Source organism: Lolium rigidum, chromosome 1 (genome assembly GCF_022539505.1).
Source record: "Lolium rigidum isolate FL_2022 chromosome 1, APGP_CSIRO_Lrig_0.1, whole genome shotgun sequence".
Taxonomy (NCBI): Eukaryota; Viridiplantae; Streptophyta; class Magnoliopsida; order Poales; family Poaceae; genus Lolium; species Lolium rigidum.
Window position 1 is genome coordinate 109,199,950 of NC_061508.1, and position 71,837 is coordinate 109,271,786.

The 71,837-nt window shown below is 46.4% G+C and overlaps 2 protein-coding genes across 2 annotated transcripts; both read left to right on the top strand.

The window, feature by feature from the left end:
• The first annotated feature begins 11,448 nt into the window (after positions 1 to 11,448).
• On the top strand, positions 11,449 to 13,261 carry LOC124649969. Its single transcript, XM_047189543.1, has 3 exons — positions 11,449 to 12,282; positions 12,381 to 12,564; positions 13,014 to 13,261. The coding sequence occupies exons 1-3, from the start codon at positions 11,449 to 11,451 to the stop codon at positions 13,259 to 13,261; spliced, it is 1,266 nt and encodes a 421-aa protein (XP_047045499.1).
• Positions 13,262 to 36,896: 23,635 nt separating this feature from the next.
• Positions 36,897 to 38,702, top strand: LOC124679512. Its single transcript, XM_047215252.1, has 3 exons — positions 36,897 to 37,856; positions 37,974 to 38,157; positions 38,260 to 38,702. The coding sequence occupies exons 1-3, from the start codon at positions 37,029 to 37,031 to the stop codon at positions 38,508 to 38,510; spliced, it is 1,263 nt and encodes a 420-aa protein (XP_047071208.1). The 5' UTR covers positions 36,897 to 37,028; the 3' UTR covers positions 38,511 to 38,702.
• The last annotated feature ends 33,135 nt before the right edge of the window (positions 38,703 to 71,837 follow it).

Here is a 71,837-nt window from a genome sequence, read left to right on the forward strand (position 1 = left end):
TAGGTAATAGATTGATAATCAACATAACATAGTATTCTCTATCCATCGGATCCCGACAAACACAACATATAGCATTACGGATAGATGATCTTGATCATGTTAGGCAGCTCACAAGATCCGACAATGAAGCACATAAGGAGAAGACGACCATCTAGCTACTGCTATGGACCCATAGTCCAGGGGTGAACTACTCACTCATCACTCCGGAGGCGACCATGGCGGTGAAGAGTCCTCCGGGAGATGATTCCCCTCTCCGGCGAGGTGCCGGAGGCGATCTCCTGAATCCCCCGAGATGGGATTGGCGGCGGTGGCGTCTCGGAAGGTTTTCCGTATCGTGGCTCTCGATGCGGGGGTTTCGTGACGAAGGCTATTTGTAGGCCGAAGGGCGGGTAAAGGGCGACGCGAGGGCCCACACCACGAGGCCAGCGCGGCCGGGGCCGGGCCGCGCCGCCCTGGTGTGTCGCCACCTCGTGGCCCCACTTCGACTCTCCCTCGGACTTCGGAAGCTTCGTGGCAAAATAGGACCACCAGGCGTTGATTTCGTCCAATTCCGAGAATATTTCCTTACTAGGATTTACTGAAACCAAAAACAGCGAGAAAACAGACAAGCGGCTCTTCGGCATCTCGTTAATAGGTTAGTGCCGGAAAATGCATAAATAAGACATATAATGTGTATAAAACATGTAGATATCATCAATAATGTGGCATGGAACATAAGAAATTATCGATACGTCGGAGACGTATCAGCATCCCCAAGCTTAGTTCCTGCTCGTCCCGAGCGGGTAAACGATAACAAAGATAATTTCTGGAGTGACATGCCATCATAACCTTGATCATACTATTGTAAGCATATGTAATGAATGCAGCGATCAAAACAATGGTAATGACATGAGTAAACAAATGAATCATAAAACAAAAACTTTTCATGAATAGTATTTCAAGACAAGCATCAATAAGTCTTTCATAAGAGTTAACTCATAAAGAAATAAATCAAAGTAAAGGTATTGAAGCAACACAAAGGAAGATTAAGTTTCAGCGGTTGCTTTCAACTTATAACATGTATATCTCATGGATATTGTCAATGTAAGGTAATATAACAAGTGCAATATGCAAGTATGTAGGAATCAATGCACAGTTCACACAAGTGTTTGCTTTTTGAGGTGGAGAGAAATAGGTGAACCGACTCAACATAAAAGTAAAAGAAAGGTCCTTCAAAGAGGAAAGCCTCGATTGCTATATTTGTTGTAGAGCTTTGGTTTTGAAAACATGAAACAATTTTGTCAACGGTAGTAATAAAGCATATGTATCATGTAAATTATATCTTACAAGTTGCAAGCCTCATGCATAGTATACTAATAGTGCCCGCACCTTGTCCTAATTAGCTCGGATTACCGGGATTATCATCGCAATACACATGTTTTAACCAAGTGTCACAAAGGGGTACCTCTATGCCGCTCTGTACAAAGGTCTAAGGAGAAAGCTCGCATTTGGATTTCTCGCTTTTGATTATTCTCAACTTAGACATCCATACCGGGACAACATAGACAACAGATAATGGACTCCTCTTTAGTGCATAAGCATGTAGCAACAATTAATGTTCTCATATGAGATTGAGGATATATGTCCAAAACTGAAACTTCCACCATGATTCATGGCTTTAGTTAGCGGCCCAATGTTCTTCTCTAACAATATGCATGCTCTAACCATTAAATGAGTGGTAAATCTCTCTTACTTCAGACAAGACGGACATGCATAGCAACTCACATGATATTCAACAAAGAGTAGTTGATGGCGTCCCCAGGAACATGGTTATCGCACAACAAACAACTTAATAAGAGATAAAGTGCATAAGTACATATTCAATACCACAATAGTTTTTAAGCTATTTGTCCCATGAGCTATATATTGCAAAGGCGAATGATGGAAATTTTAAAGGTAGCACTCAAGCAATTTACTTTGGAATGACGGAGAAATACCATGTAGTAGGTAGGTATGGTGGACACAAATGGCATAGTGGTTGGCTCAAGGATTTTGGATGCATGAGAAGTATTCCCTCTCGATACAAGGTTTAGGCTAGCAAGGTTATTTGAAACAAACACAAGGATGAACCGGTGCAGCAAAACTCACATAAAAGACATATTGTAAACATTATAAGACTCTACACCGTCTTCCTTGTTGTTCAAAACTCAATACTAGAAATTATCTAGACTTTAGAGAGACCAAATATGCAAACCAAATTTTAGCAAGCTCTATGTATTTCTTCATTAATGGGTCAAAGTTTATGATGCAAGAGCTTACACATGAGCACAAAAATTGCCAAGTATAAAATTATTCAAGACATTTTAGAATTACTACATGTAGCATTTCCCAATTCCAACCATATAACAATTTAACGAAGAAGATTCAACCTTCGCCATGAATACTATGAGTAAAGCCTAAGGACATATTTGTCCATATGCAACAGCGGAGCGTGTCTCTCTCCCACACAATGAATGCTAGGATCCATTTTATTCAAACAAAAAAAAACAAAAACAAACCGACGCTCCAAGCAAAGCACATAAGATGTGATGGAATAAAAATATAGTTTCAGGGAAGGAACCTGATAATGTTGTCGATGAAGAAAGGGATGCCTTGGGCATCCCCAAGCTTAGACGCTTGAGTCTTCTTAAAATATGCAGGGGTGAACCACGGGGGCATCCCCAAGCTTAGAGCTTTCACTCTCCTTGATCATAGTGTATCATCTCCCTCTCTTGATCCTTGGAAACTTCCTCCACACCAAACTCGAAACAACTCATTAGAGGGTTAGTGCACAATAAAAATTTACATGTTCAGAGGTGACATAATCATTCTTAACACTTCTGGACATTGCACAAAGATACTGGACATTAATGAATAAAAGAAATTCATCCAACATAGCAAAAGAGGCAATGCGAAATAAAAGGCAGAATCTGTCAAAACAGAACAGTTCGTAAAGACAAATTTTAAAGTGGCACCAGACTTGCTCAAATGAAAATGCCCAAATTTAATGAAAGTTGCGTACATATCTGAGGATCACGCACGTAAATTGGCATATTTTTCTGAGCTACCTACAGAGAGGAAGGTCGAAATTCGTGACAGCAAAGAAATCTGTTTCTGCGCAGTAATCCAAATCTAGTATGAACCTTACTATCAAAGACTTTACTTGGCACAACAATGCATAAAAATAAGATAAGGAGAGATTGCTACAGTAGTAAACAACTTACAAGACTCAAATATAAAATAAAAGTACTGTAGTAAAAACATGGGTTGTCTCCCATAAGCGCTTTTCTTTAACGCCTTTCAGCTAGGCGCAGAAAGTGTATATCAGGTATTATCAAGAGATGGAGCGTTGATATCATAAGCTCCCCCATCTGTAGTGGTACTAAGGGCTTTGTCAATTTTAGGCCTATAATAATATTTTTTGGTTTAGGCACTTTAGAAACATACATAAACTTTTGCTCCTTACCCACATAAGCTTTCTCCTTAAACTTAAGAGAAGAAAAAGTTGAACCCACATTTTCCATAGCTTTTTCAAGTTCGCCAATCCTATTGATTTGATTATCATGGACAACACAAGTTCCTAGGACACTAATTCTTTCATCAATTCCTCCTAAGGATTTATCAAGTTCATCAGTTTTATCAAGTAACATTTCCAATTTAGTTTCAACACTTGGAAATTTTTTCTCTATGGTTTCCAATTTTTTCATAACATCTTCAAGAGAGGTTTCAATTTTAACTTCATTAACAGGTGGTATTCCAAATAAACTCTCAATAATGCAACTAGCTTCTAAAGCAGGAGCGTCTAGGAAGTTACCTCCTGCGAGACAATCAAGAACATACCTATTCCAGCTAGAGATACCAACATAAAAATTCCTGAGTAGGATAGTGGTGGAGTGTTTCTTAGTGCACCTATTATGGGCATCACTAATTCTATACCAAGAATCTTTTAAACATTCTCCCCCTTGTTGCTTAAACGAACGAACTTCAACTTCAGGATTACTCATTTTAGCAGTAGTAAATAAAGCAAACTAGATAAAGTAAATGCAAGTAACTAATTTTTTTGTGTTTTTGATATAGAGTGCAAGACAGTAAATAAAGTAAAACTAGCAACTAATTTTTTTGTGTTTTGATATAATGCAGCAAACAAAGTAGTAAATAAAATAAAGCAAGACAAAAACAAAGTAAAGAGATTGGATTGTGGAGACTCCCCTTGCAGCGTGTCTTGATCTCCCCGGCAACGGCGCCAGAAAAAGTGCTTGATACGCGTACAGCACGCGTCCGTTGGGAACCCCAAGAGGAAGGTGTGATGCGTACAGCGGCAAGTTTTCCCTCAGTAAGAAACCAAGGTTTATCGAACCAGTAGGAGCCAAGAAGCACGTTGAAGGTTGATGGCGGCGGGATGTAGTGCAGCGCAACACCAGGGATTCCGGCGCCAACGTGGAACCTGCACAACACAACCAAAGTACTTTGCCCCAACGAAACAGTGAGGTTGTCAATCTCACCGGCTTGCTGTAACAAAGGATTAGATGTATAGTGTGGATGATGATTGTTTGCAGAAAACAGTAGAACAAGTATTGCAATAGATTGTATTCAATGTAAAAGAATGGACCGGGGTACACAGTTCACTAGAGGTGTCTCTCGCATAAGATAAATAGCATGTTGGGTGAACAAATTACAGTCAGACAATTGACAAATAGAGAGGGCATGACAATGCACATACATGATATGATGAGTATTGTGAGATTTAATTGGGCATTACGACAAAGTACATAGACCGCTATCCAGCATGCATCTATGCCTAAAAAGTCCACCTTCAGGTTATCATCCGAACTCCTTCCAGTATTAAGTTGTAAACAACAGACAATTGCATTAAGTATGGTGCGTAATGTAATCAATAACTACATCCTTGGACATAGCATCAATGTTTTATCCCTAGTGGAAACAGCACATCCACAACCTTAGAACTTTCTGTCACTGTCCCAGATTTAATGGAGGCATGAACCCACTATCGAGCATAAATACTCCCTCTTGGAGTTAAGAGCAAAAACTTGGCCAGAGCCTCTACTAATAACGGAGAGCATGCAAGATCATAAACAACACATAGGTAATAGATTGATAATCAACATAACATAGTATTCTCTATCCATCGGATCCCGACAAACACAACATATAGCATTACAAATAGATGATCTTGATCATGTTAGGCAGCTCACAAGATCCGACAATGAAGCACATAAGGAGAAGACGACCATCTAGCTACTGCTATGGACCCATAGTCCAGGGGTGAACTACTCACTCATCACTCCGGAGGCGACCATGGCGGTGAAGAGTCCTCCGGGAGATGATTCCCCTCTCCGGCAGGGTGCCGGAGGCGATCTCCCGAATCCCCCGAGATGGGATTGGCGGCGGCGGCTTCTCTGGAAGGTTTTCCGTATCGTGGCTCTCGGTACTGGGGGTTTCGCGACGAAGGCTATTTGTAGGCGGAAGGGCAGGTAAAGGGGCGACGCGAGGGGCCCACACCACAGGCCGGCGCGGCCAGGGCCTGGGCCGCGCCGCCCTGGTGTGTCGCCACCTCGTGGCCCCACTTCGACTCTCCCTCGGACTTCTGGAAGCTTCGTGGCAAAATAGGACCCTGGGCGTTGATTTCGTCCAATTCCGAGAATATTTCCTTACTAGGATTTCTGAAACCAAAAACAGCAGAAAACAGCAACTGGCTCTTCGGCATCTCGTTAATAGGTTAGTGCCGGAAAATGCATAAATACAACATATAATGTGTATAAAACATGTAGATATCATCAATAATGTGGCATGGAACATAAGAAATTATCAATACATCGGAGACGTATCAGTAGTCACAGCTCGTTACACAGTTGTTATAAAGTTGTTTTTCTGAGTGTAACTATGCGCGCGAGAAAGTGCATGGTGTATTTGTACTTTGTACTAACCATCTTTCCTTGGTCCTTGAATCCTGGATTCATGTCCCCGACCCTTCTTCCCAGGGGCACGACGAGATGAGCTGGAGAGATTCAAGCATGCCAGCCCGTATTATCTCCCATGCACCATTTTTTCGCTTACACCAACGATACGCCACTGCGTCCTCTTGCGCCGGCGATCGGCTGCTGCCACCTCGTCATGATCGTCCTCGAGCCGCTAAGGCTGCCGCCTCCGCCTCCTCCTCGTCGCCCATTGTTGACGTCGCCATGGCTCTCTCGTCCGCCGTCGTCGCCTCCTTAATTTCTGGGACAATCAACAAAGAAACAACAAGAATTGCTGGATTAGAACGTAGGATCTGATAACGTGATAGGGTGTGAGGAGGAAATCAAATTCCTGCAAACAAGAGGGAACTTAAGCATCGAGGATGACCTAGGGGAGAGGAGATGGGAAGGCAATAAATAGTCGCCCACTACAACCGGAAGGGAGGGAAGCAGAAAAGTGGCGACACACCTTCTGCGCCATTAATTGCTCCAAAAAATTAATTCCTCGAAGGAAACGGCTGCACCATCGTGGCCTTCCCCTGCGTACACCGATGAAGAGAAACGAGACAGATGAACCGCATAGCACCTGCCTCCCATACCGAACGGAGGCCCAATTAGAAACATCTCGGCCCGATTCACGGGAGAGCGTCTAGCTCCATCTCAAGAGTAGCTGCCCAGCAATGTTTCGTGGGCTGTGACGCGCAGGAGGAGAGTAAAAACGGCCCCGGGACGAGTGGTGGAATGACCACGAGAGATCTTGAGCGTTTAGCTGATTGATTGGATGGTTTAGAATATCAAAACGCTGTGGAGGCTCCTACGTGGTTCCATCTTACTGTTACTTAATTGCTCTCATGAATTATGGGCCCTATAATTTCAACGTAGTCAAAGTATCTAATGTTCTAGTTGTGGAGATCTTTCATGGTGCCCCCTTTGATTGACTTCTCAATGGCATGTCTATGAATTCAGAGTTGGTCGAAGCCATGACCTTGTGTGTATGTTTGATTGGTCACACTATCAATGGAATGTTGAATTTATGGAGGAAAACGAAACACAACTATTTTCAATGTTATTCAATATCTCTTGATATAGCTAGGAAGTCCATCACATCAAACTTGTTTGTTCTAGCAAGATGGAACATGAGGTTCAAGAATTTTCTTTTTGAAAAGGAGATTGAGAGCTCCAACCTCTGCATTGAAAAGATGCATACAAACTTTATTGTTAATTATTCAACAAAAGTTTGACAAGAGAATATATCAAAAACCCAAAGCAATCACACCACATATACAAACAAACGGTTGGAAATTTGCCCTAGAGGCAATCCTGGATGATGTATTTCCTAATGTACTCATAGAGTAAGGTTGTCCTTGTATGAACTCTAATATGTATCATCGAATACATGATTTAGTTGTGGAATATATTTATGTTGTTCATACTAAACTGTCCTTAGCCATTGAGGTTGCACTGAACACATGCCTTAGACTAATGTGCAAGTCTACTTATGCCTCGGTTCCACTTGCATGTGCATGGTGGTGCTAATCCGACTTACACGAACTTGACTAAAGTGTTTAGCGAGTCGGACTGACCCATGATGAGCTGCAATGAGTAAGACGTCATTTGAATGTCTCAATCAGTATAATCCTTAGACCTGGGGTTATTGCATGATCCAAGTTGTGGGCTGGCCGACTTAGGTTCTCCCAAACATTGTTCTGTAAGAAGGTAGCTGTAAAGGTAGAGTTTGGGTAGACTAAGAAATAAGCTCCACTTGGAGATATATTCTCTAGTCCCTCTCGGATGATATGATTCGGAAAGCATGGTCATGCACGACTCGGTTAAGTGCTAACCGAGGCGATCGACTAAGAGTTACTCTGGTGAATCACTTATCACGGATCGAGAAGAGAGTTGAGCTATTAAAGGGATGACGACAACTCGCCTATAGCTTGACAAGGTATATCGTGAGGCAAAAGGGACTTAGACATAGCATTTAAAGGTTAGTTGCTATGACTTTACGTCACTTGGAAGCTGTCACGTTCTGCTAGGATTCGCTACTAGTTATCGACATGATACCAAGAGTACATGGAAGCGAGTGAGACTCGAATGCATGACAGATACTTGGAGGAGTAACTCTAGTCGTGTCTAAGTGGTTGTGAAACTGCAAGGTCACACACCTAAGAGAAAGGAGCCAGTTAGATGAATTTTTTTTCTTCAAAATGGGAGCATAGCCTCACCCTCTGCATCCAAAGGATGCACACATCTTTTATTTATTAGATTATTCACAAAACCTTACAATGGAGATACAAAGACCAACTCAAAGTCACCTTTCTGGCGAAAACTCGCTATACCTACAAGAACGATGAAGGGGGTGACCATGAATATGGCTATAACCCTAACAATACACCGACACACATCATCTAAAACCAAATGCCTTCCCAAGCCGCTCATTGGCGGGTGAGAAGCACACCCAGTCAAGCAGACCCTCAGCGCACGCCATTGCACACGCCGTAGAAGTCGCTACCGCCGTCTTCCTCGAACCCATCTCCAAGAGGGATCCCCGCATTGACCTTGTCAGACCTGCCATCGACGCCTCCATGATGCCTGATAGCACCACCATCCTGCGCGTTCATCATCCCGCGTCCAACACCGATACTTCGCTGCGCCACGCCGCCGAGACACCATCGTTGACGCGGTAGAAGAACACCACACCACCGCAACCTACCACCATCCAGCAACTTCTCCAAAAATGATGCCCCAAGAGGTAGAACAACGCATAGAGCGCCGCCATCGTCCGATTCGGGAGACCTAGATCTAGGGTTTCCCCCGGAGTAACACGAGTGAGTAGTCACAGACTGCGACGACGATGCGTTCAAGAAGTTTACGACGCATGACGTCGCCATCGCCCGCCACGACCAAGGTCGGAGCACGGGTTTCACTGGCAGCTGCGCATCCCCAACTCACTGCTAGGACTAGATGTGAGATCAGGAGATCGCCACACCCAGCCCCAATCCGGCCGACCACCTCCGACGGAGAAGATGGTCACCACCGCCATGCCTAGGGCTACTGCCCTAGGATTCCTCATGACGCAAGAGAAGCCCAGTAGCGCCTCACCGCCAACGTAGGACGCCTGCAGATCGACACCATGGCCGCCGCCTCCCCGCACCGCCGTATCCGAGAAGGCCAGGCCGATCACCGCCGCCGTTCCCACTGATCCGCAGCCGAGGAGAGTTCGCCACCGCCACGCCACCAAGACTTTGCCTGGCAGCGCCTAGGGCGGCGGCGGGGGAGGAAGGCGCACATGGGGCGAGAGGAAGAGGCGCATGACTGATATGGAGTGTGTATGAGTTGGACTCAAACCGGACCAGGACTGTGTTAGTTTGTTGGAATCATGATGACAATAATAGGGCCCGTTGTGAAGCCCACACTCACTCCCTATATAAAGTGGGGCAGATGCTGCCAAAGGGAACAACTATAACATTCCATGAGTTGGAAACCGTAGCCCTACTCAGTCCAGCCATCGTACTGGATCTAGCAGTACATCATCGGTGCTCCTCCTCATACATGTGGATACCGGCAGAGGGGTTGCGCGTGTGACGCTTCCAGGTGAAGGAGTTCGCGGATCCGAGAGCTGTTCGTGGGATCGTCTTCGAATGGATCGAGTATTGCACTGCTCGACACCTGTGCGTCTAGTGGTAATCCTCGTGGTCTTCTTTCTCAGCTAGATCTTGGAAGCACCGCATAGGGAAAAGTTTTGTTTTTTTTTCTGCGTGGCCCTACGCAAAAAATGCGGGAGATGATGCCATTAGGTTTATGCCCTTGGGTCAAAACAATGCTCCACCAGCTAGATCGGAGGCATGACAGAGTTACCATATAGAGAGCAGGAAGAACACATCCGGTCCACAAAACCCTCAACATGCACCTCATGCACACTATAGAAGATGCTACCGCTGTTGTACCGTCGGCTTATCTTTAGTGCACAGTCCGCATAACCCTTGCCAGGTCTGTTGTCGATGCTGCCACGGCTCTAAATAACACCACTGCCCTGCGCTCGTCCATCATGGTGCATGCGCCACTGAGCTTCCGCTGCGCCATGCCGCTAAGTCGGCTCTAAATAATCATGCTTGCGGTGCTAACTTGGTATCTATGATCAATCTTGCACCCTAGATAAGACGGAGAAGAGCCATAGACCCTTCTTGTTAAATAACCAAAGATTTACTGATCACGTTTTCATGTGGGTTTATTGTTGCCTATTCAGGTCCCATGACACACGCAACATAGAATTATAAGAGGTTCTATTCACTCACTCACTCTCTCGTCTTAAAAAAAACATAAAAGGCATGGTGTTTTGTCTCATGGGTCCAAATGCATCTATTATGAATAATTCATTTTAAAATGTTAAAAATTCTGAAAACAAATCTTGGGTGCATCCAGATATACTATGTTTGTACACAAAATTTGATGGAGAAAAAGATATTTTCTCTGGGTTGTGTAGAAAAGGTAAATAAATGTCTCGTGAGAAACCATTTTGAAGCACCACAAATTGTTTTTTTACATAAGTCATAAAAAAATGTCATTCTTTAGTGCAGACATAGAATGTGGGAATGTACACTTAGAATTCGTCTTCAGATTCTTTTAACATTTTGAAGTATGTTTTTTTTTGAATAATAGGCTCATTTACACCTATGAGTCAAAATGGATTTTCGCACAAAAGGGTTTTATGAATTCGGTATTACTCCCTCCGTTCATAAATACAAGGCCACATCTTTTCATGTGTCAAGCTTAACTAATGATTTATTCAAACAAATATAAGATATATGTAATTAAAAAATTTACCATTGTAAAGTTCATTAAAATGTGCATCCGATGATATAGTTTTGAATGACATGCAACTCATATTTGGTTGACCAATTATTAATCAAAGTTTGCCTCAGGACACAAAGTGACCTTGTATTTAAAAATAGAGTTAGTATTCACAATGTTATTGTCCTACTCCGCGGTTTCAAAAAAGCTTCCTAATTTTGCCTAGATACAGAAATATATAGACATGCTTTAACTATAGATATATTAACTCCGTTAGGGTTATAAGGCCCCCATGTATCCCATAGGTCATAAATTTAACTAACGTAATAAAAGATATATATTACAAAACATATATCATTAGAAAATTTAAACGTTCTACTTTCTGACGATATAATTTTTGTATTTTTATAACTATGTTATGTTGGTAAATTGATAATCTACAAATACGCGTCGGACTTATTGCGAATATTTTTTTTGGAACGGAAGTCGGCCAGTTCCCCTAAACAGATCGAATCCGATTGAACTTCGAGTTCTGATTTGATCTTCTGCTCTGCCTTCACGGCGCTTCGATGAGTATGAGTTATACTCGTTATCACAGTGACAGGTATGGCGCGGCAACATATCAAATTTCCCAAATCGGAGGGGAGAGGACAGGTGATCGGAGATGAGCCCTCGCCGCCGTGACCGCCCGCGGCGGAAGCCGGTGAACCCGATGGAGGCGAGGTGGGCGAAGGCCATCTCGTCGCCGTCCCTCTCCAACAAGCGCCCACCGCTGGTGCTCCCGGAGGCGGCGCAGTTCTTCTTCCGGCACCTCCCGCGCCGCACTCGCGGTGGCCCTGGCGTCGCCCCCGACGAAGCGTGGGAGAGGAAGACGGCCGTGAGGAACACCATCCACGACGCCTACCTAGGGGCCCTAGCGTGCCTCCCTTTCAACGGCCCCGACGGCGCGCCGACGATGCCGTCCCTCCTGCCCGCGCTCCTCGCGGGCGGCCACTGCTTCGGGCCGCTCCCCGACGGCGCCTCCAACGTCATCGTCAACACGGTGTGGCTCCACGCCGCCTCTCTCCCCGGTCGCTTCGCCGCTGCCGATACCGTTGTGGACGTCGTCAACCTCGATCTTATCAAGCTGGGCTCCTTCCTCGGCGTCACTTGCCTGCTACTGGACGACGCTGCTGCCGGCCGTGACCGTGACTACCACGCTGCCGCTGTCGCCGCCAGGCACCCCAACTGCGAGGCCTTCGCTGCGTTCGCTCAGTCCGGAGTCGCCACAAGCCCTGCCGTCACGGAGCTGCTCGCCGGAAGCAGCGGCCTTCTCTCCACTGAAGATATCGAGCGACTGTCTGCCCTGCTCGTTCCACATTCGGCCCCGCCACTCGACGATTGCGGATTGGCAGAGTCTGAGCTCAATTTGGAGAGGGAGGAGCGCATCAGAAGATGGCAGGCATGGAGACGCAAGGTCGCCAACATGGCGATTGATCACTGGAACAGCACCATTGGGGTCAGTCTATTTATCCACATCTGCATATGCTCTTTTATTTTTTGGTCACTGGTGCTCATTCTAATCGTCATTGCTATGCTCCAAATTACTCCTTCAAGGGACCTGAACTGCAGCTCAAGGTTGTTTGTGGCTGCAGCATTGGCGACCGTGATTACCAACATATCAACTTCATCGCCACTCGAAGAGATAATCCAGCAGCCATACAACTATTCTTTGCAGAACATGCAAAGCAAACGGGTATCGTGCTATGCTGCCCTGTGCAAGACTCTGTCTCTCGGAGTGGTAAGCTCTTCCACTTCTTTTGTCTACAAAAGAACAATTTATTTATCTCGTGAAGGACCTATTAGCTTATGATCTTGTGTAGTGAATGGAAGTACTATGTAAGTTCATATATATAGTTAGTCACCTCTGGGCTCTATTTTTATATCAGGTTAACGGCATGTATGTTTGGATCTATTTTTAGTTCACTTTTGGAAGTTAGTATATGATTTTTTTTGGGTTACTAGACAGACATACGCTCCAATATAATCATAGCGGGCATGCAATGTTGAAATACTAGTACAAAATTGAGTAGTTAGTGAATGCTTATGTCCTTAGTTTGCTAGATGTTCATATGTAGTATTACATGATGTTTATCTGTACTCCGAGTAGTTGCGAGTCTGACTATCGATAATAACCTTTTTTATGTTATGAGGCCAATTTCAACCGAGACATGTTTACACTTTTGTCAGGTCACTGCAGTCTTTGTGAAGGTTTTCACCAAAGAATCATCCACCCACCTTTTGGATCATACAATTTCCGCAGTCCGCTTGATGCTACGTTGCATATCATCGACTTCGATATTGCAAACTCGTTGGATATCAAATATGCTCGGCACCTTTGGAGTTCGAGATACATGGTCAGTTCTCGTTATCCTGTTGGTACTTACTGCAGCCCCGAAGAATGGGTCAGTGAGTATGATATCATATTAATTGGATAGTTAAGTTGTAATGGAAAGTTTTTCAGTTTTTTTAACATTTTGAAGTATGTATTTTAAATACCGGGTGCATTTACATCTATAAGTTAGAATGGATTTCTGCACAAAAGGTGTTTTATGAATGGAAAAGTATATTCCTCAGCCGGCTGTAGCTCCAGCCGGCTCACTAGTCTCTCTCCCCCACACAATGTATTTTCTCTGTCGCTAGCTCGGATGATAGGGATATGCTCAATTCGGTTCACCATTAGTCTCACTCGCTGTAAGAGAGAACCCTGAAGATAGCGACTGGATCGGAGGTCCGGACGACTGAAGTGAAGATTACTTGGGCCTGAAGATAGCGACTGGATCGGAGGTCCGGACGACTGAAGTGAAGATTACTTGGGCACGGGATAACAGATCCTGGCCTTGTAGCGATTGTTATGGTTCGATCTTATCTACTTGTAAACCCTAGATTGGGGGTGTCTATATAAACCCCCGAGCCAAACCCTAGTGGGGACTGATGGTGCTTATCGTAACGCCGACTTCATACTGTTGGGGAACCCCAAGAGGAAGGTATGATGAGCACAGTAGCAAGTTTTTCCTCAGTAAGAAACCAATATTTAATCGACCAGTAGGAGAAATGCGTGACTTCTGAAGGTGTTGCTAGCTGATTAGTGGCAGGTAGCACTACCGGCGTCAGCAACAACGTGGAACCTGCACACAATAAAACTATAGTACTTTGCCCCAACTTACAGTGAGGTTCTCAATCTCACCGGTTTGCTGAACACAAAGGATTAGATGTATTGAGTGGATAGAGATGTTTGCAGAAAGTAAACAGAACATGAATTGAAGTAGAATTTATCAGTAAAGGAAACAGGACCGGGGTCCACAGTTCACTAGAGGTGTCTCTCCATAAAGATAAATAGCATGTTGGGTGAACAAATTACAGCTATGCAATTAACAGAATATCGATCATACATGACAAGATGATTACTATGAGATTTGATTGGGCATTAGAGCATCTCCAACAGGCGCACTAAAAATCGGCGCGCTATAGATCGCTGCGAACGTGTTGTAAATGTTTTCCGCGCGCTGCGCTAATTTTCCCCCGCCGGACGCTGTATTATGCAGCGCGTGCTCGGGCGCGTAAAACATTACTTCTTGTATTATGCAGCGCCCAGCGCGGCGCAAACAACTATTTTGATCATTTTTGGTACGAAATAGATCAAACAAAACACGAAAATTTAACTGGAAATATGAAATATATTAGAAAGTTCGACGGTACAGTGACATTTATTTGAAAACTAGCCTAATCAACTCCGAGTCACGATCGAAGTTCGACGAGTGGGTGGTGTCACACACCGGAGTGGATGTCCACTCGAAGGAGGAGGAGAGGACGATCGTCGACGGACCGGCGCCGTTTTTCTTCTCCTCCACCTTCCTCGCGGCCTTCTCCGTCCTCTCCGCCTTCCTTGCCGTCGACGCTGCCCGGCGCTGGTCGCGGTCCGCCTTCTTCTTCGCCGCTGCCGCCTTCTCCTCCTCCTTATGCGCGTAGAAGGCCTCCATCGTGGCGACGTCCTCCGGGAACTGTCGCGCCCACTCGAGGCAGAGGCGCTCGTTGTGCTCCCCGATGACGAGCCGCTGCTCGAGCTCGCGCTGGCGCCGCTGCTGTTCGCGCGTGACGGCTGGCGACACTCGGCGCGTGCGCATTCGCCTGCTCCCGCATCCACACGTCGTGGAAGTTCATGGTGCGGTGGGAGAGGCCGAGGTGTCAGGCGACCGCGTCGTAGGCGCGCGCCGCCTCGTGCGCCGTCTCAAACGTACCGAGGCGGATGCGCTCCTCGCCGGAGCGGATCTCGGCGTCGAAGTGGCCGCTGGGCCGCGCGCGGACGCCGCGGTAGCCGGAGGACGAGCGACGGCGGGGCGGCATCGCGTTGGCGGAGGCGGAGTGGCGGCGCGGGCGCGACGAGGGAGGCAGAGCGATGTGAGACGGTGGAGCAACACGCGGGCGATGAATCTTCCGGGCGGTTGGCGTGCGCGCGGCAGCCGAAGCGGCAACTTTCGCGCGCAGGATGGCGCAAAAGCGCGCGCGGCGTTTTCGGGCGCCCGCTGGAGGTTCACGCGGGCTCCCGCACACGCCAAATCGGCGGTTTATTTAGCGCGCCTTTGCCGTGTCTAGATGCTCTTACAACATAATACTGCGTTTATGACTAATAATCCACCTTCCGGTTATCGTTCGAACCCCTTTCAGTATTAAGTTGCAAACAACAGATTATCGCATTAAGCAATGTGTGTAAAGTAAACAATAGAATTACCCTCGGATAAAACATTGTTGTTTTCTCCCTAGTAGCAACATCACATCTACAATCTTAGAAATTATTGTCACTCTCCATGAAAACTAGAGGCATGAACCTACTATCGAGCATAAATACCCCCTCTTGGAGTCACAAGTGTCCACTTGGCCAGAGTTTCTACTAGCAACGGAGAACATATATGCGGTGACCCAGCATACCACTGCATGTTGTAGTATACAAGTCGTTGATATGATCTTTGTGAAGGGGCTTCCTCACAAATTGCCATATCCCTCAGAGTGGTACAACAGAAACATTGCAGGTCATAACACTCCATACTTTATTACAAACATTGTCTTACAAGTTGGTATTCTCACAGGTCCTATGAGAACACCCTAAGAGACTACTAAAGTACCATTACAACTTATACTAAAGATGAAAAGAGCTCAACAACTTATTTAGGTAAGTTCTACGTTGCTCGGCTCTATGATACTAAGGTATGTCACTACTCCTCCACCTCCGTGTCATCAGGTCCGTAGACTATCCCATAGTCTACGCCTTCCACTCCGCCGGTAAGATCAGGTTCTTCGTAAACCAGCTCGTAGCTTCCTTCTGGTGCTCCATCGTTGATAGCCTCCACTTCGGGATCACAGTCTAGCAAGGGTGTCGAAAAAAGTGAGTACAGAGGTACTCAGCAAGTTCTAAAAGAATAAAAGGTGTTTAATGCACTAGCTACGACCATTGATCGAGAAATCGCAGGTCAATGCATGTTTTGAAAACATTTCTTCAAAAGGTTGCTTTTATTATGAAAACTATGCCCGTCGGTCTTCACAGGTTGACCGAACTTCGTGGAGTTCCTTTCCTCGCCGCATTCGCAGCTTCCTTCCCGGAACAAGGAGTGACAGCCACAATTTGATACACTCTGCAGAGGTGCGTTACTTTTCCCACAAGAGATCTCACCCTTTTTGCCATCCGCAGGGACTTGCCCCCGTTCACACTTCCTTTGGTGTGAGGCCAGGTATAAAGATCCAAGCCCACACCGCCTTCTCCGCGACGGCAAACCCACCCTTTTGTCCGACCGTATACCTCCAGTAGACTTCCCCGATAATACGGCTTTACTCATGGTATACTCCGGACAATCCTTCATAGATCGGAAGAGATTAACATCACCAATGGATGGGGATTTAAAAGGATTTCCCAACCTATTGCGGCAGTGCCTCCAAGCACCCCACCGTCTCCCCGATCCGTTGGCGTGAGAAGGGAAAAGATACAGCTAGCTTTTCCAGAGCCATTATAGATCTCATGGTCAACGCGGTTTGTACGGCGCTAGAATCACTGGACGGCATTGGTAATTTAATCCTAGGGTGATATAACCCATTGCAATGGAACCTCCACCATATCAACACATACCATGGTTCCATTGCCAGCCACATAGTCATATTCATAGTTGGAAATTAACATTTCATTTGCGATGCAGGAATGATAAGTATATAGCTTTGCATTAAAAGTAGTAAAAAATAATCAAGTTGACATGAGCAAGGGTGAACTTGCCTGTGGACTGCGAGATAGTGCAGTTCAATGCAGTTGATGGAACCTGGACCTCGGGTTCTGTAAGAAGCATCATTGTCCGGTAAGGACAATGTTATAAAAATCCAAATAATGCAATCATGGATGTATTATTTTATGTTGAATCCCTTTACCCCATTGAATTATTACAATTTAGGGTTGTATTTAAGATTTATGTCTTTGACGGTAATTTACAATTGATTTCAAAGTATTAATCATTGTAATTCACACAAAGTACAACAATTCAAAGTAAAATGATTTTACTTGATAATTACCTTAGTTATTCCAAAATAATTTGAAATTATAGAGTTACCTCTATAGTTTTTGGAATAAAAAGGAATATGGTATTTTCTTGGAAAAATACCCTTTGCAATAGATATGACATGGAATATTAGAATTTCATTTTGAAATGTTTGAAAATAAGTATTTGAACTTATTTGATATTTTTCCTTGAATTTTAAATACAAGGAAATAATAATTTAAAATTCCAAGTTATTATTTGAATTCTGGAAATTCATAATTTTGAATTTGTTTCTTAAATTCCATTTCATATTTTATTCTTGTTAAGATTTATTTTTCATTCATAAATCCAATTTTTATTGGATTTTTAGAGTTGTTTATGATTTATTAAAAGGACGATTCTACACAGTGCCCGGGCACTGTATAGTCTACCGCGGTGCCCCCTTTGTCTGAAAAGGAGATTTACCGAAAACGGAAAGTGGTCCCTAATGCTGAAAGGGACAGCTACCAGAAATAGTAATTATGACCACATTCAGTTCGCACATGAAGCCATCCGCATTTATGAGGAAGCGCACATCATTTTAATACACGGACAAAAAACACAAGCTCTACCATTTTTCATCCTCCGGTCCAGAATAAGTATTGGCATGTAAGAACTTAGAATATAACTACACAAAGTTACATTCCGGAAAATAATATTAGCGTTCATGATTCCAGCTGAGCATGTAAAAAATAAATTAATAGCAGTTGATGTACAAAAAAGAGAGAAACTACATCTAGATCTATGGAAAACCTACTATTGTTACATCCAAATCAGCGGAAACCTACAGGTCAAGATTCCAGGATGTAGAAAAAGCAAAAAAAATACATCCACCGCTTCCATTTGCCATCATTCTGTATGTAAAAACAAGATCGAAAGTACAGTAGACTGAAATTTGTCTACTTCTCATCAAAATTTTCAAATATTAGCGGTCTGATGATATGATGTATATACCTGCTAGCTTCTTGTCTACCAAATGTTACCTACTTCATGTCTACCAAATGTACCTACTTCATGGCAATGAGGCAATCCTGCGCAACAGCTCGCGTGTAGTCGGAGTCCCATCCACCCAGCTTCACAACCACATCTGCTTTCGCATACGCCAGTAGTCCCACTGCTAACACTTCTGCGGGCTCTTCCTCATTTGCAGAGGCTTGATCTACATGAACCAGCACAATACATCAGATGTAGCAAGAATTAAAATCTACAGACCTGCAGGCGTACATCCAGCTGCAAAAATTACAACCAGAATTAGGAGAAACTAATATTGTTACATATCTGATATTTTCTGGATGTAGAAAATAGGAGTTGCTATTGATTCACGCGACGCCCAGACTCCCCAGTTGAGGCGCGAGCCAGGGGCTTGGCAGAGTTGAGAGGGGGGAGCAGTGGATCAAACCATGGGATACAGGGGCCCGACGGCGTGCGGTGGGTGCGAGGCCCTTCCCGGCGGTGTCCATGGAGACAGGCCTGCTACGCACGGCGGAGGTGGGTGTCCGCTGCGCCGCCCCTCGCCTCGGGAGCGCACAACACCTGTGATTCCGCCTCGCATCATACCCCGAGCACTACCAACTCCATGGCCGCCGCCCCTTTGCCATGAAGTTTCTAGGAGGCGGGGAGGAGCAAGGAGACGCGGGGGCGAGGGCGAGGGAAGCAACGAGGAGCATCAACTAGATCATGCTATCGGTCGGCGGCCGGGGAGAGGGCGGAGGATGGGAGCGAAGCAGGCGGATCAGAAGCCATCCCGATGGCCGGAGAGATCTAGGATCCCTTTGTGTGTGTGAGAGCCTGTGGGAGAGAGACGAGAAGGGGAACGGGGATTCTCGAAGGGGCGGGTTCTCGAAGCGCGTGGTGTCGGTCGTTGCTAGGTCCTGCTTCTCTGGAGTCCCACGATCGACATCGTACGGACGAGAGGAGGGAGCACTCCCTAAAACAACACGGTGCCCAGGCAGTTAATAGATTTTAGGTTATTAAAATTTGGTAAAGTTTTGGTCTTTTATTAAATGAAAAATGACCAAAATACCTCCTGGACCTCTTATTGGGCCCAGCCCAATAGCCTAACTCAGGGACGGCCCAAATAGGCTGGCCCCCTTTTGGGTTTGGTGGCGCCGAAGCGGCCCACCACTCTCACTCTCACTCGGCCCTCTTCTCACTCGTCTAACCCTAATCTCTGGCGACCCTGAGGCGATGGCGTCGCCGCCATGGCCGCCGCCCTGCTCCGGCCATCACCGGCCTCCTCCGCCGTGGCCACCTACCGATCTAGAACCGCCTCGAGCAGATCTATCGATCTGTCCGAGCCGTTTCTCTTCTCTCGTCCTCTCCTGGCGAATCGCCTCGATCTGGATCTCCTGGAGAATCGCCATGGGCGATCTGGTGGTCTCCGACGAGCTCTCGCCTTCGTCGTCGACGTGTGCGCCTCCGAGACCGACCTGGCGCGGGTGCTGCTTGCAGCGCCTGTGCCGTCGTCTCCATGCTGTGCTGCTGTGGTGGTGTTCGTCGGCGTAACGCCGGCGACTTCCCTGGCTTTGCAGCTGCTATGGCCGCGCGGGCACTGCCTCGCCATGCCATAGTTTCTGCCTCCAGGCGCGGGTAAGTCCTATGCTCCTCCTCCTTCTCTTCTGTGCGCTTCCCCTTGTTACTGTGCTTCTTCCTCCTCATGCTATGTCACTCTCTGGTGATCTTGTGATCATCTAGAGTTATGCTACTGCTGCGCAATCTTACTGTGCTTCGGTTTACTGCAAGCTCATGGCCCAATTGCCATTTCCTGGTACTGGCACATGCTGCTTTGCTTGCTGTTCATGCTATGCTTGCTTTGTTGCTACTCCTAGCATGATCTACACTTACCATGCTCTACTGTGCTTGCTCAAGAGCTATCTATGCCATGCTATGATTGGTTATGAATTGCTTATACTCACTGGTCTATCATGCTTGCTTGTCTAGGTGCACTTGTGATGCATCTGTGACACTTGTGTGTGTGCCAGAGGTGCCTGTGATATGATTCAGTACTAATTCTGCAATCCAATGATCCATTGGATCATTTCTTGCTTGTTGGCAAATCTCTCTGTGTAGCTTGGCTTACTATGATTGATCAATTTGATCAATTGTTTGTCGGTGATTGCTTACTGGCTAACACTGTGGTTATATGGTTCACTTATTTGGTGATGCTGATGCTCAAGCATCACTGTACTGTTGCTTACTTGCTCTAGTGGCTATGAATTAAGTTGTATTGCTTAACAGTATGTTGTTGTCATGCTTAGCATGGATCTGTGATAAATTCATGCTTAGATTACTTAATTATGATGAACTGCTTATGCAGTGATGATTTAAATGTCTTGCTTGTATATGAGTTTGCTGTTCATGATTCTTTTACAAGCAATTAAACTCTGAATCCATTTCTGGATAGTGATGTGGTCTATTTGGCTTGCTCTTATTTGGTGCTAAGTGTGATGTGACCTCAGTAGCCTTGCTACTGACTGGTTGCTCACCTAGTGATTGGATCTTGTTGGCTACTCAACTTTGCTTGCATATTAGGGGATCATAGTAAGTATGAATGCCAATATGCTTGCCTGTGAAGAAATCTAGGGTTTCTGATGGTTATGTGCCTAGGATTTTCTGTGTAGTCTATACTAGCTACTATTTATTGCAATACATCTACTGGTGCTATTCAGTGCATCGGATCTTGCTTCTGTGCACAAGATCTGTATCTGGATGATTTCTATTTTGGTGGCTTTTTAGACTAGCAGTGATCCTTGGTGAAAACCAAGTGATGATTCACCCTGTTGAGCATCTGCTCAACCCCATGACTATGTCATGCATATGATGGATTAGATCCATTGGATCTTCTCCAGGATCTTGGTATACCTTGTTCCAGCTCCTAGTATGAGATTTTGTGTTGATGCAGTCTTGTGGTTGGTGCAAAGCCCTTCACCTCCAGATCTTGGATGATCTTCTCAGGTCACCATGATTTCTGATGGCTGAGGTTTTGTGTGTTTGTGCTGTTCTTAAGCAAGAACAGGATGAACTCTGTGTTGCTCAAACTTCACCCTTACCTGGTGAATCCTATCTGGTCGACTGGTTATGATTTCTAGGGTTTGTGCTCCTTTTATATGATCCCTACTTCTCTCCCTGCATTGACACACAAGCCTGGCATGCTTGGTGACTATGCCTTTGCATTGCCTTGCCGTTGCTTGGTTAGCAGCAGCCTTCATATGTGGAAACTTGAGCCCCTTGTGGCCTGCTCAGTGTTGGTCTGCCTATTCCTATCTTGTGCTGTCCAGGCTTTGGACAAGCACAAGTGTGCAGTGTTAAAATTTTTACTGTCCAAACTGAATTTCTAACACTTATTTTCTGGTTAGTATCTGTTATTTGTTGTGCAGGTTTGAAGGTGAATATGACCAGAAGATGTTCTCAAGCATTTAGTTTAGGTTTTAGTTTTAGGAGCAATTTGTAATCTTTATTTTCATTTCTGTTTATTATTTATCAATTCTTGTATCAAGAATATTGTAAAGACTTTGTAATCTGTGTTGATATCAATAAAGCCCAAAGTTTTTGTTTATGAGCTTTTGATTATGTGGCATATATATTCTGAAATAAACATTGTATTGGTGATTTACTTTGAAATTCAAAGTTGTTTGAATTCATAAGTTGTTTGAATTATGAATTCCATTTATATTGTTCAATGTTTATTGTTTAATGTATTGATACTTGTCAAATGAAATCAATTCCCCAAATCAACAAGATACAAAAGAGATCATGTCGAAATTTCCCTAACTCACATTGCCTAACCCTAAGTGCAAAATGAGAGAGAACCTCGATCCCTCTTAGGTTTAGTTGCAATAAGGCGCGAAAATTTCCCCCGTTTTGCGATGAAATGCACATCCCATTTCTAAGTCTACCCTTCGTTGTTCCTATGTTCTGGGTTATTACAATACAAGATCAAAAATAACATATGACATGAATATATAATCAATCTCAACATAGTATACAATATTCATCGAATCCCAGCAAACACAACATGTAGGATTACATAAAGATGATCTTGATCATGTAGGGCAGCTCACAAGATCTAGACATGAAGCACAAAGTGGAGAAGACAACCATCTATCTACTGCTATGGACCCATAGTCCAGGGATGAACTACTCACGCATCACTTCGGAGGCGGGCATGACGATGTAGATGCCTCCGGCGATGATTTCCCCTCCGGCAGGGGGGATGGATTCTGCGATGGCGGCCGTGACGGAACTTTTCGTGGATGGAGGCTCGAGTATCCAGGGTTTTCTCGAGAAGATGTATAAATAGGCGGAGGATTTAGGTCGGTGGGATGCCTGGGGAGCCCACACCCCCCCTCGACGCGAGCCAAGGCCAGGCCGCGCCAAGGGTGGGTCTGGCCGCCCTATGGCACCTCTTCGACCCCCTGTGGGCTTCGTCTTCGTTTCCGTAAAATATTGACTTCAGATTTTGTTTCGTCCAATTCCGGAAATATTTCCCGTACAACTTTTCTGAAATACAAAAACAGCAGAAAACATGGAACTGACACTGTGGCATCTTGTTAATAGGTTAGTACCGGAAATCATGTAAAAGTGCAATGAAGTGTAAGAAAATCATATATGAATTGGTGTAAAACAAACATGGATCATCAAAAATTATAGATACGTTTGAGACGTATCAGGAACACACAATTCCGGATCCAATCTCACTTCGGTGCGGTAGCCGGCTGAGCCACCCCATTGTAATCTCCAATGAGTAATAGATCTAGCAGGACGTAGGCCTTTTACTCTCTGAAGGGGCTGAACCTGGGTAAAACCATGTGTCCTGTGCACCTCGCTCCGCAAATGGCTACGTCACATTGCCCACACATCAACGAAGTGCTGCGCCATGTAGCACCTGCCGTGGTCACATCCACGACAGTGGCGCCCATCATGGGGTGTGGGGCGTCTGGCCTCAGATCTACGGCGAGGCCCTACTCGCATATCCGCCGGCCGGTCGCCTCCGGCAGGATGATCGCCACGGGCAGCTTCTTCCACATCCAGCCGAGCACCTACCACCCGGCGAAGTCGCCAATCACCCACGCCTGGATGGTGTCGTTTGGCACGATCAACCCCTTCATCGGCCTCGCCGGCGTCAGCAACCCCGCCGAGGCCCGCTCCGGCCAACTACACGACCTGTATGCACCGGGCCAACTCCTCACGGCCACTCTCCCACTCTCCGGCGAAGCGTACGTCGAGGACGAGTCGGCCTTGGAGGACGACGCCGATTCGGCGGTTGCGGCATCAGTCACTGGATCCATCGTCGCGGTGTTAGTCGCATACTCCATCATCCCGGTCTCCAACCCGGGTGACTACGAGGACAGCTCTATCCTCCCCCTCTTCGACAATGACTTGGAGCCCGACTCCGTCGAGGCTCCACAGCACCAGAGCCACCTCGCCGTCTTCATAGCAACTGGCGACGAGCCGCCCAACGACCCCTTCACCATGCCGCTCCCCGCGATGGCAACCGTGGGCGACATCGAGGCGCACCGGGTGGCCCTCGAGGCGCAGAGGAAGAAAGGGCTCATCGAGCGGCAGAAGTTCCGCGTCGAGCAGGAGTCGGCAAGAGCTCTGTCGCTCCACCATCAGCTTCGCACTCGCCAGCGCATCGAGCGTGTACGCGAGCAAGGCTTCCTCACCGCTCGCCTCAACTTCGACGATCCGGACGGGGTGGCCCGAGTCAGGAACAACGGCGCCCCGAAGTCAAGTCGGGTGATACGCCTCCGACGTATCGATAATTTCTTATGATCCATGCCATATTATTGATGATACCTACATGTTTTATGCACACTTTATGTCATATTCGTGCATTTTCTGGAACTAACCTATTAACAAGATGCCGAAGAGCCGATTCGTTGTTTTCTGCTGTTTTTGGTTTCAGAAATCCTAGTAACGAAATATTCTCGGAATTGGACGAAATCAAAACCCTGGGTCCTATTTTGCTACGAAGCTTCCGGAAGACCGAAGAGGAGTCGAAGTGGGGCCACGAGGTGGCCAAACCATAGGGCGGCGCGGCCTAGGTCTTGGCCGCGCCGACCTATAGTGTGGGCCCCTCGTGTGGCCCCCCACGTTGCCCTTCCGCCTACTTAAAGCCTCCGTCGCGAAAACCCCGATGCGAAGAACCACGATACGGAAAACCTTCCAGGAAACGCCGCCGCCGCCAATCCCATCTCGGGGATTCCGGAGATCTCCTCCGGCACCCTGCCGGAGAGGGGATTCATCTCCCGGAGGACTCTTCACCGCCATGGTCGCCTCCGGAGTGATGAGTGAGTAGTTCACCCCTGGACTATGGGTCCATAGCAGTAGCTAGATGGTTGTCTTCTCCTCATTGTGCTTCATTGTTGGATCTTGTGAGCTGCCTAACATGATCAAGATCATCTATCCGTAATGCTATATGTTGTGTTTGTCGGGATCCGATGGATAGAGAATACCATGTTATGTTAATTATCAAGTTATTACCTATGTGTTGTTTATGATCTTGCATGCTCTTCGTTATTAGTAGAGGCTCGGCCAAGTTGATGCTAGTAACTCCAAGAGGGAGTATTTATGCTCGATAGTGGGTTCATGCCCGCATTGATATCCGGGGAGTGACGAAACCCCTAAGGTTGTGTTGTGTCTGTTGCCACTAGGGATAAAACATTGATGCTATGTCCGAGGATGTAGTTATTGATTACATTACGCACCATACTTAATGCAATTGTCTGTTGCTTTGCAACTTAATACTCGGAAGGGGTTCGGACGATAACCTGAAGGTGGACTTTTTAGGCATAGATGCGGTTGGATGGCGGTCTATGTACTTTGTCGTAATGCCCAATTAAATCTCACTCGTATTTATCATGACATGTATGTGCATTGTTATGCCCTCTCTATTTGTCAATTGCCCGATCTGTAATTTGTTCACCCAACATGCTTTTATCTTATGGGAGAGACACCTCTAGTGAACTGTGGACCCCGGTCCATTCTTTAATACTGAAATACAAATCTGTTGCAATACTTGTTTTTACTGTTTTCTCTGCAAACAATCATCTTCCACACAATACGGTTAATCCTTTGTTACAGCAAGCCGGTGAGATTGACAACCTCACTTGTTTCGTTGGGGCAAAGTACTTTGGTTGTGTTGTGCAGGTTCCACGTTGGCGCCGAATCCCTGGTGTTGCGCCGCACTACATCCCGCCGCCATCAACCTTCAACGTGCTTCTTGGCTCCTCCTGGTTCGATAAACCTTGGTTTCTTTCGAGGGAAAACTTGCTGCTGTGCGCATCATACCTTCCTCTTGGGGTTCCCAACGAACGTGTGAGTTACACGCCATCAAGCTCTTTTTCACGGCGCCGTTGCCGGGGAGATCAAGACACGCTGCAAAGGGGAGTCTCCACTTCTCAATCTCTTTACTTTGTTTTTGTCTTGCTTTATTTTATTTACTACTTTGTTTGCTGCATTATATCAAAACACAAAAAAATTAGTTGCTAGCTTTACTTCATTTACTGTCTTGCACTCTATATCAAAAACACAAAAAAATTAGTTACTTGCATTTACTTGACTTGATTCATCATGTTTCCTTTTAATTTTACCACAAAATACATACCGGTAGGACGCGGGTCTATAATTGGGAGAAACAATATAGAAGAATTTTTCAGTCATGTTAGTACCGTTGAAGATTTTGAAGATAGACACTTGGTAGACCTTGCTCCCACTTATGAAATTGCTGTTGCGCATTTAGTTCGCCTGTTGGAAACTAAATTTGTTAATCTCAATCCTATAATCCAACACATGTTTCTCACACTCGGTGATATGGAAGAGGGGGAAAAGAAAGATTTTGTTTTAGAAACCCTTCTTAGAGAATTTGGTGGTCTAGCAAGAGAGGCTAGAAAGGTCTTTGCTAAATTTAATATGCTTGGTTCTCATACTAATTTTGTTGGTCTCCTTGAAAAAATGGACATGGATAGAATAAGGTACACTAATAATGCTAATGATGGTGGGGAGATCAAAGCACCAATACCATGTAAACTCCTAGCTATGAATGATGCACTAGAAAATAACTATGCTTGGCTTGTTCTCGAAAATTTGTTCGATGAGAGTAGCAAGCCCAAGACTAATGAAAAGGGAGACGCTGAAACTTATGTATCCAATATACTATGTATGGTTGAGAAAACTCCAAACCCCGCTGTAGATGCACCACCCTTTGATAATACTTGATATACACTTTATGCGCCTAGCTGAAAGGCGTTAAAGAAAAGCGCTTATGGGAGACAACCCATGTTTTTACTACAGTATTTTTGTTTTATATTTAAGTCTTGGAAGTTGTTTACTACTGTAGCAACCTCTCCTTATCTTAGTTTTGAGTTTTGTTGTGCCAAGTAAAGTCTTTGATAGTAAAGTAAATACTAGATTTGGATTACTGCGCGTAAACAGATTTCTTTGCTGTCACGAATCTGGGTCTAATTCTCTGTAGGTAAGTCAGAAAATTAAGCCAATTTACGTGAGTGATCCTCAGATATGTACGCAACTTTCATTAAATTTGGGAATTTTCATTTGAGCAAGTCTGGTGCCCTAATAAAATCCATCTTTACGGACTGTTCTGTTTTGACAGATTCTGCCTTTTATTTCGCATTGCCTCTTTTGCTATGTTGGATGAATTTCTTTGATCCATTAATGTCCAGTAGCTTTATGCAATGTCCAGAAGTGTTAAGAATGATTGTGTCACCTCTGAACATGTTAATTTTTATTGTGCACTAACCCTCTAATGAGTTGTTTCGAGTTTGGTGTCGAGGAAGTTTTCAAGGATCAAGAGAGGAGTATGATGCAATATGATCAAGGAGAGTGAAAGTTCTAAGCTTGGGGATGCCCCGGTGGTTCACCCCTGCATATTTTAAGAAGACTCAAGCGTCTAAGCTTGGGGGTGCCCAAGGCATCCCCTTCTTCATCGACAACATTATCGAGTTCCTCCCCCGAAACTATATTTTTATTCCGTCACATCTTATGCACTTTGCTTGGAGCGTCGGTTTGTTTTTGTTTTTGTTTTGTTTGAATAAAATGGATCCTAGCATTCACTTTGTGGGAGAGAGACACGCTCCGCTGTAGCATATGGACAAGTATGTCCTTAGGCTCTACTCATAGTATTCATGGCGAAGTTTCTTCTTCGTTAAATTGTTATATGGTTGGAATTGGAAAATGCTACATGTAGTAACTCTAAAATGTCTTGGATAATTTGATACTTGGCAATTGTTGTGCTCATGTTTAAGCTCTTGCATCATATACTTTGCACCCATTAATGAAGAAACACTTAGAGCTTGCTAATTTGGTTTGCATATTTGGTTTCTCTAGAGTCTAGATAACATCTAGTATTGAGTTTTGAACAACAAGGAAGACGGTGTAGAGTCTTATAATGTTTACAATATGTCTTTTATGTGAGTTTTGCTGCACCGTTCATCCTTGTGTTTGTTTCAAATAACCTTGCTAGCCTAAACCTTGTATCGAGAGGGAATACTTCTCATGCATCCAAAATCCTTGAGCCAACCACTATGCCATTTGTGTCCACCATACCTACCTACTACATGGTATTTATCCGCCATTCCAAAGTAAATTGCTTGAGTGCTACCTTTAAAATTCCATCATTCACCTTTGCAATATATAGCTCATGGGACAAATAGCTTAAAAACTATTGTGGTATTGAATATGTACTTATGCACTTTATCTCTTATTAAGTTGCTTGTTGTGCGATAACCATGCTTCGGGGACGCCATCAACTACTCTTTGTTGAATATCATGTGAGTTGCTATGCATGTCCGTCTTGTCTGAAGTAAGAGAGATCTACCACCTTAATGGTTGGAGCATGCATATTGTTAGAGAAGAACATTGGGCCGCTAACTAAAGCCATGATTCATGGTGGAAGTTTCAGTTTTGGACATATATCCTCAATATCATATGAGAATAATAATTGTTGCCACATGCTTATGCATTAAAGAGGAGTCCATTATCTGTTGTCCATGTTGTCCCGGTATGGATGTCTAAGTTGAGAATAATCAAAAGCGAGAAATCCAAAATGCGAGCTTTCTCCTTAGACCTTTGTACAGGCGGCATGGAGGTACCCCATTGTGACACTTGGTTTAAACATGTATATTGCGATGATCCGGTAGTCCAAGCTAATTAGGACAAGGTGCGGGCACTATTAGTATACTATGCATGAGACTTGCAACTTATAAGATATAATTTACATAACTCATATGCTCTATTACTACCGTTGACAAAATTGTTTCATGTTTTCAAAATAAAAGCTCTAGCACAAATATAGCAATCGATGCTTTCCTCTTTGAAGGACCATTCTTTTTACTTTTATGTTGAGTCAGTTCACCTATTTCTCTCCATCCCAAGAAGCAAGCACTTGTGAACTGTGCATTGATTCCTACATACTCGCATATTGCACTTGTTATATTACTCTATGTTGACAATTATCCATGAGATATATATGTTACAAGTTGAAACTTAATCTTCCTTTGTGTTGCTTCAATACCTTTACTTTGATTTATTGCTTTATGAGTTAACTCTTATGCAAGACTTATTGATGCTTGTCTTGAAGTACTATTCATGAAAAGTCTTTGCTTTATGATTCACTTGTTTACTCATGTCATTACCATTGTTTTGATCGCTGCATTCATTACATATGTTTACAAATAGTATGATCAAGGTTATGATGGCATGTCACTTCAGAAATTATCTTTGTTATCGTTTTACCTCGCTCGGGACGAGCAGAACTAAGCTTGGGGATGCTGATACGCCTCCGACGTATCGATAATTTCTTATGATCCATGCCATATTATTGATGATACCTACATGTTTTATGCACACTTTATGTCATATTCGTGCATTTTCTGGAACTAACCTATTAACAAGATGCCGAAGAGCCGATTCTTGTTTTCTGCTGTTTTTGGTTTCAGAAATCCTAGTAACGAAATATTCTCGGAATTGGACGAAATCAAAACCCTGGGTCCTATTTTGCTACGAAGCTTCCGGAAGACCGAAGAGGAGTCGAAGTGGGGCCACGAGGTGGCCAAACCATAGGGCGGTGCGGCCCAGGTCTTGGCCGCGCCGACCTATAGTGTGGGCCCCTCGTGTGGCCCCCCACGTTGCCCTTCCGCCTACTTAAAGCCTCCGTCGGGAAAACCCCGATGCGAAGAACCACGATACGGAAAACCTTCCAGAGACGCCGCCGCCGCCAATCCCATCTCGGGGGATTCTGGAGATCTCCTCCGGCACCCTGCCGGAGAGGGGATTCATCTCCCGGAGGACTCTTCACCGCCATGGTCGCCTCCGGAGTGATGAGTGAGTAGTTCACCCCTGGACTATGGGTCCATAGCAGTAGCTAGATGGTTGTCTTCTCCTCATTGTGCTTCATTGTTGGATCTTGTGAGCTGCCTAACATGATCAAGATCATCTATCCGTAATGCTATATGTTGTGTTTGTCGGGATCCGATGGATAGAGAATACCATGTTATGTTAATTATCAAGTTATTACCTATGTGTTGTTTATGATCTTGCATGCTCTCCGTTATTAGTAGAGGCTCTGGCCAAGTTGATGCTAGTAACTCCAAGAGGGAGTATTTATGCTCGATAGTGGGTTCATGCCTGCATTGATATCTGGGGGAGTGACAGAAACCCCTAAGGTTGTGTTGTGTTGTTGCCACTAGGGATAAAACATTGATGCTATGTCCGAGGATGTAGTTATTGATTACATTACGCACCATACTTAATGCAATTGTCTGTTGCTTTGCAACTTAATACTGGAAGGGGTTCGGACGATAACCCGAAGGTGGACTTTTTAGGCATAGATGCAGCTTGGATGGCGGTCTATGTACTTTGTCGTAATGCCCAATTAAATCTCACTCGTACTTATCATGACATGTATGTGCATTGTTATGCCCTCTCTATTTGTCAATTGCCCGACTGTAATTTGTTCACCCAACATGCTTTTATCTTATGGGAGAGACACCTCTAGTGAAGTGTGGACCCCGGTCCATTCTTTAATACTGAAACACAAATCTGCTGCAATACTTGTTTTTACTCGTTTTCTCTCGCAAACAATCATCTTCCACACAATACGGTTAATCCTTTGTTACAGCAAGCCGGTGAGATTGACAACCTCACTGTTTCGTTGGGGCAAAGTACTTTGGTTGTCTTGTGCAGGTTCCACGTTGGCGCCGGAATCCCTGGTGTTGCGCCGCACTACATCCCGCCATCATCAACCTTCAACGTGCTTTTTGGCTCCTCCTGGTTCGATAAACCTTGGTTTCTTTCTGAGGGAAAACTTGCTGCTGTGCGCATCATACCTTCCTCTTGGGGTTCCCAACGAACGTGTGAGTTACACGCCATCATCGGGCCGCCACCGACCGAGCGGCCAACAGACCTCCACCACCGCCACCACCGCCTCCACCACCATAGGGCCGGATGACCACCCCCTGTCGAAGTCGATGCCAACGGACTCCCTCTCCACTCGTCGACGGCGGACAACGTTGGCGCCGCACAAGTCGCCCTCACCAACCTCGACGACACCGCCGAAGGCGCCCTCAATATCCAGCACACCAAAGCCCTAGTCGCCAGGGCCCTCAAGCAGCAGTACGCGGCCCAGGACTCCCAGGGGCGGCTCTACTCGCGCTCCTCGGCGAGTTGCGCCGCGTCATCCGCCGCTCACTCGACCAACAATCCAGTCGACCCGCGCCCTCTGCATGTGATGGTCGCCGCCAACGGGCAGCCAATCGACGCGCGCACGCACATCATGAATGACCAGGCCTGGTGCGAGCGCAATCGCCTCGATGCCAACTTCAGGCACGAGCACCGCGCCAGAGCGCATTTTCTCGCGTCGGCCCGTCCTGCTTCGGCCCGATGATCAGGGGTGAGCCATACCCCCTTAGGTTCAAGGGACCCCGCAACATCGAGAAGTACGACACCACTAGCGACCTGACGGTCTTTATCGACTCCTACACCATGGCGATGGGCATCCTCGGCTACTTCGACCTGCTCGCCGCCCCTACCTTCCCCTCATGATGGATGGAGTGAATCGCCAGTGGTTCAACACCCTCCCCCCGAACAAAATCGATTCGTGGGAGGAGGCTCGTGCTGCCTTCATCCAGCACTTCGCCAGTGCGTACACTCGCGCCACCACCATCGAGGACGTAGACCGCTGCATCCAGGGACCCCGCGAGTCGACTCACCGCTGGGTACAACGACCTCCACCAGGATCAGTACCGACACGGTGATCTAATGCTTCCGTCGATCCTGCCGGTACGAGCCACTCATCTCCAAGGTCAAGCGCATCAGCAGGGACAACATCTCCATGGCTGACCGGCACCGCTAAGCGCTACGCCGGCGAGGACCCCACGGTCGACTCGGACGGCGAGTACGGCCTATAGCGAGGTGCTGCACAATGTAGCGCCTGCCATGGTCACATCCACGACATCGAACGTCCGCCGCAACCACTCCCCCGCCTAATGACGCCACAGCTGAACACCAAGGGACGCCGCTGCTGCCCCTTCTCTAGCGCCGGCCGCCCACCTGCTCCTCCGCGCGAGATCCGGTTCTAGGGTGCCGGAACTCCTACACACGACAGGCGCCGAAGCTCCTCCGTGTGAGGGCGCGCCGCCCCACTCCCTCCGGTGAGCCGCCCAACCGCCCCTGACCTAGCTCCTCCGTGACCGCGCCCTGCACCTTACTCCTCCATCGCCGGCCGCCGTCGTAGGTTCTTTGCCCCGCGCGGCCATGGCCGGAAGCTTCCCAACTTTGCCCCGCCTCCGCTCCTGACGCTATCGGCAGCTGTGAGCTCGGCGATGATGGCGCCAATGGTGACCGCTACTCTGGATCTGCCTCCAAATGGTCTCCAGGGTGCTAACGGTGGCGAATTGGTGACCGACAAGCTCTATTCGTCCATGGTGGTTCCTCCATTGTTGGAAGAGAAGACCATTTTGTGGGGGATTTTTTCGATGTTACATGTTCTGTCAAGATCTGTTACATCTTTTTTTTTTGGAAAATGCTTGAAATCGGACGACCGATCTGAGCCAGCGATCGGTCGCTCCGAGCCTCCGAGTCAGCGCGCAACTTTCTTGTTCCGCATGGTCGCCAGCGCCGGCCCACCTTACGCGTGTTGTTGTTGTCTTTTTCCTGCATGTCCTGCTGTATTTCTTTCGCGCGGCGACATACTGCCTGCACACCCCGTCCTAGTCTTTCACCTACACAGCAGAGATGTGGCTACTGGCTAGTGAGCTAGTAGTATTGCTTTGTATCTTTCGTGGTCCCATCAGCTATAGTTTTTTACACTGTACTATATATATACTACTCACAAGTGAACATAATCACCTTACAAGTTAATTGTGAGGCTCATTTAGTAGATCACCTTTTATTTGTTTTCTTGTATATTTGAACTGTATATGGCGACGGGATCTAGACGCTACGGATGATGTTATAACTAAGTTTTTCCTTGATTTTATCAATATTACTTACGTGCATTAAAATTGTAACATACTAAGAGCATCTCCAGCAGACGCGCTATATCGCGGCGCGCTAAAACCAAGAATCCGCGCGCGGTAAACAGATATCGCGCGCTGTGACGTTTTTTCCTCCGCCGGACGCGCCATTTTGCAGCGCGCGTTGGCGCGGTAAAATAGCACCTCCGCCGGACGCGCCATTTTGCAGCGCGCGGACGCGGCGCAAACAGCAAACACACACAAATATGCATCCAAGAAGATCAAACAATATATAAAAATTCATAAATATATTGTACCATCCAAATACAATACATTGTTCACAACAATACTTCACACCAAATACAACACATACAACAATACAACATGGTTTTGAGACAATACAACACATAATTTTCAAACAAATACAACAAATATGGAACTATTGTTGTCCATTCCAATTCCACCATTCTTCCATGAGATCTTTTTGAAGATCATCATGTGTGTCGTTGCACCGAATGGCATGGTATGAGGCAATGAATTGGGCAATCCTATGTGCGGACCTCGTCACTTGCACGGGAACCCCCATCAAGTCGTAGTGGGTATGATCCACATCTTTTCCGCGATCATCCTCTATAATCATGTTGTGCATGATTACACACGCGGTCATGATATACCAAAGGCATTCTTGATCCCAAAATCTAGCCGGTCCTCTAACTATGGCAAATTGGGCTTGCAAAATCCCAAATGCTCTCTCTACATCTTTCCTAGCCGCCGCTTGTGCATTGTGGAATTGAGTTTGCTTTTTACCTCTTGGTTGAATAATTGGCTTCACAAATGTTTGCCACCTTGGGTATATGCCGTCGGCGAGGAAGTAGCCATAGTTGTACTTGCGGCCATTTGCTTCAAACTCCACCAATGGACCTTCCCGCATTGCAAGTCTTGTCATTAGTGGTGACCGTTGAAGAACATTGATGTCATTGCAAGATCCGGGCATTCCAAAGAAAGCATGCCATATCCAAGTCTCTTGGTCGGCCACCGCTTCAAGTACTATGGTGGCATCCTTCTTGTAGCCTTTGAATTGTCCATGCCATGCCGCTGGACAATTCTTCCAACTCCAATGCATACAATCAATGGAACCAAGCATACCGGGAAATCCCCGGTTGGCGTTGATCTCCAAAAGCCTTGCCGTGTCTTGAGCATTGGGGGCTCTCAAGTATGTGGAGCCAAAGACATTGACAATTGCAACGACAAAGCGCTTCACACACAAGATAGAAGTGCTCTCTCCCATGGCCAAATGATCATCAATAAGATCTGCCGGTATACCATATGCCAACATACGCAAGGCGGCGGTCACCTTTTGATATGTGCTATGGCCAAGTTCTCCGGCGGCATTCCTCCTTTGCTCAAAGAAGCGATCATATTTGGTGACCTCCGCTGCAATGTGCTTGAACAAGTTGAGACTCATCCGGAAACGCCGCCGAAAATAGCTTTCGGGGAATATCGGATTCTCATTGAAATACGACCGCATCAATTTCTCATGCCCTTCAATCCTTTCTCTCCACAACTTCTGTCTACCAAACACCGATCCACCAAATTTTGGCCTCTTAACGGCGCGGTATGCTAATAGTATCGATATGTTCTCCTCTTCTTCTTGGTCGAACTCGTCATCCGATGAATCATATGAGGAACTCTACAAACATATGTATCATATTAATTCACTATAAACTATTGTAGCTACTTGACGAGTAGAGGCCGGCCGGCGGAGGTTCATACCTTGCGAGCAAATGGGCGAGCACCATGGGCGCGCCAAGTTGCAAGCAAGCTGCTCGAGGACGACGAGGACGACATGTCGACGCCTGCGTGGAGGAGAACGCGACGGCGGCGCGAAGGGGGCGGCGGAGAAGGACCGCCGGCTGCAACTCGTCGGCCGACGGCCGCGCGAGCGACACGAGCGCGGTGGAGCGTCCGCCGCCGCCAGGAGGAGGTGCGGGCGACGCGGATCTACGACGCGGCGGCGCGCGAAGCGGGGGCGGCGGCGGAGTCGACCGGCGGCGGCCGGATTTCGCGCCGGCGGTAGGTGGGGAAATGAGGGCGCGGGCGCGGGGAGGAAATTTCCAGCCGTTGGCTTTTTCGCGCTTGGACGAGCGATGCCGCGCGCCGTAGCCAACGCGCCGGATATGCCGCTCCGGATTGTGCAAAAAGCCGCGCGCCCTAAAAATTTACAGCGCCGCGCCGTTTACCGCGCCTGCTGGAGCGCCTGATTCTGTCCCGCGCGCGCTATATCGGACGTTTTTATGCCGCGCGGCCTATATAGCGCGTCTGTTGGAGATGCTCTAATATGAGTTTTGTTGTGAAAAAAGACGTGAGATGTTGTAATGTTTTATAGGCGTTTTGTACAAGTTGTGTTTTCTTGACTTTTTTCAATGTCATGCAAGTGATTTGAAAATGTAACTAACTCGCACAAATTTTGTTAAGAAAGCACCCACGACATGTTGTAAGGTTCTAGCGTTTTTTTTTACAAATTTGTGTTTCTGCCAATAATTTTATATTGCGTACGTGCTTGTAAATTGTAACAAACTGGTATGACTTTTGTTACAAATTTTGTATTATTTCGATATTTTTAATAATGTTTACTTACTATTTAAAATGTTGTAACCACATATTTTTGTAGTAATCACTTAATTTTGTTGTTGTAATAGTTGGTGAAATTTGTCACAAATGAATATTTACAAAATATTGTTCGTCAACATATTTTTGTTGTTGTATTCCTTTTTAAATGTTGTAAAACTTTTTTACACAAATTCCACATCTTCTAAAAAATGCTGTAAAAATATGTTGTAATAATCTACTATTTTTGTTGTGAAGGAGAAATTTTGTTGGAAAGATAAACCAGCAGAATTTGGTGGAATCCACCCACTTGAGCAAGAGAGAGACCATGAAAGCGACTTGCCTCAGCCCCATGGGAAGTGCACGCAAGGACCGTGGGGCCAGCTAGGGGTGGACTAACGAGCTGCTCGGATCGTTAAGGCTCGGCTCATTAAGCTCGTGATCGTTAAGGCTCGAATCGTTAAGCTCGTTAAGAATAACGAGCTGAAATCATTGTTCAGCTCGATTCGTTATGTTCTTGCGAGCGCTCGCGAGCAGCTCGTTAAGGATCATTAAGGAGGCAATGTAAAGCAAACATGTGTGCATTGCCTGGTGAGGAAGAGCGGAAGCATATGTTTTTAGATCCTACTATAGGAGTTTCAAGCATGGTTAAAGAACACTATTTTGCTTGGCCCCTTCTTGCCAAATATTTGAGATAACAAAAGGGACTCGCTGTCAAAACTGGTGAAGCATAGGTTGTTGCCGATCTTAACGAGTAGCTCACGAGCATAGTCGGCTCAATTGTTTAGCTCGTTAACCTTAACGAGCAAAAACTGCTGCTCAGTAAACGAGCCGAGCTCAAACGAGTCGAACAAACGAGCACTCATTTAACTCGCCGAGCTTTGAGCTTTTTGTCCGGCCCTAGCCGGGCCAGCAGATGGGAATCAACATGCATGGCATGCATTGATATACAAGACTAATTCATGTCCTCGCGCTAGCACATGGTGGGGCACAACCCATCGAACCAATAGCACTCGTCCTACACATGCAGTGCGGCAGCAAGGGCGAAAGTGACGTGACAACTAGCCTGACTCAGCTCTGTAGCAGAAAGCGATGTCAGGCTGATTCTGGCCGTATGATGCTAATCGAATGGGCACGAGAGCAACCGATTTTTGACCCGCACATCGGGGGACCGACGCCTAGCACGCGCCTGGTTTGTAAGTATGTGCAAAGTGATAGAATAATTTTTTTGTATATGATACAGAGAGGCACTGTTGCATACGTATCTCTGTAATGTTGAATAATTTAGGAAAAATGCTGGATATACTGCAGAAAAATGTTGGTTATATTTTTTAAAATGTTAGATACGCAGAGAAAAATGTTACCTTTATGAATTTGGTATTATTATTCACAGCCTTATAATTGTCCTAGAAAAAGTCGGCCAGCTCCCTAAACAGATCGAATCCGATTCAACTTGGAGTTCTGATTTGATCTGCCTTTCACGGCGCTTCGATGGTTATCACAGTGACAGGTATGGCGGCGAGGACAGCAGATCAAATTTCCCAAATCGGAGGGTTGAGGACAGGTGATCGGAGATGAGCCCTCGTCGCCGCGATCGTCCGCGGCGGAAGCCGGTGAACCCAATGGAGGCGAGGTGGGCGAAGGCCATCTCGTCGCCGTCCCTCCCCAACAAGCGCCCACCGCTGGCGCTCCCGGAGGCGGCGCAGTTCTTCTTCCGGCACCTCCCGCGTCACACTCGCGGTGGCCCTGGCGTCGCCCCCGACGAAGCGTGGGAGAGGAAGACAGCCCTGAGGAACACCATCCACGACGCCTACCTGCGCGCCCTGGCGCGCCTCCCATTCAACGGCCCCGACGGCGCGCCGACGATGCCGTCCCTCCTGCCCGCGCTCCTCGCGGGCGGGCACTGCTTCGGGCCGCTCCCCGACGGCGCCTCCAACGTCATCGTCAACACGGTATGGCTCCACGCCGCATCTGCCCCCGGTCGCTTCGCCGCTGCAGATACCGTCGTCGATGTCGTCAGCCTGGATCACATCAAGCTGGGCTCCTTCCTCGGCCTCACTCGCGTGCTCCTACTGGACGATCGTGGCCGTGATTACCAGGCGGCCGCTGTCGCCGCCAGGCACCCCAACCCCGAGGCCTTCGCTCCGTTCGCGCGGTCCGGAGTCGCCACAAGCCCTGCCGTCACGCAGCTGCTCGCGAGTAGCAGCGGTGTGCTCTCCACCGAGGATATCGAGCGACTGTCTGCCCTACTGGTTCCACATTCGGCCCCTCTGCTCCAAGCTTGCCTGGTGCCAGAGTCCAAGCAACTCAACGTGGAGAGGGAGGAGCGTATCAGAAGAGGGCAAGCATGGAGACGCAAGGTCGCCAACATGGCGATTGATCACTGGAACCGCACCATTGGGGTCAGTCTCTGTATCCAAACATTATTCAGACGTGCATATATATGCTCTTTTATTTCTTGGTCACTGGTTCTAAATCTAATCCTCATTGCTATGTGCGCGCCAAATTACTCCTTCAAGGGACCTGCGCTACAGCTCAAGGTTGTCTGTGGCGTCAGCATTGTCGAGGATGATTACGAACATATCAATTTCATAGCCACTCCAAGAGATAATCCGGCAGCCACACAGCTCTTCTTTGCAGAATATGCACACCCAATGGGTGTCCTGCTATGCTGCCCTGTGCAGGACTCTGTCTCTCGAAGTGGTAAGCTTCTGCGCCCATCCACCCCTTCCTCATACACGCATCTTAAACCTTTGGGGTTTTTAAGCGATTGTGAAATAAGACGTGTGTTTATGCTTTCGTCAGGGCACTGCAGTCTTTGCGAGGGTATCGAAGAAAGGATCATCCACCCACCTTTTGGAGCATACAATTTCCGCAGTTCGGTTGATGCTACCTTGGATATCATTGACTTTGATATTGCAAACCTGTTGGACATCAAATATGCTCGGCACCTTTGGGGTTCCAGACACATGGTCAGTAGTTCTAGTTACACTGTTGATACCGATTCCAGCACCGAAGAATGGGTCAGCGAGTACGATATGATAATAATTCGGTAGTTAAGTTGTAGTGGAAACTTGCATCTATATACTTGTATGTATGTGTAAGCACAAAAATATGTGCGCGGGGAGACCTTAGTACATTTTGGCTATTAGATTTTCCCCTGTACCACCCTAGTGTAGTGCATGTATGTTGCCTCTTCTTCTCTAGAAAGAGAAGCAAAGTTTCTTGACATACAAGATAAGTGAAGGGAGGGTTATGATCCGAGTCAGCAAGTAATTAGAATTCCATTGTTGATACAACTATAGTTAGTTATGCAAATAATTCAATATGTAGCTCGTGACACAAAAAAATGGTCAAATTTGATAGAAATTCACTTTCTTAATTGGGAGAGCCGAGAATACCTCACGTGGCATTATGAGAAATCTGGAAATACTTGGAGGGGGTGGGGATGGGGGGCTAGCCAGACCCATTAGTTTCCACATGCGAACATTATTAATTGTTTTCCCCTCCATTGTTACATAAAAAGTTACCTTTTTTTTGTTATAGCTTTTCCCCTCTGTTTCTATTGTTGCCAGTGCATAAAAACCTTTTTAAAAGATACATAAGGCATTAACTTTGACATGTATAGACTTTGATTAGATTATAGTACATACATTTTTCTAATTTATACAAACATTCGTTTATATAAAGTAACCCGCATAACACATGACATTGATTTATACATATTAAGAATTACATAGACATATGTAACATATACTTTTTTTACCACACTATTTTCATAGTATTAAATTTAGGGATTTGCTAGTTCTCAGCTAGCTGAGAACTAACTTCGTGCTCAATCAAGTCTTACACCATTTGATGTACATGTTGATCCGTGCTAGTAATGAATTGCCACTAAAATTTGATGTCATCATCTAGCTGAAAATGAAAGTAGTTCTCAGTCGACTTGAAATAGTCACACCCTTAAATTTACTCATGAAAGTACAATTTTCAAGATATATATAAAAAAACAAAAAAACTACATGCAAGCTTAGGGAACCTTTTTAGATGAGCTTAGGAAACCTTAAGAAGCTAGGCAAGACGGTAACGCTCCTTGAACTAGTGAATAGGGAGCGGACATATGCCAGAAGTTTCTCTCCTCTCTCTCCGCCCCCACCCTTCTTCTGCCTGTTGACCCGAGGAGGCCGGGCCGAACCTGACCCTTCTCCGGCGGCGCTACCGGCCGAAGATGGGGAGGGGGACGTGCCGACATAGTAGATAGGAGTAGGTTTAGGTGTCTTGGCGTGATTCCCTGGTCTTGGAGTGGAGCTCCAGATTTTCTGGGCAAGATCTGGCGCAGATGGTGGTGGCGGCGGTGCGGCGAGGAGCTCCGGCTGTCGGAGACGGCGGCGGCGCCTGGTCATTCCCCATGGATCTCCATTAATAAGCCCAACGTCTGCTCTCTTTCTCTGGTCTCCATCTTCGCCCTGTTCGTCCTCCTCCTGCCGGCCGGCCATGGTGGTGAGGGGTGGGGAAGGCGGATTTTGGGTGGTGGTGAACCAGAGAGGAGCAGGGGCTCTCTGCTCCCGGTGTTTTGGTGCGGCACCGGCGACCGGCCGAGGAGTTGCGACGTCAAGCCCCTAAGGTGGGGGATTGAATCATATGCTCCTCTTTCCAAGGCCCTCAATAAGCACTGGTGGTTGCAAAGCTGCGTCCTCGACATCCTCGACATCGCCCTGGCTGGCCATGGCGGCGAGCGGGAAGATGAAGTTGGCGACGACGATGCTGTCTTCTGCAGCCATATCGTGGTGAATTCTTGCTGCTCCAACCATCTCTGACCGCCTTCTCCCACCTGTGGCAGGAGTGTCGTGATGGAGGACGGGTTATTCGACATTGAAGGAGCTAGCGAGAGTTCGTATGTATGGGCTTTCCGAAGCTTGGAAGCAGTTTCGGCGAGCTTTATCTCGACGGCTGCGTGCCGTTTGTTAACGCCTGTGAGCTCCGGCATCCTATCAACCTCCATCGGAGGCCTTCTTTTAGGTCAGAGGGTGTGCCCAATGTCGATACTGTAACAAGTGGTTTTGTCCCCGCGGAGGTGCTCGACGACGGTGTAGCTGACCCCTAGTTCGGCGGAGGAGATAGAGAGGGACCTGATTGCTTTTTACATCTTTCAGCGAGGTCTCCTCCACATATATTGGGGACCCATGTTTTATTTTCTCTTTCTTTGAGGTCTTCTGTAATAATGTACACCTTCACTGTTTTGGTATTAATACAAGCTTCCAGGCCCTTCGAGGCTCTCCTCGTTCAAAAAAAAAATGGGAATAGGAGGTGCTTCAAGTTGACATTTTATAATCACTACCCTTTGTGACGAGGACATCCCATCTATTGATACCTACAGCCACACAAATACAAGGACCAATCACTCGAGCTCGTGCCAAACAACTTAACTATCAGGTACTTTCGTTTCTTGGAACTATTCCTCACATACATGAGAATATGATGCTACCTAAATCAGATATGTTTGTTACTCTTAGGAATGATGGACCAAGCATGGATGAGGAGCACAAACATTGGAGCATGATCACGCATGGAGGAGATGGCAGCAAGCATTTGAGGATTGAAGATGACGCCGCAAGTGGAGATTTCAGAACTTTGAAGCCACCATAAGAAGAGATGAAGACATGGACGAAATATAGAGTTTTCCACTTCATAATTTCGTCCATAGCATAATTTGGTGCTGCGCCACCTTTAGTTTTGGGCCAGGCCCATGTCATTTTCGCAGGAATTAAGTCAGGCACTTTTTAGAGTCCGTATTGAAGGGGGAAAGGCCTTCTAGGGTTTGGTTCGGCCACCATATGTATGGCTGGCCGAAACCCCACCTTTTCCTCCTTTAAATACCCCCATAGCCATCATGTTTAGACTCGGATTTTGATTAGACTAAAAGTTAGTCATTGCTGCAACTCTCGTGTACTTCTTTTGAGGCCAACGCCCAGAACAAGACCGACTATTCGGAATCCCACCTTTTTCAGTAAAGCTTCCATCTTTCATCCGCAATATTCTGATTGCATCATTAGTTCTTACTTGTTCTCTATTTCAGGTAGGAATTAAGACCCTCGCCGGTCAGGCTGATCGAGCATCCGCAAGATCAGTAACTCCCGGAGATTGTCCTAGCGATTGCATTGGCGCACGAGCTTTGCACGTGTAGTCGGATCGTCAAGCACGAACTCCACCAACAAATCGATCTATCCACGTCTCATCGAAAGATCGGCCACCTTTGCCCTATCAAGTGGTATCAAATTCCAGGTTGCTCGGTGAGAATTTACAGTTTTCCTAGTGTAGATTGCATCTGCCATCATACCCATAAACCACGAAAAAGCCAAAAAAATACAGTTAGGGTTTAGATCATATCGTCCCATAAACCCCCTGCCACGCCTTGCATTGTCATTTCAGTTTTGCATAGCTGAATTTGTGTCTGCATCTTCGTGTCGAGTTGCTGGTCTTAGCGTCTAGTTCCTTTAGAGTTTCGAGTTCTGGTCATATTAGTTACACCGCCGCCGCCACTCGCACCATACGCAGATCACCGCCATCATCGTCATATACACCTGCCACATACTTCCGTCATTGCCATATACACCTGCCATATACTTTCGCCATCAGCATATACATTCGTATACACGCACCACCATTACTGTGTCCATAGTCGTGTCCAGATAATCGCCGCAACTGAACCGCAACGCTCGCCCACCTCTACGGCTGGTACGTGATGATGATCATGTTGCTAAACTGAAACTGAATATTCCGCCATTTGAGGGTAGATATAATCCTGATGCATATCTTACATGGGAATTGGAGGTAGAACAACGATTTGCATGTTTGAAATACCCTGATCACTTGCGTGTTAGTGTTGCTACTTGTGAGTTCAAAGATTTTGCTTCTATTTGGTGGTCTGAATATTGTAGAGCGCATCCAGCAAATGTTCCTACTATTTGGGTTGGTTTAAAACTTTCTATGCGTACTCGCTTTGTTCCTCCACATTATCAACGTGATTTTCTGAAAAAATTGTCTCGCTTAGAACAAGGAAAAAATTCTGTAGAAGACTATTATCAAGAATTGCAAACTGGCATGATTCGCTGTGGTATTGTAGAGGATAATGATGCTATGCTTGCACGTTTCTTTGGTGGTTTGAATAAAGAGATTCAGCATATTTTAGATTATAAGGAGTACAACACTATTACTCGCTTGTTTCATCTTGCTTGCAAAGCTGAACGTGAAGTGCAGGATCGTCAACCACCATGGAGAAGAGCTAATGTTTCTGCAGGTCGTACATCATCATGGTCTCCGCGACCATCAGCACCACCATCTCGTGGGGCTGCACCAGCGCCTACTACCTCCAAGTACACCGCGCCTGCATCACGAGCACCACCGGCTGCTACTCCACCACCATCTGCTGGTCCTCCTCGGAGTTCATCTTCGATGGCCTCCACGGGGAAGACGCGCGACATTCAATGTCGCAAATGCTTGGGATTTGGACACATAGAGAGAGAATGCAGAACCAAGCGTGTGATGTTGGTGCGTGAAGATGGAGAATATGATTCTGCAAGTGACTTTGATGAAGATACATTGGCCCTTATTGCTGCACGTGATGGCGCCAATTCTGATTCTGAGAGAGAGATGGAGGTAATGGAAGCTGACACTGCTGATCAGTACAGGAGCTTAGTTGCACAGCGTGTGTTGAGCGTGCAATTGAGCAAATGTGAGCATGATCAACGCCACAATCTGTTCCAAACACGTGGCGTTGTAAAAGAGAGAGCTATACGGATCATCATTGATGGAGGGAGCTGCAATAATCTGGCTAGCGTTGACATGGTGGAGAAGCTTTCTCTCCCTACAAGACAGAGCACACATCCATACTACATTCAATGGTTTGAGAGCTCTCGGAAGCTCAAGGTAACAAGAACAACACGTGTGCATTTTACTATTGGTACATATTCTGATTTTGTTGATTGTGATGTTGTACCTATGCAAGCTTGTTCTTTGTTACTTGATAGACCTTGGCAATTTGATAGAGAATCTGTTCATAATGGTAGAACTAATCAGTATTCTCTTATGCATGATGGAAAGAAAATTGCTCTCAAACCTATGACTCATGAACAAATAGTAAAAGATGATCTTGCTAGAGCTAGTAGAGTAAAAAACGAGGAGAAACATAAGAGTGAAAATCAGATTGTTGCTGCAGATTTTGTACCAGATAAGACTAATACTAAATCTGATTCGAACCATGCTACTGAAATTCGTTTGAAAAATCCTTGTTTGCTTGCTAGCAAATCTGATATTGCTGAACTTGATGTGAACACTACTCAATGCTATGCTATCATTTGCAAAGACGTTCTGTTTTCATTTGAGGATATGCCTCCTTCTTTGCCACCTGCGGTTGCTAACCTTTTGCAGGAATTCATTGATGTGTTCCCACAAGATGTTCCCCCTGGACTACCACCTATTCGTGGCATATAACAGCAGATTGACTTGATTCCAGGAGCTTCGCTGCCCAACCGTGGACCATACCGTACCAATCCTGAAGAGACCAAAGAGATTCAGCGACAAATTCAGGTTCTCCAAGATAAAGGTTACATTCGTGAGTCTCTTAGCCCATGTGCTGTTCCTATTATCTTGGTACCTAAAAAGTATGATTCTTCATGCATGTGTACTGATTGTAGAGCTATTAATAATATTACCATTCAATACCGTCATCCTATACCTCGTTTAGATGATATGCTTGATGAATTGAGTGGTTCTATTATGTTCTCTAAAGTTGATTTGCATAGTGGTTACCACCAGATTCGTATGCAATTAGGAAATGAATGGAAAACAGCTTTTAAAACTAAGTTCGGCTTATATGAGTGGTTAGTAATGCCTTTTGGTCTAACTAATGCACCTAGTACTTTCATGAGACTGATGAACGAAGTTTTACGTGCTTTTATTGGACATTTTGTGGTGGTATACTTTGATGATATTCTGATTTATAGCAAATCTTTGGAGGAACATTTGGATCATTTACGTGCTATTTTCAATGCTTTACGTGATGCATGTTTGTATGGTAATCTTGAGAAGTGCACCTTTTGCACCGATCGAGTTGCGTTTCTTGGCTATGTTGTTACTGCACAGGGAATTAAAGTTGATCCAGCCAAGATTGAGGCAATTGAGAGTTGGCCGCAGCCAAAGACGGTCACACAAGTGAGGAGTTTTCTTGGCCTCGCTGGTTTCTATAGGCGCTTTGTGAAAGATTTTGGATCCATTGCTGCGCCGCTGAATGAGCTTACAAAGAAGGATGTGCCCTTTGTGTGGGGCGATGCACAACAAGAAGCCTGCATGATTCTGAAAGATAAGTTAACACATGCTCCATTACTCCAACTTCCTGATTTCAATAAGACTTTTGAGCTTGAATCTGATGCTAGTGGAATTGGTTTGGGAGGTGTGTTATTACAAGAGGGCAAACCTGTTGCTTATTTTAGTGAAAAATTGAGTGGGCCTAGTCTGAACTATTCTACTTATGATAAGGAATTATATGCGCTGGTTCGGACATTAGAAACTTGGCAACATTATTTATGGTCTAAAGAATTTGTTATACATTCTGATCGTGAATCTTTGAAGCATATTTGTAGTCAAGCTAAGTTGAATCGCCGCCATGCAAAGTGGGTTGAGTTTATTGAGTCTTTTCCTTATGTTATCAAACACAAAAAGGGTAAAGATAATGTTATTGTTGATGCTTTGTCGCGCCGTTATACTATGCTATCTCAACTTGACTTCAAGATTTTTGGATTAGAAACCATAAAGGAACAATACTTGCATGATGCTGATTTTAAAGATGTGTTGCTGAATTGTAAAGATGGTAGAACATGAAACAAATTCGTCCTCAATGATGGATTTGTGTTCCGTGCTAACAAGCTATGCATCTCAGATAGTTCCGTTCGTCTTTTGTTGTTGCAGGAGGCGCATGAAGGAGGATTGATGGGTCACTTTGGTGTGAAGAAGACGGAGGATGTACTTGCTGCACACTTCTTTTGGCCACGTATGCGTCGAGATATTGAGAGATTTGTGGCACGCTGCACTACATGTCAAAAAGCTAAGTCTCGACTTAATCCACGTGGTTTATATATGCCTCTTCCTGTTCCTAGTGTACCTTGGGAGGATATTTCTATGGATTTCGTTTTGGGTTTGCCTCGTACAAAAAAGGGGAGGGATAGTATCTTTGTTGTTGTGGATCGGTTTTCTAAGATGGCACACTTTATTCCATGTCATAAGACTGATGATGCTACACATGTTGCTGATTTGTTCTTTCGCGAAATTGTTCGTTTACTTGGTGTGCCAAATACTATTGTTTCTGATCGTGATACTAAGTTTCTTAACCACTTTTGGAGATGTTTATGGGCTAAATTGGGGACTAAATTGCTGTTTAGTACTACATGTCATCCCCAAACTGATGGACAAACTGAAGTAGTAAATAGAACATTGTCTACTATGTTGCGGGCTGTTTTGAAGAAGAACTTAAAATTGTGGGAAGAATGTTTAGCTCATATTGAATTTGCTTACAATCGTTCGCTGCATTCTACCACTAAGATGTGCCCTTTTGAGATTGTGTATGGTTTTGTACCACGTGCACCTATTGATTTGTTGCCTTTACCATCTTCGGTGCAAAATAATTTGGATGCTACAGACCGTGCTGAATTGATACTAAAATTGCATGAGACAACTAAAGACAACATCGAACGCATGAATGCTAAGTATAAAATTGCTGGGGATAGAGGAAAAAAGCATGTCGTGTTTGATGTTGGTGATCTTGTTTGGTTGCATTTGCGCAAAGATCGTTTTCCTGAATTGCGCAAGTCTAAACTAATGCTACGCGCTGCTGGTCCTTTTAAGGTGTTAGAGAAAATAAATGATAATGCATATAAACTTTAGCTTCCTGCAGAATTGGGTCCGGTTAGTCCTACATTTAACATTGCAGATTTGAAGCCTTACTTTGGTGAAGAAGAGCAGCTTTCGTCGAGGACGACTTCAATTCAAGAAGGGAGGCATGATGAGGACATCCCATCTATTGATACAACCGCTGTACCTACAGCCACACAAATACAAGGACCAATCACTCGAGCTCGTGCCAAACAACTTAACTATCAGGTGCTTTCGTTTCTTGGAACTATTCCTCACATACATGAGAATATGATGCTGCATAAATCAGATATGTTTGTTACTCTTAGGAATGATGGACCAAGCATGGATGAGGAGGACAAGCATTGGAGCATGATCACGCATGGAGGAGATGGCAGCAAGCATTTGAGGATTGAAGATGACGCCGCAAGTGGAGATTTCAGAACTTTGAAGCCACCATAAGAAGAGATGAAGACATGTACGAAATATAGAGTTTTCCACTTCATAATTTCGTCCATAGCATAATTTGGTGCTGCGTCACATTTAGTTTTGGGCTAGGCCCATGTCATTTTCGCAGGAATTAAGTCAGACACTTTTTAGAGTCCGTATTGAAGGGGGAAAGGCCTTCTAGGGTTTGGTTTGGCCACCATATGTATGGCTGGCTGAAACCCCACCTTTTCCTCCTTTAAATACCCCCATAGCCGTCACGTTTAGAGTCAGATTTTGATTAGACTAAAAGTTAGCCATTGCTGCAACTCGCGTGTACTTCTTTTGAGGCCAACGCCCAGAACAAGACCGACTATTCGGAATCCCACCTTTTTCAATAAAGCTTTCATCTTTCATCCGCAATATTCTGATTGCATCATTAGTTCTTACTTGTTCTCGATTTCAGGTAGGAATTAAGACCCTCGCCGATCAGGCTGATCTAGCATCCGCAAGATCAGTAACTCCCGGAGATTGTCCTAGCGATTGCATTGGCGCACGATCTTTGCACGTGTAGTCGGATCGTCAAGCACGAACTCCACCAACAAATCGATCTATCCACGTCTCATCGAAAGATCGGCCACCTTTGCCCATCACTTTGCGGCGTGGAAGGGAGCTTCGCCTACTCCTGTCAGGTGTCAGCCCATTTAACTCCCCGCAACGCAAATTTTTGATTTTCCTAGGTGAATTTATTTATCCCTATGGAACGGAGCTTCGTCTACTCCTGTCAGGTGTCATCCCATTTAGCTCCCGCAACACAGATTTTTGATTTTCCTAGGTGAATTGATTCATCCCTATAGAAGGGAGCTTCGCCTACTCCTGTCAGGTGTCAGCCCATTTAGCTCCCGCAACACAGATTTTTGATTTTCCTAGGTGAATTGATTTATCCCTAGGGTACCGATCCCTAGCTGAGTCCACTACGCTACTATCTCTTATCTAAAATGTGAAGCAATGCTTCTTGATATAGTAGAAGGTAGGTGAATTAAGGGTTATGATTTGAGACAACATATGACTCAATATTTAGCTAGAGAAATTTTTAAAAAGGAAACTGCTGGGCGTCCCCCGGGGGATCTGATTTCCCAGCCCCCGGGTCGCCAGCCGTCGGATCGGTCATCTTGGACGGCCAGATCTGCTTTTACTGAATGTAGCAAAAAAACAACTTCCGGCAGCAAAAAATAATCCGCTTTTGCTACATTGTAGCAAAAAACGGTTCAGTCACGAAATCAAATAAAAAGGCTGAGCTCGCCGGAGACCTCGCCGGAGACCTCGTAGCAAAAAAATATGCTATTGTAGCAGAAAAATGCTAATGTAGCAAAACCCAAATATCATCGGAAAAATTAACGAAGACTTCGCCGGAGACCATCGCCGGAGACCTCGAAGCAAAATTTCTATACTAAAGTAGCAAAACAACAAAACAATTATAGCAAAAAAAAAGATAGCAGACATCATTTTTTACAAGTCAATCTCACTAGAGGCATTGATAGAGAATTTGTCGGTGACCTCACCGGGGAGATCGCCGGAGATAACATAGCAAAAATAATTTACTATTAAAGCAAAATCACACAATGTTTGTAGCACAAAATATATGGTATTATAGCAAAAATGATCTTAGAACTCGCCGGAAACATCGTAGCAAATTTTCAGTACCAAATTAGCAAAACATCAGAACAATTGTAGCCGCAAAAACGTATAATCTTAGCATCGGTGTTTTTATTATACCACAGCACACTAACAGAGATGGTAACCACCAACGCCCGTAGCACCTTGCCCATCGATGGGGTCTCCTCCAAGCTCGCTCTGCTGCGGGTCCAGGAAGTCGTCCTCCAGGCCGGAGCTGGCCAGGCGCGTCCACGCGTCCGCCGACGCGCCGCCGCCGATGGCGGACGAGCTGTCCCCGCCGATCCCGCTCCCGCTCCAGCTCCCCTTGCCGCTGCCGCCTCCTCCGCTCCCGCCGCGGCCCAGGCCCAGACCGCCGGGCAGGAAGGCGCCGCCGCTGCCGTGGGTGGAGGAGGAGGAGTCCATCGCCGGCCGGCTCGGCGCGGTGCGGTGGATTCGATCCCGACCGAGGGCGGGCGGCGGATCCACTGGCGGCAGATCCTGGCTCTTTGTTCGATCCGGTGGCGGTGGCGCTGTGGTGTTCGTCCGGGCGCAGGAAGAGGCGATGGGCGGACGGTACGCGTAGAGGAGGGGGATCCCGGCGAGGTGGGCGGCGGGCGGTTACGCTTGATGCAGAGCTGGAGGATTTCGGGGAGGAAAACCGGAGGTAGGGGACGACCAGTTTGGTGGGACCCAGCGACACGCGTCGCACGCACGAGCAGGAGGCTGCGGGACGTCCGTCCCCCGGGGGAATCTAATCATTTTCCTTTTAAAAAAGGGCAAATCTGAAGTTAGTAGTGTTAATGGGCCGAGTTCACATACTTAATTGGACAATCAAGAATACCTCACATGGGAGTATACATTCACAGTCATCTTTTCCGGCCCAAAAAGGATTATATGGAGCTAGTTGCTACACATTTGGGTGAGAGACATAAAACTTGGGACATGCTCAAGTTTATACGCTCGTCTAACGACTACCCATGGCTGTGTATTGGGGATTTCAACGAAGTCCTGCATCGCTCAGAGCATGATGGAGTTAACGAGCGGAGTCAAGGTCAGATGGCGAGTTTTCGTGAAACTTTCGATGTATGTGGGCAGTGTGACCTTGGGTATAAGGGAATCTCTTGGACTTTTGAGAAGAGAGTGGCTGGGGGCTCCTTCTGTCGTGCAAGACTAGATCGAGCATTGGCGTAACCTTCTTGGTGTGCCCGTTTTCCTTTGGCGGAGGTGGAACATCTTTCTACAGTGGTCACCTCTGACCACATACCGATACTTCTTAGGCGAGCTCCAGCAGATAGTTACATACGGGGCAGAAGAGATAAACCTTTTCGGTATGAGTTAGCTTGGGAAAGCCATAAGGAGTTCGAAAAAATGTTAATACAATCTTGGAAGGATAAAATACAGTGTACTTCAGTGAATGATTTGCATACGAAGTTGGGGAACCTATCGGGTGATCTGGCCAGATGGGGACAGCATACCTTTGGGAACATACAGTTTCAAATTAGTAGCCTTCAACTTGAGCTGGGAGATCTCAGAAATTCTTCTGGTAGAAACGGTCCAGGTGAAAGGGAAAAGGAAATTACTATGAGACTCGCTCAGCTGCTTGAACAAGAGGAAGTAATGTGGAAGCAGCGGTCTCGGATACAATGGCTGGCAGCGCGGGATAAAAACACACGCTTTTTTTCATCTTAGAGCGAGCCAGAGGAGGAAGAAAAACAAAGTCTCATAGCTGCAAAGGGAGGATGGGTCTTTAGTTAATACGGAACAGGAGCTTGGAGCCTTGGCAACTGAATTCTACAAGAACCTGTATACATCGGAAGGGGTCCAGGGAATGGGAGAAGTGCTAAATTCCGTCCCAGTTAAAGTGGACTCGGTGATGAATGATATGTTGGTTGCGCCCTTTGCTGCGACGGAGGTGAAGACGGCCCTATTTTAAATGTATCCCACAAAGGCCCCAGGGTCTGATGGTTTTCCCGCTCACTTTTTTCAGCGCCACTGGGATGTCTGTGGGGAGGAAGTGTCTAAGATAGTTCTACGGGTGTTGTCAGGAGAGGACAGTCTGGCTGAGATAAATAAGACTTTCATAGTGATGATCCCAAAAGTTGCAAGCCCGAGGGAAATGGGTCAATTTCGCCCTACCAGTTTATGTAATGTGATCTAAAAGATTGCATCGAAGGTGGCTGCAAATAGGTTGAAAGTGGTACTGCCTCAGATCATTTCGGAGGAACAGTCTGCCTTTGTGCCAGGGAGATTGATCATTGATAATATTATTACAGCTTACGAGTGCTTGCACTTTATGAAGCGAAACAAGGCGAAGAAACACCGCAGTTGTGCTCTTAAGCTGGATATGCGGAAGGCGTATGATCGTGTGGAGTGGAGTTATTTAGAGGCCATCATGCTAAACCTAGGGTTTAGTCCGGTTTGGGTTGCCCTAGTGATGAGGTTGGTGTCCACCGTATCTTTCTCGGTTCTGTTCAATGGAGTACCGCAGGAAGAGTTCTGTCCCTCACGAGGGATTCGTCAGGGAGATCCTTTGTCCCCTTATTTGTTTTTGTTGGCAGCAGAGGGCCTCTCGGGCCTCCTCAAGTTTAACCAGTCACCAGCGCTTCAGGGAGTGAAAGTGGCGGCGACCGCCCCGGCGGTAAACCACCTGCTCTTTGCTGATGACAGCCTGCTGTTCTTCCATGCAAATAATGAGGGTGCTCTGGAGATGAAAGCATTACTAAATAAGTACTGTAATGCGTCGGGGCAGCGCATCAATGCAAATCATCTATCTATTTTAGCAAAGGGTGTCCAGGGGGAGTTAGAGAAGGGATTAAAGAGATCTTGGAAGTTGATCGGGAGACTCTTAATGAAAAGTATCTGGGCATGCCTGCAGACGTGGGAAGCTCAAAGAATGGAGCATTTAAATTCTTGAGAGACAGAGTATGGAATAAGATTTTAGGTTGGATGGAGATACTCCTATCTGTGGGAGGAAAAGAAATCTTAATAAAGTCGGTAGCTCAGGCTATTCCGACTTTCTCCATTTCTTGTTTCAAATTACCAAGGGACTTATGTGAGCATATAAACTCAATGATTCGCAAGTTCTGGTGGGGAAGTAAAGAAGGTAAAAGGCGTGTGTGCTGGGTCTCGTGGGAGGCTATGACTCAGGCGAAATTTGCAGGAGGCTTGGGGTTTAGAGACATTGAGCTTTTCAATATTGCTCTGTTAGCTCGCCAGGCATGGCGTCTAGTCCAGATACCTGACTCTTTGAGTGCAAAGATTTTGAAGGCCGTTTACTACCCGGATGGGAATGTTCTGTCAGCGGGTTTGGGCTCTCATCCGTCTCAAGTCTGGCGGTCGATCATAGAGGGGCGCGATGCTCTGAAAATCGGTCTGATCAGGCGCATCAGCGACGGACGCACTACTGATGCGTGGGTGCAGAATTGGCTCCCTAGAGATGAAAGGTTGAGACATGTCGCGCCAAGAAAAGTTGGTGCACCTCAGATGGTTAGCAATTATACCCATCATCACACTGCAGCCTGGAACACGAAGAAGTTAGAAGAGTATTTCCTTCCGATGGATGTGGACATTATTCGAAATATTCCGCTGTGTACTCGGATCCAGGACGATTTCTGGTCCTGGCACTTCGAGAATAATGGTCAGTTTTCAGTTCGTTCCTGTTATCGGGCGCTTGCAGTGACGACGCCGGTTCGGGAAGACTGGCTTGATGGCAATGTTGCAGCATCAGATTCAACCAGAGAGAGGCAAAGGTGTGGAGCAAACTTTGGAAGATTCCTGTTCCATCCAAAATACGCCTTTTCCTTTGGAGGTTGGCAAAACACTCGATACCAACGGAGGACATTCGACATCACCGTCAGATGGCGCCGACGAGAGCATGCTCTATCTGCGGGTTGGAGGACTCCTGGCGACATTCTTTAATTGAGTGCAATCTTGCATGCTGTTTGTGGGCGTTAACAACAGAGGACATCACTGAGCATATATCTCTGTCGGAGCCCAAGGCAAAGCAATGGTTGTTCCATATGATAGAGTCTATGGGAAAAGATGATCTGATAGGTATGTTGGTTACTCTATGGGCGATATGGCATGCGAAGAGGAAGGCAGTGCATGAGGACATATACCAGAGTCCGATGGAGACGGTGGGTTTTATAAACAATTTCCTGTCGGACCTGAATGCTGTGAGAGAGGAAGCCCAGCTGCTGCAGCGCAAGCCTGCAGCTGTCCCGAGGCAGGCGTCGTGGATCGCCCCACCTGCAGGAAGGAACAAGATCAATGTTGATGCGGCGGTGGCAAAATCTGATTCAAAGGGTGCGGTAGCTGCGGTCTGCAGGTCCAGAAATGGCACATACCCGGGAGCTTCGGCAATGGTTTATGAGGGTATTACTGACCCTAGATGCTTGGAAGCTTTGGCTTGTCGAGAAGCTCTGGACATTGCTGATGACCTTCTAGTAGGACCGGTGCAGGTGGCATCGGACTGTCTCGAGGTGGTGAATGCCCTTCATAGTGACTACAAGGGATACTTGGGGAGCATCATCATGGAGATCAAGGGTAGGAGTAGAGACAGAGGCTTTACCTTCTTCACCCATGAGAGAAGGGAGTGTAATGTTGAAGCTCACCGCTTTGCAAGGTTTGCTTCATCCTTGCCAGCAAGTCGTTTTGTGTGGCTGTTAGGGCCACCTCCTGGTTTAGACATGCCTGTAATCTTTGAATCGTTATGAATAAAGGCATGTGAAATCTCAAAAAAAAAAGTTGCTACACATTTTTAGTTTCATTTCCTCTCATTTTTATTTCTTGGTTTTTCTTTGCCAACTAGTTGTATAACTTCTGTTTTATCATATTATATTCCCATTTATCCAGTATATTTCTTTTCATGTTCTTTAATTGTTCCATATATTTTCTTTATTTACCTTTGTAGTTCATAATATTTTTCCAAATATGAACTACTCTATCCCTTCCACAATTCTTATCATGGTTATAGTTCAAATTTAAACTAAACCACGAGAAACATTATGGAAGGGAGGGAGTATCTTGCAATCAGTCGACCGAATGCTCGCCTGTGTGTTTTCCAGCTCACAACTCACAAGTCACATGCCCGTGTATATACAAGCATCATGCATGGTTGTAGTGAAACAATGGCGCTGCAAAAGAAAATGCAGCCGTGCAATGGAAAATACAAGGATGAATCTGGGTGCGCGTGCATCCGTTTTCTCTAATATTGCAAAAAATGCTATTCGAAAATTTAAATTTTTTGAAATACATTGTATCATGTACATATGATGTTGATACTTACTTGTGTAATTTTCGCGGAAAAATACCATTGTATGTGGCCTACATGAAAATGAAAAAATGTTCAAATGACAATATAATGATTGGTTGCGTACTATTCACGGAAATAGAAAATTTCATTTTCGCATTTATGTGTAGGTCACACGTGGTAATTTCTTTATGCTAGAATCTGCACAATTAAGTGTCAACATAGGATATACATGGTGCATTTTTTCAAAATTTTCTGAAACTTTCAGATAGCATTTTTTTGAGAAATTTTATAATGGGGTGCACGTGCACCCGGATTCACATCCTCCGCCTCCGCTGTGTAATGGGTATTATACATCGTTATCTTTCATATATATAAGGGTGAAAATGTTTCATATAGGGGTGAAAATGGTACGGATTATTTTCGAGCGACCGACCGGTTATGGTTAGTGATAGATACAAAGGATGAGTTTTACTAATACCCCTCTGTATCGGCAGACATATCGTATTTTAGGATTATATCAGTCCGATATCCGGTAAAATATTCTGCAACTAATACCTCAAACCTTGTCTAGGCAATGCAATGTTTGTGAATCACATTCGTAGGAAACTGTCACGGCTGTTCACGGGAAAAGTTAAGTAGCCACAACGGTCATGGGAGTATGTGTTATTAAACATTATGTATCTTAGAAAATACATAAAGTTGATTTTAAGTATGTTGGCGTATTCGTCCTGTATTTGCTCCACATTAGTAATCGGTAGGCTTCGGTATCGTATTCGTATCCACACTATCTGCTCCGACTTCAAATCCAAAAAATAGGATTTACGAACGTGGTTTCACTATTGTTCGATGACCCACTCCGTTTTTGCCCCTACTTACATATATTGCACATGAACGAATAAACATAAGGATGGCGTGCTGGATTAGCGCTAGTTCGGTAGATTAATCGCTTGTGGATGTAAACTCTTATCTCAATCAATGAAGCGGAGATGACTAATGCAACTTCCTTGCAGCAAGCTTTGGATACCTATTGTGCTAATTCAGGACAATTGGTGAGTTTGGTAATGTCAATCATTTTCTTCTCGCCCAATACTAATGCTTTGTTGAGGGTAGAAATTTGTGAGGCTTTGCATATTGATACTGAAGCTCTTTCTGATTAATATCTTGGTCTGTCAGCTCTTGTGGGAGCAGATAAGAGTCGATTCTTACACTTTGTTGAAAGGATTATAGAAAGAATAAATGGGTGGAAATAGAAGATTTTATCTATTGGTTGGCAAGAAATTCTTTTAAAAGCTGTTGCACAGGCGATACCAGTATATGCTATATCGGTGTTCCTTATTCCTAATGGAGTTTGCAAGAGAATGATTTACGCCATTGCTCAATTTTGATGGGGTGATGATGAAAATAGTAACAAAATGCACTTGCTAGCGTGGTGGAAATTGTGCTATCTCGAAAAAGAAGGTGGTATGGGTTTTAGAGATTTTCATTCATTTAATCTTGCAATGCTTGCAAAATAGGTATGGCGACTCGTAACCAATCTGCATCCCTATGTGCACGGGTGCTAAGGGCTAAATACTACCCGGATGGACATATTCTAAAAGCAGGACCAAAATCAGGTTCATCATTCACCTGGCAAAGTATTCTACCCGGTATTACTACCTTCAAACGAGGCGCTGCATATGGTGGGTTGGGGATGGAAAATAAATAAATATTTGGAATGACCCATGGATTCCTACATCTCCAACCAGGAAAATTATCTCACCTCAGAATGGGGCTATTTTTACAAAGGTCTCTGATTTAATTGATCCTCACTCTGAAGGAGACTGAAATGTTTTTAATAAGGCGAGTTGCTAGCTTAATATATTTGGTTTATTTCAAAAAAATGAAGCTGTGCAATGGACTTTATGTACAGTAAAAAGTGGAATGCTGTTTTTTTTTTTGCGAATGGTAGAAAAATGGAATGTTGTGGATGTTATCGAGGAACCTAAGCCCTTGTTTAATTTGCTTGAAGTACGGAGTACATTGGTACGACTTGCAAGCTAGGGCACGTGCAGTACGCACACGTAGGCGCACGTGCAAAACGTATACGGCCGCACGTAAGCAACGGAGGAGGCGTGCGGACGCGTAGGTGTACGTACCGCCAACCGAGCTCAACAGTGCAGAACAGCAGAGTATATGGTACGCCTTGAAAGCCATCTGTGCTCGCTCTATTTTGTACGTTGAAAGCCATCTGTGCTCGCTCTATTTTGTACGTAGGCTTGACAACGATCCTACGTGTCCAACACGCGACGTCTTATCTTGCTTAATTTCCTCTCTGTACTTAACACATGGTTATCATCTGAGTCGATCCATTTCAGGTTGAGTTTCTTCGGACCAAGCTATACGATCTACGATAGGCATCACTCATCACTCTCAAATAGTACCCGCTATTTTTGTAAATGGAATATATTAATATTGCAAAGATTTAATTATATCTAGCTGCTGCAACAACTTAATACTTGAATAGTTGTACGGATGCACAGCTGAAGAAAGAAGAAGCTAAAAGGAAAACGGTTTCATTATAGTGTTCTAGTCCTTACAACAGCAACACAAACATCACCATGAAGCTCCGAGGAGTACTTATGAGGGTATCTCTAACCAATCCTCAAAAACCGGTTAGAGGAGTAAATATCGGTAAGAGGCGCACCTAACCGAAGTACAAAACGGTTAGAGGAGAAAAAAATTAGGAGTCGGAGGAGTAAACTTGGCCGCTGAGTATTTTTAGGAGCCGGCCGCCACTTCCGAGAAAAACTCCCGCATCCACCCTCGCCGCACCCATGCCATACCCCGCCGTCCTCACCCAAGTCCATGCGCGACCCTCTAGGCCACCTCTCCTTCGCTCGATGCATCTCGACGTCGCTTGAATCGACGAGGGGATCGAGTTTCCGCCGACCGTCACCCCGATTTCTTCCAAATCGGCACATGTTAGCTTCGATTTGTTATAGTGGGAGCCACTGGAGGCTGGGAAGGCGGTAGAAGGCAGAGACCATTGCCCTCGACGCCTCCCTCTGCCCCATCCGACGACCGTCCAGCCACCTCGTTACCTCCTCCGCCCATCAGGTGTTCGACCAAGGGGCTAAGTGAGAATTTCTAGTCAATTTTATTTGCAAATTTTGTTTTCGTTTGCAAATTTTACCGGCGCCGTCGTGTAGATGAAGAAGCTCATGGAGTACATCATGGACGACTCATCGTCGAAGGAGGAGGACAACGACGATGTCGAGATGGCCATGGCCATCATTTTGAATGACGATGTTCGGCGCCCGAGGCTAATTCGTTGAATTTGAACCCTGCCATGTGTTGGGCTTTAAATTTATTTGGTTTGTAAACTTAATTTTTATTCACTCCTAAACATGTTACTTCATTGTATTTGAACTATATATGCTAAATGTTTGGCTTTCAATAGTTTGACTTCTAGACAAAAAAAGTTTTACTCCTCTAAATGTAGTGGTTCAGTTAGGAACCGCCAAGATTTAAAGAAGTTCAGTACCTTTACTCCTCTATAAGTTTTAGAAGTCGGTTTACTCCTCTAAAGTTTTAGGGACCAGTTAGAAGTACTGTCTAATTACACCGACGCGTCTTCACGTGACTCCACCCAGTTTTGCATGCGCACATCCTCCCAATTTTGGAATGCTTATCACAATGCATGACTTGTTTAATTGCGTTGAGAGCCTCTAACTCCGGCTGCTCTCATCTGAAGCAGCAGAGATATCTGTCAGCCAACCGAACAAGTAACAATTGAGGGACCAATTTGGTCACACGTCGTAAGTACAATGCTGGTTCATCCCCTTCTTAATTACCAGTCAAGATACTCTCTCCTGCCCCCCTCGTCCTCGGGTCGCTCCCCCCGCGGGCGACTCCAGGGCGCCCCAACCCTAGTTCCCGTCGTCCCTCCCCCTCCGCCCTTCCCCGTCGCCGCCGCCGGCGGGAGCCGCCGGGCAAAGCCCGGGCGGTGCCGGCGGCGGTGGCCCCTCCTCTACCCGGCGCACTCCTTCTCCAGGCGGGGCTGGCGGGCTGGCGGCGGTGCTCCCTAGATCTTCCGCGTCCCGGCGGCGGCGCGGCTCTCGGGCGGCGCGGGCTGGGTGGCCTCGGTGGCGGCGGCGCGGCCGCTTGGCGGCGCGACGGCATGGAAGCTGGCGGCGGCGCGCTCCTCGGCCCGGATCCGGGCCCTTTGGGCCCCATCCGGGCCCGGGCGGGCTAGGTACGGGCTCCCCGTTTGTCTCCGGCGAGCGACGGAGCGGCCGGTGCTGCGGGGGCTCGGACGGCGGCGCGCTGACCGCAGCGTGGCCATGGGAGCTTCACGAGCCCGCAGGGCTCGGCCGGGCCGCAGGGGCCTGGTTTGCTCCCGGAGCCACGTCCGGTCGGTTACCGCAGGCGGCGGTGGAGGTTGTGCCCTCCCGCGTTGCCGCTGTTCAGCCGCCTCCCGGCCCCGGTTGGCTCTTCTCGTTTCGATCGGTCGTCGTTGCTTGACCACGGTGAGACGGCGGTAGTGACTCCAAGACCGTGGTGGCGCAAGCCGGTGGGTGGTGAGGTGGGCGGAGCGCGATGGAGCGGCCGGGGTCGTGGTTCTTTGGGGGTTGGGAGAAATCCCTGTCGGATTTTCGACACCAACGCGGTGACGCCCGCGGGCGCCGCCATTCCTTCTTAGAGGGCGTTGGGTTCCCCCCTCCCCACACCCCTCCCGCATATCGGGGGAAACCCTAGGATTTGTCCGGGCAGCAGCGTCGTCATCGTCGCATCCCTTCTTGAAGGTGTTGCTTTGGTATGCGGCGCTTCGGAGGGCTAAGTTTGTGGTGGGAATTCTCCGGAGGGCGCAACGGTGGCGGATCATTAGCGTTTTCGTCGATCCGACTTGGTCGACTTTGCTTTCTTTTTTCTTCTTCTTTTGTTTCTCTTGGGCTTTGTTGTGCTGCTTGCCCCAGCGTTGATCTCAATCTTGTATCGGTTGGTTGGTTGCTATATTAATATAGCGGGGCGAAAGCCTATTTCGAGGATACTCTCTCCTGGACTTTTCGAACGTACCGACAAACTAACTATGACAATCACATCATTTTAATTTCTTAATAGCGTACGAGTAAGTAGGAGCTAAGTATCTTTCCGATGTACTCCTATACGTGTTCCAACTTCCAACCGTAGTACAGATGCCGCCCGGTCCCTATGACCCTTCCCCTTTTCTCTTGGAAGAACCTAGGAAGAAGCTGCATTTCAACAGTGCGGGGATAGGCTCCAGGCTCCAGACCCACTGTTCTGATTATGTGATCGTAATTCATCACAGAACAAGGAGTGATAGCTTCGTGGGCTCTTGGTCGATTCTTTCCACTATCATTTGCCCATACACACGCATTAAACTGAAGCTGACAATGTGAAATTACCAGTGATTGCACGCCACCTGAGTAAACAGTATATACATTATAATAATCGTTCGCTCGTTTTGTGTTTTGAAGTGGATCACTGTACATGACCTAAAACTATTTACTGTGCTAATTAAATCGGTCTGGTTTTGAAGTGCGCACATTGACTAATCAGAGCAGATAGCAGCTGATACTAGATCGAACGAGAAGCACTATTCTGGCTGCTTAATTATCTACTTCAGGACGGGGGTTTATCTTGCTGGTCGACCTAATGAAGAAAAGGTTCTGGCTTTGGAGGAATTCCCGCTGCTTCAATCGAGGTGCGGTCGAGTGAGAGGATCCGGGCACAACCTAATGCGGATAGCCATGGTTCAAGACCGTCACTGGTAGAAAAATGGCCTTCCGTCCAGCCCCATTAGTCGCCAAAATATAGGAACCGCGACTAATGGGGTCTTTAGTCGCGGTTCGGGTGGCGAACCGCGAATAAAGAGCTGGACCCAGCGCGCTCGCTAGCCAGCTGGTGGACGGGAGGGGCTTTAGTCGCGGTTGGCCAGGCCAACCGCGACTAAAGGTCCTCAGGCCTGGACCGAAGGCCTTTAGTCGCGGTTGGCCAGGCCAACCGGGACTAAAGGCCCATCCCTATAAAAGAGCCTCAGCTCACAGCACTTAGCCATTTGGTGCCACTTCTCTTCACAAGCTTCACAAGGGGGTGTAGATTTGCTTTTGGTTCCTCTTATGCACACAAGGTGTTTGATAAAATGCCCCAAGAGCATGAAACAAACATGATATGAAGTGTTAGAGCCACACTTGAGCTTCCTCATTTATTTTTTCCTCCTCGATCGCGGTTAGCAACTTGAACCTTTCATGCATGTGTGTCATTGATAAAATATGCATGTGTGTAGTTCATTGTTTAATTTATATTGTTTATAGCTAGTTAGTTTAACAAATGCATGATGGTTAATTATATATTTTATATTATAATAATGCAGATGAATCGGCAATGGATGTACGGTAACCGACTCACCGGCGAGTTCACTACGGGTTTGAAAGATTTCCTCGTAGTGGCTAATGCGAACAAGCGTAAGGGTTTTGTTATCTGTCCATGAGTTGACCGTAAGAATCGAAGGGTTAATCTTCCTCAAGAGAAGTTCACCTGCACCTGCTTCGGCACGGTTTCATGCCAAGCTATAATTGTTGGACCAAGCATGGAGAAAGAGGGGTTATAATGGAAGAAGATGAAGAAGGGGATGATTTCATCGATGAAAACTATCTTGATCATTTCGGTGATACTTTCATGGAGGATGCTGAAGGTGAAGGGGAAGGTGAAGGGGAAGGTGAAGAAGAGGCACGTGATGAGCCCGTTGATGATCTTGGTCGGACCATTGCTGATGCACGGAGACGCTGCGAAACTGAAAAGGAGAGGAAGAATTTGGATCGCATGTTAGAGGATCACAGAAAGTCGCTGTACCCCGGATGCGATAATGGTCTGAAAAAGCTGGGATGCACACTGGATTTGCTGAAATGGAAGGCACAGGCAGGTGTAGCTGACTCGGCATTTGAAAACTTGCTGAAAATGTTGAAAAATATGTTTCCAAAGAATAACGAGTTGCCCGCCAGTACGTACGAAGCAAAGAAGGTTGTCTGCCCTCTAGGTTTAGAGGTTCCGAAGATACATGCATGCATCAACGACTGCATCCTCTACCGCGGTGAATACGAGAATTTGAATGAATGTCCGGTATGCACTGCATTGCATTATAAGATCAGAGGCGATGACCCTGGTGACGATGTTGAGGGCGAGAAACCCAGGAAGAGGGTTCCCGCCAAGGTGATATGGTATGCTCCTATAATACCACGGTTGAAACGTCTGTTCAGGAACAAAGAGCATGTTGTTGCGATGGCACAAAGAGGACCGTAAGTCGTACGGGGAGTTGAGACACCCCGCAGATGGAACACAATGGAGAAAGATCGACAGAGAGTTGATTGCGCGTAATTAACACGTCCGTTGGGAACCCCAAGAGGAAGGTATGATGCGCACAGCAGCAAGTTTTCCCTCAGTAAGAAACCAAGGTTATCGAACCAGTAGGAGCCAACAAGCACGTTGAAGGTTGATGGCGGAGGAGTGTAGTGCGGCGCAACACCAGGGATTCCGGCGCCAACGTGGAACCTGCACAACACAATCACAGAACTTTGCCCCAACGTAACAGCGAGGTTGTCAATCTCACCGGCTTGCCGTAAACAAAGGATTAGATGTATAGTGTGGATGATGATGGTTGTTTGCGAAGAACAGTAAAGAACAATTGCAGCAGTTTGTATTTCAGATGTAAAGAATAGGACCGGGGTCCACAGTTCACTAGCGGTGTCTCTCCCATAAGATAGCAGATGTTGGGTGAACAAATTACAGCTTGGGCAATTGACAAATAAAGAAGGCATAACAATGCACATACATATATCATGATGAGTACTATGAGATCTAATCAGGGCATTACGACAAAGTACATAGACCGCTATCCAAACATGCATCTATGCCTAAAAAGTCCACCTTCAGAGTTATCATCCGAACCCCTCCAGTATTAAGTTGTAAACAACGTGACAATTGCATTAAGTATGGTGCGTAATGTAATCAACACAAATATCCTTAGACAAAGCATCGATGTTTTATCCCTAGTGGCAACAAGCACATCCACAACCTTAGAACTTTCTCGTCACTCGTCCCGCATTTAATGGAGGCATGAACCCACTATCGAGCATAAATACTCCCTCTTGGAGTCACAAGTATCAACTTGGCCGAGCCTCTACTAGCAACGGAGAGCATGCAAGAACATAAATAACATATATGATAGATTGATAATCAACTTGACATAGTATTCAATATTCATCGGATCCCAACAAACACAACATGAAGGATTACAAATAGATGATCTTGATCATGATAGGCAGCTCACAAGATCTGACATGATAGCACAATGAGGAGAAGACAACCATCTAGCTACTGCTATGGACCCATAGTCCAGGGGTGAACTACTCACACATCGATCCGGAGGCGATCATGGCGATGAAGAGACCTCCGGGAGATGATTCCCCTCTCCGGCAGGGTGCCGGAGGCGATCTCCTGAATCCCCCGAGATGGGATTGGCGGCGGCGGCGTCTCTGGAAGGTTTTCCGTATCGTGGCTCTCGGTACTGGGGGTTTCGCGACGGAGGCTTTAAGTAGGCGGAAGGGCAGGTCAGGAGGCGTCACGAGGGGCCCACACAACAGGCCGGCGCGGCCAAGGCCCAGGCCGCGCCGCCCTAGTGTGGCGCCACCTCGTGGCCCCACTTCGTCTCTCCCTCGGACTTCTGGAAGCTTCGTGGAAAAATAGGCCCCTGGGCGTTGATTTCGTCCAATTCCGAGAATATTTCCTTACTAGGATTTCTGAAACCAAAAACAGCAGAAAAACAACGAATCGGCTCTTCGGCATCTCGTCAATAGGTTAGTGCCGGAAAATGCATAATAATGACATATAAAGTGTATAAAACATGTGAGTATCATCATAAAAGTAGCATGGAACATAAGAAATTATAGATACGTTTGGGACGTATCAAGATTTCAAAGATTTTGCAGCTGACGCAAGGAACATAAGATTTGGTCTAAGTACAGATGGCATGAATCCTTTTGGCGAGCAGAGCTCCAGCCATAGCACCTGGCCCGTGACTCTATGCATCTACAACCTTCCTCCTTGGTTGTGCATGAAGCGGAAGTTCATTATGATGCCGGTGCTCATCCAAGGTCCGAAGCAACCCGGCAACGACATCGATGTGTACCTAAGGCCATTAGTTGATGAACTTTTACAGCTCGTGGGGCAGACCTGGTGTCCGTGTGTGGGATGAGCACAAAGAAGAGGAATTTGACCTACGAGCGTTGCTTTTCGTAACCATCAACGATTGGCCTGCTCTTAGTAACCTTTCGGGACTGTCAAATAAGGGATACAATGCATGCATGCACTGCTTACATGAGACTGAAAGTGTACATTTGCCAAATTGTAAGAAGAACGTGTACCTTGGGAATCGTCGATTTCTTCCGAAAATTCATTCAGTAAGAAAGAAAGGAAAGCATTACAACGGCAAGGCAGATCACCGGCCGAAGCCTGCGAACGCACTGGTGCTGAGGTATTTGATATGGTCAAGGATTTGAAAGTCATCTTTGGAAAGGGTCCCGGCGGACGATCAGTTCCGAAGGGAGCTGACGGGCACGCAGCCATGTGGAAGAAGAAATCTATATTCTGGGAGCTATAATATTGGAAAGTCCTAGATGTCCGCTCTGCAATCGACGTGATGCACGTTACGAAGAATATTTGCGTGAACCTCCTAAGCTTCTTGGGCGTGTATGGGAAGACAAATGATACAAAGGAAGCACGGCAGGACCAAGCAACGTTTGAAAGACCCCGATGACCGGCATCCGAAATGGTTTCAAGGTCGTGCCGCCTACGCTCCGACCAAAGAAGAGAAGGTCATCTTTTTTGAATGCCCGAGCAAGTATGAAGGTCCCGTCTGGATTCTCGTCCAATATAAAGGGAATAATAAACATGGCGGAGAAAAAGTTCCAAAACCTGAAGTCTCACGACCGCCACGTGATTATGACGCAATTGCTTCCGATTGCTTTGAGGGGCTCCTGCCGGAAAATGTTCGAGTAGCCATTGTGAAGCTATGTGCATTCCTCAATGCAATCTCTCGAAGGTAATCAATCCAGAAGTTCTACCACGGTTACGTAACGATGTGGTCCAATGTCTTGTCGGCTTCGAGTTGGTGTTCCCGCCATCCTTCTTCAATATTATGACGCACCTCCTGGTTCACCTAGTCGAAGAGATTTCCATTCTCGGTCCCGTATTTCTACACAATATGTTCCCCTTCGAGAGGTTCATGGGAGTATTAAAGAAATATGTTCGTAACCGTGCTAGGCCGTAAGGAAGCATCGCCAAGGGCTATGGAAATGAGGAGGTAATTGAGTTTTGTGTTGACTTTGTTCCCGACCTTAAGCCGATTGGTCTTCCTCGATCGCGGCACGAGGGGAGACTAAGTGGAAAAGGCACGATCGGAAGGAAATCAACGATATGTATGGACGGCCATTCTCCGACCGAAGCACACCACACAGCTTCCGACCAATTCCAGCTTGGTGGCTTCGTACTTTGAGAAACACAAGAATATTTTACGCTCGTACAACCCGGGAAGCCTCGAATCCTGGATTAGGAAGGCCCACATGGAGACTTTCGGCAGTTGGTTGAGAAAACATTTAATGAATGACGATCATGTTGTAGATCAGCTGTACATGTTGGCCAAGACACCATCTTCGACTATAACGAGATAAATGGGAATACATTTTACACGATCGCCCAAGATAAAAAGAGCACCAACCAAAACAGTGGTGTCCGCTTTGATGCAGCAACCGAGAATGGGCAAAAGGTCACATATTATGGTTACATAGAGGAGATATGGGAACTTGACTATGGACCCTCCTTTAAGGTCCCTTTGTTCCGGTGCAAATGGTTCAAGCTAACAGGAGGTGGGGTAAAGGTGGACCAGCAATACGGAATGACAATGGTGGATTTCAACAATCTTGGTTACCTTGACGAACCATTCGTCCTAGCGAAAGATATCGTTCAGGTTTTCTATGTGAAGGACATGAGTAGCAAACCGAGGAAACGGAAAGATAAGAAAACGATCAGTACATCATGCGATGATCCAAAGCGCCACATTGTTCTTTCAGGGAAAAGAAACATCGTGGGAGTGGAGGACAAGACAGACATGTCAGAAGATTATAATATGTTTGCTGAAATTCCGCCCTTCAAAGTGAACACCGACCCAAGCATTAAGTTAAATGATGAGGATGCTCCATGAATACGGCACAATCGTAAGCAAGCAGGGACACAAGTGAAGAAATGATGTGTAATAATTTATTGTACCAAACTTTATTGAATGGATCATGTGTTTGGTGTCCATTTTCGAATGATTCGATTGATTCGAGAAACCACACTGATGATACATGAAATTTGGAGTGATTTAGTCATACTCCTGCCTAGGCGTATAATATGCATACTCGTAGTCTTCATAGGCGCCGCCGTTGTACTGGTAGTCGTCGCCTTCTAAGTTGCCGCCGTCGTCGTTGCTGCTGTCGTCGCTGTCGTCGGGCGGCGCTCGTGGCTCGAACTGAGGGTAGCGCAGGCGGGGGGTATCGCCGGCCGTGATGTAGTCCATGACGCTCTGCAGAGTCCGGCCGTACCACCATAGCCGACGGCCGGCCTCGTGGAAGTTCCCGTGAGGCGGACCGTCCTCCTCATACCTCGGCGAGCGTCCTCTCACGCCGATTGATGAAGAAGGCGTCCCAAGTATGCTGGTTATCGGGATGCCGCCGGGGATTCATCCGCTGCTCCGGCGTGAGGTCGAGGTAGTAGTGGTTCGTGATGGCCGCCCGGCGCGCAGCACTCCGAGGGACGGGAGGGACCGGCACGCCGCCGGCGCTTAGGCTCCAGCCGGCGGGGACGCGGTAGCCCGGTGGGCAAGGGTAGTTCGAGGCGCAAAGCTCCTCCACCCGCCGGTAGGTTAGAGTGGGTGCGGTGGAAGCCATGAGAGAGTGATGAGAGATTGTAGAGACGTGATAATGCTGGCCAAGCCGGGCTACATATATGTAGTGAGAAATGGCGGGAAAAATGGGAGCGGAAAGACAGGAGGCGGGAAGAAAGTGGCGGGAAGAAAGAGGCAGGAAGAAAGAGGCGGGAAGACAGGGAAGAAATGGCGGGAAGAAAGAGGCGGGAAGACAGGGAAGAACTGGCGGGAAGAGGGGGCCGGAAAGATAGAGGCGGGAAGAGGGGGCCGACGGAAAGACAGAGGCGGGAAGAGGGGGCCGGCGGAAAGACAGAGGCGGCCGGGAAGAACTGGTGGGAAGAACTGGTGGGAGAGGGAGGCGGAAAGATTTTGAAATGAATTAGTTTTATTTTTATGAATTTTTTGATATATTATTTGTATTTTTCAGATTTTTAAATGAATTAGTTTAATTTTTCTGAATTTTTTGATATATTATTTGTATTTTTAACATTTAGAAATGAATTAGTTTAATTTTTCTGAATTTTTTGATATATTATTTGTGTTTTTAACATTTAGAAATGAATTAGTTTTATTTTTCTGAATTTATTGATATATTATATGTACTTTTAACATTTTGAAAAGGAAAAGAAATTTGAAAAATACCTTTAGTCGCGGTTGGCCTCACCAACCGCGACTAAAGGGTATTTTCCGCGGGAAACAAAAACCCGGCGAAAAATACCCTTTAGTCGCGGTTGGGGTCACCAACCGCGACTAAAGGTACCCCTTTAGCCGCGGTTGGGGTCCCTAACCGCGACCAAAGGTCGCCCAGTATAAATGCCGCGCCCGAACCGCCGCTGCCCCCATCTCTTCTTCCGCGCGCGACTTCTCGATCTGCAGGACGCCGTCAGGCTGCTCGCCGACCGCCGCCCTCGCCGACCGCCGCCCTCGCCGACTGCGCCGCCCTCGCCGACCGCCACCAGGGCCCCTCGCCGACCGCCGCCGCGCGCGCGGCGCCGCCCCTCGACGCCGTCGCCAACACACGCACGCGCGCCACCACCGTACGGGCTGCGCCACCACCGTACGTCGCCACCGTACACGCGCCCCTCGACGTCGTCTTCCCCGCCGGCGCCGGCGCTGCCGCGCGCACACACAGGGAGAGGGAGGCCGGCGGCCGGCCGGGGGCGCGCGCCAACACACACGCACAGTAGGGCGGCGCCCGGCCCCGGCCCCTCCATCTCCCTTTTTTTTTAATTAACAAAAAATTTAACTTCATAAAAACTTTAATTAACTTAACAAAAAAATTGAACTTCACAAAAACAGTAACTTAATTAAAATTTGAAACGTGTATGTGACAAAAAAAATTTAATTAAAATTGTAACTTAATTAAATTGTAAACGTGTATGTGAAGAACTAATTTGTAACTAAGTTTATTTATTTATTTTTTATTTGTAACTAAGTTTTTAAATTTGTAACTAAGTTTTTTTTAATTAAAAACGAAACAACTTTGTGGACGTGTATTATATGTGAAGAACTTAGTAACAATTCAAAAAACTAAAAAAAAACTTAGTTACAAATTCAAAAAACAAAACTAAAAAGGAGTTACAAATTTAATTACAATTTTTTTATTGAACAACAAATTTACTTAATTAACTAAAATCTTGACTTAATAAAATTAAAACTTAACAATTTTGACTTAAAATTTTGACTTTTTTTGACTTAATAATTTTGACTTAAAATCTTGACTTAATAAAACGTACCAGATCTAGGGGGAGAGGGAGGCCGGCGGCCGGTCGGGGCGCGCGCCACACACACGCACTAGGGCGGCGCCCGGCGGCGCCCCGGCCCCTCCATCGATCTCTCCCATTTTTTTTGGGATCGAGAGGGGGCGGCGAGGGTTATGTGTCCTCGGCACCGCCACCGCCCTTTCGCCACCGCCACCGGTCTCTCGGTCACGCGGTCACTGCGTCCCCCCTCTCGCCTCCCTCGTCGCCCTCTCTCTTTATATGTAGAAGAGATGTGATAATGCATGTACACAATTAATTTGTTTTTACTACATGTTTTTAGGACTGACATATGGCGGACGATAGAGCTGACCCGATTATGGCCAGCTATGATCCGGACGCTGAAGACCATATGTTCGGCATCATAAACGGCGATATTATATATGTGCCGACCGAACAAGAAGAAGATGATATCTCTTCTTATCTGAACCTTGACGGTCAAGAAGAAGGCCGTCAGCAAGATGATGCCGAACAAACATCGATAAACGACGATCTTCAATTGGAAGTAGCAACCACCTCCGGCGCCGAGGTATATATATACATTGAGCCTCTGGTGATACAAACTAACTGATCTGAATAAATATGTGTGTACTAACGCGCGCGACTCTTTTTCTTATTTTAGCCCTCGGCCGGATCGTCGAAACAATCGAGTACGTCGTCAAAGCGTGGCGCAACCAAGACGATGAAACAAGGAGAAACATGTACCATCGAGGTTGTCGACAGTGCAACCGGCAGGCCGCTGGAGCCACGCAAGAACGCCACCAAGTTTATCAACCAATGCGGAGCCGTTGTTAGAGACAACGTCTCGATCACCGTCCAGAGAGTGGAATGAGCCAAAGAAGGCACGAATTGGTTTCACTTTTGTCGATAAGAGAACAAAAAAAGATTGCTTCAAAAAGCTTATGGAACATTTCGTTCTACCTCCGGAATACAACAAATTCGATGAGGAGGGTAACAAGATTGAGGAAAACAAGGAGAGGAGGAGGCTAGTCAAACAGGTTCGCTCTTCATAAGATGGCCGACGCATTCCGGAAATTCAAGCAAAATCTAGCCCGTGACTATGTCAACGAGAACAAGACTCCGGATTTCAAAGGACAATATGAGAAACTGAAACATGATTGGCCAGAATTTGTGAAGCAAAAGAAATCGGAGCAGTTCATTCAAATATCGAAAAAATAAGGAAAATGCGGCTAAGAAGGAGTACAATCATATTATGGGGCCGAGGAGGGTATCGCCTTTGGGAGCCTAGGTGGGAGAAGATGGAGAACGAGCTGAGGGCGCGAGGAATCCGTCCAGGTACGGAGGGATGGGACCCAAGGGCCAAAAGCTGGTGGTACGGGCATGGGGGAACGCTGAACCCGGAGACAGGGGAGTGTGTTTACCGGGGCAAAATAATTAAACCCACCCAAGCCCTTATTGACGCAATGAGGGATGCTCAAGAGGGGAAGATCAAGTTCAACAGAGAGAATGACGTGCTGACAAAAGCCCTCGGGAATCCTGAACACGGAGGACGTGTACGAGGCATGGGGCACATTCCGTGGAAAATAGGGTCCTCCCAGAACGATGACCCGTACGGTTATAGAAGCCGTAAGAGAAAGATGGATCGGGAAGCAGATGTTGTGGCGCGGTTGGCATCGGAAATGGATGTGATGAAGAAAACCGTGAGTGTACTAGTAGCCGAAAGAGATGCAGCTCGGGCGCAGCATGAAGATCATCCATTGGATCTCGGAAGCCAGCAGCGGAGAAGCAGCGTGGCTTCCACGGAGGCCCCACCGGCTAGTGCACATGCACCGACGATCGAGATTATCGCACCGGAGCCTCCGGCGATCGAAATTACTGCACCGGAGCCTCCTCGCTACCCCGTGGACGATGTAAAGGAGATGAAAGAATGTCATATGTATTATCCAATTGGGAACATGTCCATGAAGGTAGCCATCGGCAGTGCTTTACCATGTGAACCTGGAGCACTCCACCACAACAAGCCCATTCAAGATGGCTATGCTCGTGTCACGGTGGAGGACATAGTCCCAGGGTTTGAGGACCTGGAGATTGACATTGCTACACCTGAAGGGGAGAGAAGACTTGGAGATGTCAAGCGCCATTTCATTCTATGGCAAAATAAGTTTATCAAGTTTCCGAGCGAGGCGCCAAGGCAAACAAGTCCACCCCTACGGTGGTGGTGGCGGTGGCGGCGGTGGTGGTGGTGGTGGTGCTTCACCTACACCTCCTTCACGTGAGCCGACGCCGCCCCCAATTCACCTCCGGCGGGTAAGCAGCCACCGCCCCCGGCCCGCCCCGGCGGGTAAGCGTACGCCGCCCCCAATCCACCTCCGGCGAAGAAGCGTAAGCAGTCCCGGACTATCAACCCGGACCCTTATGTACCTAAGACCACAAAGGTACCGGAGCCATCACCGAAGCCTCTCCCCACAAGGCCTTGGGAACGTAGTGCCGAGGAAGTCAACGAGGCCGCGACCGCTGATTATGAGAAATGGAAGGCGGACTGCAAGAAGAAAAGAGAGCCCGAGCCCAAGCCAGTATTTTCTGATGAGCAAAAGAAGTGGGCTAAGTCATTTTTGAGCACACCGTCCCAAGCCGCGAAGAATCTGTCTGAAGAATATGCACGTGAACTTCGTAGGTAGGCACTCATGTTGAAGCAGAAGAAAGAGCGGGCGGAGAAGCAGGAGAAGAAAGCCTTGGAGGAGGCCGAGAAAGAATTAGCAAGTACAAAAAGCGGGAAACGAGTTGCCCAGCTCGGGGAACGAAGTAAACAATCGATTGCCCCGCTCATAGTGAAAGCCGCCGATCCGGATGCCCCCGATATCATAGAAGCTGCGGCAGCACAGGGATTGACTGTAACGAGTGCCAGAGAACAAGCGGCCAACTTAGGTATGACTCTTCGTCAACTGTTAGGCCTTGATGAGGCGCCAGTGAAGGAGGTAGTAATTACATATGTGCCGAATGGGCCTCTCGTCGAGCCTGCGCAGGAGAGGATCTACCTCCACAAATGACAAGTCTCCTAAAATGGTACAAGGGTTACATAAAAAATAAAAACGCCAAAGAATATATTTATGCGGAAGTTAGACATGAGCATCACTTCAAACATTACTATGTAACAATTCATCTGAGTGAATTGTTCCAGCTTCTCAATCTGCGTGAGCTCGACAAATCTATCATCGCTTGCTACGTTCGTAAGTGATTTATTTCTACCCCATCTCGTTCATTGCCTCGCACTATATATATGTCCTAACTATATTGTTCTGTACGCTATTATGCAGATTGAAGATCAAGGAATGCGAAGTAAGGAACATCCATGATGTTGGGTTCATTGACCCACAAATCATTAATGGATATGTGTTAAAACATCACCCCGCCGACGTGGAGGAAGACCTGTGGCGGTTTCTTGATAAGCAGGAACTCAAAAGTGATATTCTATTTCCTTACCATTTTGGGTGAGTGTTTCTGTCTTGAGCACATTCTATTTTGTTTACTCCATGCATGGTATGTGGCTAATCGATGAGTTATGCATGATCGTGCATGTATCGTGTCCGCAGGTTCCACCGGATTCTGCTAGTAATTAAATTTCACGACTCCACGTAATCGTCCACGACTCTCTGAATATGGATTCAAAGCTTTGGACCGACATGAGAAAAATGATGCCGAAGTAATTATTTTCATTCATTTGCGCTCTATATCGATCGGCCTATTTCGTTCATTTCCTAATATCAAGTAACTAATAACTCTCTTGTTTTCATTTAATTTTCTTTGCCTCGTAGGGTTTGGAGACGGTTCGTAGATGCCAAGGTCGGTGAGTTCAAAAAAGAGCTACATATTATGCGGTCAAAGAGTGGGACTGGGGATATTCAGCCAGCGGGGACCAATCTATGTGGATACTATGTTTGTGAGATGATCCGGAGAAACACCTCTGAGCGGGTTCCGAGTGACAACAATATCAAGAGGAATAACCTCCGGATGATGCTTACTCCAGAAGCTCGCTTCCGACCACTTCAAGAGGAACTAGCTGGATGGTTCGTGAGGGAAGTTGTCGATCCTAAAGGAGAACACTATGTAGAGGACGTAGAAGTTTATATGCACTAAATTGTGTATGGAAACTTGTTCAAAATTGTATATGCTGGTCATCCGATATTGAATATATATTGTATATTTCTCTTGAATTCTCTTTGGTTCTAATTTCAAATTTGTTTGAAATTGTACATTCATATGCATGTATGTAGTACCGTAGAATATGTGAAACTCCTTCAAAATTAAAATAAAACACAAAAGAAATAAAACAATACAAATTAAAAAGAAAACAGGTTTAGGGGGGGGCTAAAACCCTAAACCTCGCGGCGGCCTTTAGTCGCGGTTGGCCGAGAGAACCGCGACTAAAGGTCCTCCGCCCCGACGGTCGCCCGGCGCCCACGTGGAC

Excerpts from the sequence above, each read along its gene's own strand:
- LOC124649969 (XM_047189543.1), top strand. The coding sequence starts at position 11,449 with ATGAGCCCTCGCCGCCGTGACCGCCCGCGGCGGAAGCCGGTGAACCCG. Across the intron at positions 12,283-12,380 it reads ACTGGAACAGCACCATTGGG|GGACCTGAACTGCAGCTCAA; the intron begins GTCAGTCTATTT and ends TACTCCTTCAAG. Across the intron at positions 12,565-13,013 it reads AGACTCTGTCTCTCGGAGTG|GTCACTGCAGTCTTTGTGAA; the intron begins GTAAGCTCTTCC and ends CACTTTTGTCAG.
- LOC124679512 (XM_047215252.1), top strand. The coding sequence starts at position 37,029 with ATGAGCCCTCGTCGCCGCGATCGTCCGCGGCGGAAGCCGGTGAACCCA. Across the intron at positions 37,857-37,973 it reads ACTGGAACCGCACCATTGGG|GGACCTGCGCTACAGCTCAA; the intron begins GTCAGTCTCTGT and ends TACTCCTTCAAG. Across the intron at positions 38,158-38,259 it reads GGACTCTGTCTCTCGAAGTG|GGCACTGCAGTCTTTGCGAG; the intron begins GTAAGCTTCTGC and ends TGCTTTCGTCAG.